We start from the raw sequence: 68,265 nt of genomic DNA, 5'->3' as shown, positions 1-68,265 counted from the left end.
AAAACCAGTCAGCAAAGAGGTCAGTTAGAACTGCTTTGTATAGGTAGCCATATAAAGCTTGGACCTGAACCAAGTGCCTGGCGTCCTGCACCTGTGTGTGAAAAGCTGCCCTAGGATGGATTCCAACATATGAGAGACACCTGAACCAATATAAGCAGCCAAAAAAAAAAAAAAAAAAAAAAAAAAAAGACTTCTGTTTTGAGTAGGTGCAGTAGAAACTTCGTTTCCTTGGAAAGTTTAATTATGTCAAATGATATTTTGCTGGGGCAAAACAGGTGAAAGGATGCTTTCCTGAAGCAGAGGTAAAAGGATGTTTTGATATAGCAGACATGTGAAAGGACCCGTGATGAAGGAGTATAAATATGACCCTACAGTGGGAGATTAGCATTGAGTGTTGGTTCGTTTTGCTATTCTTCAATAACCACACACATATACTGGTTAGCCATACATAACCTTTGTTGAGCTCAACTTGTGGAAATGCCCAGATTGAGAGAAACTTGCCCAAGAACTGCTCCTGAGGTTCTTGTGGCTTCTTGCTGCTCTGGGGCCTCAGACTGGTTGGTGAGGCTTGAGGTTTCTTCAGGATTGGACTACAGCTGCTGGTTCATGCCTGGTGTCTGCCTACCTAGAGCACTGGACTAAAGCTGCCTGTTTGCATGTGGTGTCTGCCTACCTAGAGCACTGGTCTGCAGCTGCTAAGTCATATTTGGTGTTTGCTATGGGATTGAACTGCTGAGAAAGATTGAGCTCACCCCCAAAGAACTACTGCTGAATAGGTCCACTTTCCCCATGTCCTAATAACTTTTCTCTTCTACTACCTCTGCTGGGTGGTGGGCTAGAGGAGAGGTCGAACCCTTATTAAAAGTAGGTTGCAAAAAATGTATGCCTCCAAGAAGGGGTTGAGTAAAGTTTTAACTTCCTGGGCTGGAGAGATGGCTCAGTGGTTAAGAGCACTGACAGCTCTTCCAGAGGACCTGAGTTCAAATCCCAGCAACCACATGGTGGTTCACAGCCATCTGTAATGAGAGCTGATACCCTCTTCTGGTGTGTCTGAAGACAGCTACAGTGTACTCGTATATGATAAATAAGAAAAGTTATTTTTAAAGAAGTTTTAAGTCCCAAGACCTCCCTGGGAATGGACATCCTACTTGGCAGAAAGAGACAATATATGCAGGTGACTGACATCCTGGTTGGCCAGTTAAGACATGAATGTTAGGCAAAGCAAGTCCCTCACCACAGCTGAATACTCCAACCGGTGGGAGCAGGATAAATGTTCCTAAGGAAATCCCCTGTCCCTAAAATCCTGACAGCTGGGATAACCAATAACCAGCACAGATGTTTTGTGGGTTTCAGGCTTTAAAGCTCTGTAAGATTCTATCTGGGGGTCACAGTTCAGTTCCCAAGTCTGTGTCCCTGATCAATCAGTCTTAAGGGTATATCCAATAAAGAAGTCCTGTTTGACTGAGACCAGTATCTGGGTGGTTTGTGACTCTCAGAACCAACATAAGTAACGAACAAAAGAATGTCAGGTGATAAATATTTCTTGTGGCCAGTCATTATTCAGGGGTGGGGTGTGTCAGGAATCTAGGCTTCAGTTCTAGGATGCTAATTACTGTGGGTCTTGTCACTGTTCAACCAAAATGAAAGAACTTTTGTTTTGTTGCTCTGGGTAGCCCTGGCTGTCCTGTAACTATAGGCCAGGTTCGCTTTGAACTCAGGTATCTGCCTGCCTCTGCCTCCAAAGTTCTGGGCTTCAAAGGCATGTAAAAGAACTTTTCTAAAAGACAAAGCCATAGTTAACAATAATCCTGAACCAAAGCTGTAAATAATGTTGGTTGGAGAGATGGCTTAGGGGTTAAGAACACAGGATGTTCTTGCTAAGGACCAGGGTTTGAATCTCAGTACTCATGAGGTTTCTCACAAACACCTGACTCCAATACCCTCTCTGGCCTCCTCCTTGAGACAAGATTTTTATATTTCTCAGTCTTTTGGCTAAAATTATATGTAAAGACAAGGTCTTGTCTTGTGTAAGTCCAGAATGACCTTAAACTTGAGATCTTGCCTTTACTGATTGAGTTTTGGTGTTCTGGGCATGAGTCACCACACTCTGCTCCGATATTCACCCTTTCTCCCCCAGTCTTGCAAAGAACATCTACAATTAAACTTTCTGAGATTTTTCATACATTTTCATACACCTTTGATTCCCAGCACTCAGGAGGCAGAGGCAGACAGGTCTCTGAGTTCGAGGCCAGCCTGCACTACAGTGTGAGTTTCTGGCTCACATTGCGTCTCATTGTATCATCATGGCTTCTCATCTTAAATTTCTTAATTGGGGCAAGGAGAGCATGCCACAGCACCCTTGTGGAGGCCAGAGAATCTTACATGAGTTGCTTTCCTCTTATACTGTTGTTTGTCTGTTTGTTTTGACAGGGTCTCAGTATGAGGCCTAGCTGGCCTGAACACTATGTAGACTAAGATGACCTTGAACTCACTGAGATCTAGTTCCTTCTGTGTTCCAAGGGCTAGGATTAAAGGCATGTGCCACATGCCCAGCCCATTTTTTTTTTTTTTAATCTGAGGTTTTCTTAAGATTAGAGGTAAATTGTGTACATTCAACAAGAAGTACCACTGAAGGAATTCTATGTTCTTCTAGATGCTTCTTATTAATGGCAGATGACTTTGATTTACCCACCACCTTCATCAGTTACTAAGATGAAATTGAACAGGCTTCTTTTATAAGAGGTTAGTGTTTTTCCTTAGCCAATAATTATTTTTGCAAAGGAAAGTTCGTTTCTTTGCATGTGTGTGTGTGTGTGTATTGTGTGTATGTGTGTGTATGTGTGTGAATGTGTGTGAATGTGTGTGAATGTGTGTGTGTATGTGTGTGTGAATGTGTGTGTATGTGTGTGTGAATGTGTGTGTATGTGTGTGTGAATGTGTGTGTGTGTGAGTGTGTGTGTATGTGTGTGTATATGTGTGTGTGAACATGTGTGTGTATGTGTGTGTGAATGTGTGTGTGTATTGTGTGTGTATGTGTGTGTGTGTACGTGTGTAATGTATGTTCATTTAGGTTTCTTGCATTCTCATTTGTGTTCATGTGTATTCCTTGACTGTTCCCTACCTTTCGAGGGGAAGGGGAGTAGCTCCAGGTGGCCTGAAACTTGTTATGTCAGCCTGAACTCACAAAGATCAGCCTGCTCTCCCTCTTCCTTTGGAATGCTGGAATTAATGGTGTGAGCCTGACCACCTTAGTTTTTGAAGCAGGGCCTCTGTGTGTGTGTGTGTGTGTGTGTTTCTCTTCTCTCTCTCTCTCTCTCTCTCTCTCCCTACCCCATGCTGTCTCTTTTGTCTTCCCCCCTCACCCCCTCCACCAGTTTATCAATTCAGCTATGCCACCAGGCCAGCAAGCTCAGAAATCTACTTGTCAGCGTACCCCAGTGGTGGGCTTACAGATGCATTCTTCCCTGTTCTGCTTTCTCAAGGTGCTGGGGTTCAGAACTCAGGCCCTCATGTTTGTGCAGCTGCAGTTAAGTACTGACTGAGCCATCTTCCCTGTGCCACAGAGTAAGGCAGTGGAAACCATGTAGGTATGATGTTCTTCGTAAACTTGTGACTTTGTTCCTCCCTATTGTCAGTATGAACTCAGAATTAACAAGAATGGATCACCACATCTGGGGTTTTGTTGTTTTGTTTTTTGATATCAGGGTTTCTCTGTATAGCTCTGGCTTTCCTGGAACTCACTTTGCATATCAGACTGGCCTTGAATTCACAAAGATCCCCCTACCTCTACCTCCCAAGTGCTCGGATTAAAAGCACGCAAAATCAATACCATCCAGCATCATACCCAGTTTTATGTGGTGCTGGGAATCAAACCAGGGCCTCATGTTTCCTAGGCAAGCACTCTATCATCTGAGCTACACCTCCAGCCCCAAGTCCAATTATTTTAAGGCTTAGATTGCCCCAGATTTTGCCAGTTGGCTTATATGTCCCTTTGAGATGATCTTATCAGTCTTGAGAAATCCTTAGCTTTCTTGCATAAGATATTTCTGGTACAGCTAGTACTTTGCCGTCAGGCATAAAATAATCTATTTCTCCAAGAAACTGCTTTGTTTACTTTTTTTTTCTTTTGATACAGGGTCTCTGTAACCATGGCCATCCTGGAACTAGCTCTATAGAGCAAGCTGAACTGAACTTAGAGATCCACCTGTGATTGTTATATAGGTAAGGGCAGGCACAAGATAAGGCAGGGCCTGTGATACTCATATTCTTCCTAACATGGGCTCCATGGGAATTGTGGGTTAAAACCCTGCTTTGATAGGGTATTAATAGAAGTGTGATTAAATTGCTTTTATAGTTAGAAGGAGAGAGTACAGATTTTGCCCCAGTCATGTGGGAAATTCTGCCTGCAATTCACAACTAGTACAGGGAAAATAGACGTCTGTGGCACCAGGCAGAGAGCATTACAGATGGATATTATAGAAGTGGTTGGTGAGTGGAGGTCTGACGCTCCAAGCAGAAAACATAATACGTAAGAGCTGCCTACTTCCTGTAGGCAGGTATTAGTGAAAGTTTACTTTAAAGATGGTATATTAAAGTCTGCAGGATACCTCATATTCTTCCTAACGTGGGCTCCGTGGGAATTTTGGATTGATCTCCTGGCATGACAGATTAGAGAGGCCCTAGAATAGGCTCATACGGTGTTTTAGTTTGTTTCATTTGTTTTGGATTGTTTTAATTTTCAAAAAAGTTGTGATTTTGAGTTTTGTGGCTATATTATTTCTCTGAGAGAGAATGCAAGATACAAGCTTTTCTGGTTGCCAACTAAAGGACATGCTACTTTGGGAGAAAGGTTTTGTCTTTGTGTTTTTAAAAAGGGTGATCATACTCTGGACACCTTCCAGAATTATATGGATCAGATTTGATAGCGGGAGACCTCCTGAAGAACTAGATTCAAGAAAATCAAACAAAAAACAACAAAAAAGAACAAAATTTCATCCTAACCAGTCTGTACACCCTACACAGACTGATACAATCCATACAGATATCTCGATGATACTAAAATTTTGTTTTGAGATGTATCTATTACAGAATGTACAGTTGCAGTGAGTGTCACCATCAGACATGCTGAACTGGCCATCAGACAGACATGCTGAACTGGGCTGCTTGAACTCCTAATCTCAGGGACTTTCAGCCCGGATCAAAACAGACATCAGAGACTACAACAATTGTTGGTGTGGCCTTCTTAAGGCCTGGTCAGCTCCCTCATTTTCCCTCCCCACTCCTCAAAGATATCTCAACTGCCATGTACAGCTTGAAGAAATTATTGAAAAGTCATAGCCCCAATTCCCTGAACTTTGGGAAGGCTAGAGGTGGTCATTCTAAGGTTGTCTTTCTGGGGAATTTAAAAGTGGTCATAATTTAACAGGGAGAAATTAGCTAAAATTGTACAGCCATAACTTTATCTGATAGAAATCCTTATATTTGTTACTAAGCTAAAGTTATAATCTTGTACATTGGTACAGAATTTATTTCACAAAAGTTTAAGGTTTTCATTGGTATGAGTTTCTTTTTTTTTTTTTTTTTTTTTTTTTTAAATATTTATTATATGTGAGTACACTGTAGCTATCTTCAGACACACCAGAAGAGGGCATCAGATCTCCTTACAGATGGTTATGAGCCACCATGTGGTTGCTGGGAATTGAACTCCAGACCTCTGGAAGAGCAGTCAGTGCTCTTAACCACTGAGCCATCTCTCCAGCCCTGGTATGAGTTTCTTATTGATATAAAATTGAGATTGATATTGTCATTCTCATATAGACATTGTGCCTATACAACACATTTAAGAATACAAGGCTTAGACCCAGTCCTATAACTACCATTATAAACTGATCTGATGATTAAGCATAGGAGTTAAGGGCCATATAGCAAATTCATGACTCTGAGTTTACTGTTAGGGTGTTTTCAAGATAATTTATTAAGATTAGTTAAGGGACGACAGTCCAAATTACTTTACGTTGATAGATGGTTTTCAAAAACATCAGAAATCCACAAAATGTGACATTTAATGTTAGTGTATCATCTGCTTCTAATAGAGCCCCTTTTGCAATTCAAAGAAGAAACTGAGTGTCTCTACCTTCAGGTGAGGTAATACACTGTGGCTAAGTAGCCACTGGACAGAAATAGCCTATTTCACCAACAGACCTGTACTGTTCTTAAGGGGACACAATTTACAGGATGGGACAGCTTAGTTCTGCCAAGACAGAATAAACTAGTCCTTAATAATTCCTGTTTAACTAATGTCTGTCAGATTCCTGGGCTGGAAGGCTGAAGACTGATGCTCTTACGTGTTGCTAGCAGGGGACTACTGTGCAGATAAGGAGTTGTATCTACAATGTGTCTCAGTTCTGGAGCCATGTTAGGTTTTATATACTTTCAGATAGTATTGGTCATTCTCTGATTTCTTACAGGGTCGAAGACTAATTATAGTCTCATGGCCTACCCAAGCTATTTAACATTGAAAAAAAAACATAATTTAATTAGATAGTTATCAGACAGTTTACAAGCTAGCCAAGATATAACATATAGATTTTAAGCCTTTCTTAAGCTATGATAACAGAATATTCTATTTAATTGACAAAAATGATGAACTGGATGTTAGGTGCTCAGCTTTCATTTGGGAGAGTTTTTTTTTTTTTTTTTTTTTTTTTTAATAAGACAGAAAGGATGAGCTGTGGTTGTTATGCAGGTGAGGGCACAGTGAAAAAGATAGGTGTGGGCAGGGTTTTGGAGAGGTAGAGAGATAGGAAAAGAGAAGAAGCCAAGATGGAGGAGGAAGATGATCCACCTCCATGTGGTTTTAAACAGCCACAGGTAGCTATGAATATCTTATAAGGGATGGATTATTATAGGACAATTTGTCTTATCTAGGTGAGCAGTTTATACCAACATCAATTGGCTCTGAGATTATTGTGTGGATGTTTTGTGGAGTAGGAATTTATTGATATAATCTGATTGATAACTTACAATCCTCAAGCATTGTGATTTTACCAGGTTGCTGGGAATGTAGCCAGAGTTCAGGGTAGTGAGCCAGCCGGGTGAGCGGCCTCTGCTGGGACCAGAGACTAGCTGGTGGCAGACTGGTATGGAAACTGGGAACTTAGCAAGTCCGGTGGAGACATTCTGCTTCTCTTTATTAATACTTACTGCTACATACACCTGCTTCTGCCTCCTAAGTGCTGAGATTAAAAGTGTGCACCAACATGTCCAGCTTTGGGGGTTTTGTTGTTGTTGTTGGCTTGTTTGTTTTTTGGTTACCAATGGTATTAAGAGACTAAAAATCTAGAACATAAAGTGCTTATTGTTATTGGAGTGCCACTGTTCCAAGGTGCTCTGAACAGTTACTTTTACTGTTTATTCATTTCTATGTGTATATAGCACATACCAACATCCCCTGTTCCAATTCATTGCCATCACACCTGCATTTATTTATTTATTTATTTACTTACTTATTTATTAATAGAGTCTCACGTAGCCCACACTGGCCTCAAACTCATCTTATAGCTGATGGTTATGTCAAAATGTATGCATTATTATTATTATTATTTGTATAGGAGTGTTCTGCCTACATGTGCATATCTGATCTGGAAGAGGCCAGAAGAGAGCATCAGATCACGTGGGAATAGACTTACAGATGGCTCTTGGTTCAAGGCCAGCCTGGTCTACAAAGAGAGCTCCAGGACAAACAGGGCTGTTACACAGAGGAAAACCTGTCTTAAACCTCACCTTCCCCCCAAAAGAAAAAAGGGAGGCAGCAATCGTTGGTTACATGACACCCCCTAACCCCCACCCCAGTCAACTCTGCCCTATCCTCCGGCATCCCCACCTGGCTAAAGTTGATTTCTATTTACTTGCTGTTTACAAGAAAGGCTGACTCCCTCCAAAATCACTGTGATCCAGAGGGAGAAACTCATACTGTGACTGGTAATAAAATCTTTAGAGTCCCTAAGTCTTATGGGCCTAACCAGCTCTCCTTGGTTAATGGTAATCAGTCATGTTACATGCAGGGCTTCACCTAGGCCTTACAACTAAGGACCCTCCTGCATTGTCCCAGAATCCCATGCCAGGTTCAACTACTGGCATCTCACAGTTAGTCAATTTATTTTCAGATATATTAATCTATATTTGCCTGGAAGATTAAACAAAAACCCATAGGACTCAAAACTTAGAAGAAACTGAGGACTAGCCAGGTATGGTGTGTGCCTTTAATCCAGCACTCAGGAGGCAGGGGCAGCCAGATCTCTGAGTTTGAGGCCAGACTGGTCTACAGAGTGAGTTCCAGGATAGTGAGAGCTACACAGTGAGACCCTGCCTCAAAAACAACAACAAAGAAACCAAGGACCTAGGAACCAGGAGGTTAAAGTTAAAGTGAGATCCAGGTTACATCATCATTGCCCACATCCTCCTTCAGATGGTACCCTGGTAATCTACCTCCATCTATCTGAGTCCCTTTGACCATCCTCCAAGGCATGAAAGTTTGCAAGATGGGCCTTGCCTTCATAATGGGCATTGCCTCTCTTTAAGATTCAAAGTACAGTACGAAAGGGAGTGGGCAGAGATGTCAGGGTTCACGCTGAGGTCCGCTAAGGGAAAACTTCCTGGGACAGAACGGGGACTGAGACTGCTCAGTGGTTAAGAGTGCTTGCTCCTCTTACAAGGCTGAGTTCATCCTCATGGACCGTCTGGAACTCCAGTTCCAGGGGATCTGACGCCCCCTTCTGACCTTGGTGGGCACTGATTATGTGTTCCGTACACTCATACACATAAAATAAAGCTTACAGAGCAGAACCTGGTCTCAAGGAGAGACATACCATTTTAATTTGTCCTGTTTACAAGGCCATATACTATTGTCCCCCCCCTTAACGGTTAATCTGACTGGTCCTGTCACCTGACCAGGAAACACCTCATAAGATTTATCTGAGGACAAGTTGAGAATCATCCCCTCAATGAGATAATACATACACCTTACAGATTTTCAATAACCCTCCCTGTTCTGAATTCTAACTCAAAAACATAACTTTTCCCTTTTTCCTTCTTTCCTGGATATCAGCCAAAATCCTAAGCACACTTGCCCTGTTACTTTGGACATTCCTTTTCTGAAGTCCACTCTCCGCTTTCGACATTTTCTTTCATTTCTTTCCTTCTTAGTCTTTTTATGTATGAGTATTTTCCCTGCATATTTGAGTACCACAGACATATCTGGTACCCACACAGATCAGAAAAGAAAATCAACCCCCCAAGAACTGAGTTACAGATGGCCGTGAGCCATCATGCAGGTATGGACCACTGAATCCAAGTCCTCTGCAAGATCATAAGCATTCTTACCCAGAACAACCTCTCCAGCCCTTTGAAGGCAGGGAGTAACTGGAGTCTATTTGGGCATTATCCTTGTTCTTCCACAATACTAGCCAAGACAGCAGGAGAGAGTGAAGGGTGACTCAAAGTTACACATCTACAGTCCAGTCACTTGGATGATGAAGCAAGAGGATCATGTCACCACCAGATTTGTAGCCAGTTTAGGGAACAATGAGACCTAATTCCTGTTTTGAGCTAAGGTTTTGTGTCTGAACATTCAGAAGTTGAGTTCTCTACCCCTGTCAAGACTGCTTCCTGATCTTGGAACACTGTATTAGACAATGTTCTGTAAAGAATGCTCCAATAGTCCCTGATTGGGTAATAAAAAGCTGAGGACAGTGACTGGGCAGAAGAAAGAGGAAGGCGGGACTAGAGATGAAGTAGAAAGTCTCAGGTAGGGACCATGAAAAGAAAAGAGATTGCCATGAGGTAGGATGGACCATGAGCACATGGCCAAAGGAAGTCTGCACTGAAGGACACACGAAACAGCAAGTCTATTGACAAGTGATGGGGCATTTATCTGGTTAATTTCCTAGCTGGGTTAGAACAGCTCAGAACCTGCATAACAGTGTCAGCTGCTTGCAAATACAATGCCAGATTTTTTTTTTCTTTTATTTGGGAGCTAAACAGGAAAGAATGGGGTGGAACCCCCCCATAAAATACCATTAATATCCTTGTGTCCCCAAATTTCTGACATCACAGATATGCCTCCACTACATTTACATGTGTTTGATTACATGACATAGGAGATCTTAGGATTAGAGGTCAACTTTCAAGAGCCACTGACTGGCCTACACTGTACTTTAGCCAAAACTTGGAGTGGATATTGAGACACAAAGTAAGTCCTGATCTGAGCTGCACGGGGCATGGGAGAGCAGCTGAGCTGTAGCTGAACCCTCAGACCTGCCTGGCCCCATGTCTCTATGGAGACCCTGAGAATGTGTGTACAGCTGCTCTGAAGAGCAGGATGGGGCCAAGCAGGGGAAGAGGCTAAGAATGGCCAGCACAGGTAATATCAATTTCCCAAGTTAATATTCTTTCTCTAGCCTCAAAAGTAAAATGTCAAAGCAGTTCTTGCATTGACAACTGAGACTGGTGGGTGATAGGATGAGATTGCTTCAAGAATAGCCCTAACTCTGCCCTGCCCCCTCCAGCCACCTGCAGAAACTGCAGGCCACAAGTCCTCTGCCTCAGTAGACAAAAATCGCTGACACAGAGATTTTATCTTCACCAGGGGACAGGTGGTTACTTGAAGGAACACAGAGGCCAGACATCAGGTCTAATGGCTATTTTTATTCCCTAGGAACAAAATGCATGAGGAGGAAACTCCCAAAGGAAATAATAGTTGCGCAGATGACAGAATGGCACCAGGGTGGCCTACCTCAGGAGTTCAGAGGATAGCACACAGCATAAGGGGTCCTGGTGAGGGCCGTCTATGTAGAAAACTTCCTGCCTCTACACCAAGTAGATGTAACTGTCTATGGTATGTCTATACCAAAGCCTCCCTCTCACAAATCGAGGTAGGTAAGAACAAGAGGGAACTTGAGTATTACAGAGAACCTGAAGGACCACAGGGGTCCATACTGGCTTGAAATAATCCAGATCGAGGGCATCGCCAGAGGCCCAAGGACTTAATGCTAGAGCTGGTCAATCTTGCCAAACCAGGCCCCGGGGCAGTTGTAAGAAATGCTGTTCCTATTCACCCTTAAAGAACCCTGGTTACTTAATCAAAAGCCACCCTTTTCTTGGTGCATTCACTTATTTCCCCATGCGTGATGTGATTCTGTACCTTGCAAACCTGATCCTAAGAGAAGATTGGCAAGGGATAAAGAAAAACTGTCTCGCCCTTGCATGCAACAGCGTCCATGGAGGTGAAACATTAAAGATCAAGGTCCTTTGCTGTGGGTTAGGTCATCCACCCCAGTGCTGCAGAACACATGTAGTGACTCATCTCTGCACCATAAAATAGCCTCTGGCTGCTGCTCTGCAGTGACAAGTTCCCATCACAGGGAGGTCTCTTGGACAACGTAGGTAGGGCTGCATGGCTGGTGGACAAGGCCATCTTCAGCCATCCTCTCTTTGTCTCTGCTGTCCTGCAGCACTCCATTCCTCGTCTTCTCTGGAAACAGGTTGGGGACCACAGGGATATCCTGGGGAACACAAAGAGCAGGTGAGGGTGGGCAAAGGCAGGTGGAGCAAAGCTGAGACTGTCCACTTCGGTCCTTCCCAGGAGGGAGCCAGGCAGGCCAAGTGAGGGTCACAGGGTGATCACAGCAGGCACAAACAGTGGAATGGTTGCACGTGACACAAGTCTCACCTGGCTGTGACTTCTCCAGCAAAGCCGCTTCTGACAGGATAAGGGCAGGAGTGCGAGGAGCTTTGGCAACACAGGGTAAATGGTGTCAGGGTTCAGGGACCGGCCCCGCATTCCCCCTGAAGGCAAATGTGCTTGTCAGTGAGAATCCTTTAGAGCCTCTCCCTGTACCAAACTCCCAGTCCTCCAGCCCACACTGATGTCAGCAGGGAAGACTGGCTGCTACTAAGTCCCCCACAGGCAGGGTCCCACCTCCCCACAGACTAAAAAGAACCCCAGTCCCTCTCCCTGTGTGGCAATCCCATTCCCTCACCGGTGAGCAGACTGACAATCAGGCCCACTACAATGACTGTGGTGGAGTTGTGTGCACTGTACCATAAATAGGACAGGGAATAGAACTGCTGCAGTCCTGTGGGCCTGGGAGGAGAGTAAGGACAGTAAGCAGTGCTTTCACAGGGCATTCTTTGAGCCACCCACCCACAAAGTCTCAGAACCCAACCTAACCCTGCTACAGCCTATAGTAACCCATCCCTTAGCGAGGTCCCCATAAAATCTCTCAAAACTGAGCTACTACCCAAGGAGAAAGAGAGTAGCCCCGCCTCACTTGGACAGGGTAGAAGGCATCAGGGTGGTCACAGTGGCGACAGTTAGATTGCTGGGCAGGAAGGAGCTGGATCCATTGAGGGCAGGGGACGCTGCGGCAGAACTTATCCGGCTTACTATGCTCCCAATGCCGATCCAGAAGGCCATGGTGAGTCCCATCAACAGGCCTACGATGGCACCCTGCCCATAAACACAGTCAACTCTATTATAGGCCAGCCACAAACCTTCACACCAGTCCCCAGAGCTCCTGCTGAAGGTCCCAGCAGCCCAGTTCTATCCACATGCATGTCCAGGGATTCAGATAACTCACAAGAGGGTTGGCACATGGAAAGAACATCCCAAGGCAGAAGAGTCCCAGCAGCGGCCCTCCAACCATGCCGAAGATACTGAGTGCGGCCTGGGGTTGACGGAAAGAGAACACACAGCTCAGACTCCTGCCTCCATGTCCTGTCAGCAGATGCTGTGGAGGTGTACTCTGGGTGTGACTCTGAGCTCTAGGTCTGATACTGGGGCTTTTGGTCACTTTGAGTTACTGTTAAAGACGGTCTAGCTAAGAATTTATGGGGCTAGTGAGCTAGATAGCTCAGGGGATAAATGTAGTTGCTATTAAGATTCACCCTGAATTCAACGTCCAGGACCTACGTGGTACAAGGAGAGAACCAGCTCCCAAAGCTGCTCTTTCCTCCACTCGGGCACTTGCATGGAAGTATACAGAGGAAAAATAAATAAATGAAATTGTCTTTAGTTTTGAGTTGGTTTGTTGTTGTTGTTGCCCTGGTTGTCCTGGAATTTGCTCTGTAGACCAGGCTGGCCTTGAGGTTAGAGATCCATTGGTCTCTGCCTTCCAAGGGCTGGGATTAAAGGTATGCACCACCACGCCCAACTTAAATGCAGTAATTTTTTTTTTGAAAGGCAAATTTCTGTCCCTTTCAAAACAGCTGTCTTCATTTTTTGTCTCTTATAAATCCCCCCATTCCCTGCCAAGAATTTTTCTCTTCTTCAGTCATTACCTGGAGCACTGATCCCAGATGAGAGGAAATATAGGCCATTCCCAGGCAAACTATCCCATAGGCAAAGGCTGCGGAGGAAAAGAGGAGGAAATAAACTGATGTGAGTAAACAAGGAGAGGACTACAACCCTCCAAGGAAACTACCACTTCTGAGGCCCAGAAAGACCCCAGGGCACTGTCCTCAGAGATCCAGACCCTATGCACTCCCGCTCTCCCTAGCAAGCAACACATGATGGGGGTGAAGGCTGTGCTCATGAGGCATGTGCTGAGCCCAGGACAGACATACTCTATAGAAGACCGATGGCAGTGGTCAGGGGGCATGTCAGAATGAACAATACTTAGCAGTAATACTACCAAGGCTTCGAGACAGCATGATGGCCCGGGTTTCAGTCAACTGAGGGAACCAGGGTTGGATCAAGTCTTCCATCGTGACAGTTGCCAGCGAATTAAATGCAGAGGATATAGTGCTGAAAGGGAGGAAGAGATAGAGTTCTGTTAGGTCTGAGAGCCAAAAAAGGCGGGACTCTACAGAGGGCTTAGAGGCAAAGGTAAGAAACCACCCTTCCCATAGCCCAGGCTACCTCAGAGGTTTGAAGGCAAGCCTTTTCTGATGAAAGTATAGATTTGATCAAGTAGATGACCGATACTGTCAAACGAAAGCAAGTCTTGGGAGAGGCTAAACTGTGCCCTGCCATTCAAAACAGATGGGCATACTGTTCCAGCGGGCAGTATACCACGTCCAGGACAAGCTGTAGAAATTAGTACCTGAGAGATCCACTGAAGAGGCAGGCAACAAAGAGCCCAGGCAGCCCTGGCATGTCTTTCAGGAGGTCCATCACAAAATAGAGGACTAACTGCCAAGTAGAGCAGAGTACACTCAGAGATGCCACCCCTGCTTTCTGTGTGGAGAAGCCCCTAGACATGCCCTTGCCGATCCAGAGCCTGGGTGCATCAGGAAGGGGAGCCAGACATGAAGGCATCTGCCTCAAGCAGGGAGAAAATGGACTCTGAAGCAAACTACACAGCCCATCCAATACTAACTCTGATGAGCAGTGTGACCTCAGCATGCTGCCTACATCACCAAGCCCGTCTCCTGTCAAGTGAGGCTGTTGGGAGCTTAGATGAGAACAGACATGCAACTGTTTCCAATAGAACATGTGGTACAGTGGTGGTGGGGTTGGTATCACTTGGTCCCACCCACCAAATGGGGTGAACACTGACATGTTAAGGACTGGAATATGACATGCTAGACAGCAGGGACCTCAGGATAGCTAAGAATTATTCATTTTTTTTTTTTTTCAATTCAGCCACACAAATACTCTGCTTAGTGACCCAGACTGGCTTCTCAAGAGCACAGGAAGGAGCAAGAGAGGCCTTCTCACCTGGTCAGGGGCTGCTTGCTCTTGCTGAGGGCTCATACCATATTCCTTATAATAGGCAAACATGACCAGACCAATGAGGCAGCTCATGCAGAGGACCACTTGCTGGCAAGGGAACACTGCATAGCAGGAACTGCAAAAGACCAGTGCCAAAAGAGAGATCTTCAATAAAGGAGTGAGAACCCTGGACCCTACCCCATCCCATTGCCTTTAGGGAACCCCTCCTACACCCTTGTTCCAACACTTCCATCCCTGCACTCACAGCACAGCAGCCTTCTCTGAGCGGGAACTGAGGTAGCGCTGCACCTGAGCCTGATTCACTCCATACAAGGAGAGCATCATGAAGACACCTCCAAAGGCCAAAGTCCAGAAAGTATGACGTACAAAGGGGTTGGGATCCAGCCTGCAACAAATACTACCTGGTCACTGCCACAGCCAAGATGCCTCTTTCTGGTGAGAGGTCAGTGCAGAATAGAACAGAGAATAACATAAGGAAAGGAGCCAGGAGATGGCTCGGTAGTTAGAGAGAAGATTCGATTTCTCCAACCCTAGCCTCAACTCAAGCATGCATCCAGGCAATATCCAGGCTTTCTATAAGCACCAGCCAGGCACCCACCTTTCTCCTTGTTTGGTATTACCTGCTCTCTGCTTACTAAAAAAGAAAAAAGGCCTGAGACAAGGCTCTGCAGACCCTAGGTGCCACAGATACAAGATAGGGGAAGCACATACTTACTCAATCCCAGAGATGAGGTCATGCTGGGACGCTACATCCCACACATGCCCTAAGCCACCCACTCTGGCTGCTCCTACAATGATAACCACCAGCTGCCCTAGGAACATGACCAGCGTTTGGAACACATCTGTCCAGATGACAGCCTTCAGCCCACCCTGCAGAGAAAAGGCAGCACATCTGTCACAAATGTCAACCCAACCAGAACATTATAGTACCCAGAAAGCTCCTGAACCATCCCTGAAACAGTGGACTGTATACTTCACCCTCGCTCCACCCTGCCCTCCCTGAAACTTCGTCCCCCTTCATGTCTAAGCTGTCCCTTCTCTTCCTTCTCCCATCTTCTTGCCATTACTCCAGGAATTACTGAAATTACCAGTGCAGTGTAGATGTTGCAGACAATTCCTAGGGCCAGCACTGACAGCCACAGATCAAATCCAGTCACTGTAAACAGAAAAGTCATACTCCTATCTCTGCAAGCTCTTCCAGAGAAGCCCTGGTAAGGGAAGCTATTCAGAGACAAGCCAGCTGTGGTGCTGCACATCTTTAATCCCAGCATTCTGGGAGGCAGAAACATGTGGATCTCTGGAAGTCTATAGCCTGGTCTATATAGCAGGGGCCAGCACAGTTAGGGCCACATCTGTCACAAAGCCAAACAAATAAACAAACACACACCTATACAAGAAGCAATTAGTCATTAAAGACGACATAAGTCATTCTTCAAAGTAAAGCAAAGCATTTTCAGAGCTCCACTAAAGTACTGATGAATTAGTTAAGGTGTGGCATGGTAATATTTGCTCAGCTTCTGACTGAGGTGAACCAAATCTACCTCTCCCCCTCCGCTAGAGACTGAGCCTAGAGCCCAGTCAATGGGCCAACTCTCTCAAGGTCAGATTGTTTGCTGCACTCCACCTTCTGTCTGCCCTTCCTAAGGGCATTTTACCAGTCTACTAAGACCAAGACAGGGACTAGGACTCCTCACCTGCATTGAGGGCCAAGGAAGGTGCGTAGAGAGCAACTCCCATGTAGATCACCTGGAGGATGTGGGAAAGAACATGAAGAGCTGCAGACGAAAAGACAGTAACTCCAAGGCTTCTTTCCCTTCACCTGGGCTCACTTCCCTAACCTCTCCCAAAACCTGGCCTGCATCACTGTCACACCCATAGTGGATAGTCCCCATCAGGGACTTGCCCACATTGTCACTCATAGGAATTTTAATCCTGTGAATTTGAGAGCAGAGAGAGCTCCACCCACTTCTGAAGGCCTGAGTTCAGCTCCCCCTCCACCCCAGGCTCAGTTCCCATTAAATTCCACTTACCATCTGAAAGATGAAGGTCACAGTCCCACAGATCCGAACTGCTTTATTGAAGCGGAGCTCCAGATACTACAAGTACAAAGAATTTATGTATTTAAGGCATGGTATTTCTGGACTCCAGCCCTCAGAATACATAACCTCTTCCCTCAAGAGGCCTACTAACACAAAGGACTAGATATCTAAAACATACTCTGGACCCCCCCCCCCCCGTGTGGTGCCCTCCTGCCCCTCCCCCAGCTTAACTCCTAGGAAGAAGTGAGAAACTCAGTTATTCTTTACGTGGACACGTGTCCAGGGTCACAGACCTCCCTTGTGTTCTTCATCCCCTTCTCCATTCCCATGCTGGGAAGTCACCCTTTTCTGTTTACCTCATAGGCGCTGGTAAGATGCAGGCGGTAGAAGACGGGGATGAAGACATGAGCAGGAATCAGTAGCCCCAGGAAGTAGGAGCACCCCAGGAACCAATACTGGGTTCCAAACCGGTAGATCTCAGCTGGTCCTCCCAAGATGGCAACGGCTGACTGGAACGTGGCCAGCAAGGACAGTGCCACAGGAAGGCAGCCCATTTTGCGGTCTGCCATCAGCAGCTCACCAACTGTATGGCGGCCCCAGCCTCGGCATGCATGGTAGAGCCCAATGACAAGGGAGAGGACCAGCAACAGTCCAAACACCACATAGTCCACAACGGAAAAGGAGGAGACCGTCCTGCTGGTGTCTGACGTTGTATGGAAGGGAGTTGCTGTGCTCGCCACACTCATCCTCACGGTGCCTATGCTTTGCAGGACTTGGTACTCCTGGGCTGAGCTGTCACCTAGCTGGTTCCCCGCTCAGTCTCACAGTGTTCCTCTTCCACCCAGTGACATGATCCAGGGGGAGCTGTAAGAATTTCTCTCTCAGTCAAGCCTACCCCGCCCTCATGGCTGCCCACCCATAGGTTTTGGACATGTTATGGTCAGACTCAGACCAGCCAGCCACCACAGAGGTGAATACCTAGAAGGTGTGGGTGAGTCTATCAGACGTCAGGGAGGGAGCAGCAGGACCAAGGCAGACAGCAGACAGCAACTTGGCCAGGACCTTTGAGTATGCATCCATGAAATACGAGACCTTTTTTAGGGTCTCCACCCAAGAAGTAATATAAAAATCAACTCTAGCCTAATTTTCTTCATATAACATCCAGCTTCCATTTGCAGGCACAGACCCAGTCACTACAATGTACTGAGCCAGCAGAGCCCAGCCTGGCGCCACAGCCCAGCAGGGAAGAAATGGAGACTAATAACAGCAGGTTTCCCTGTCCTTCTTGGCCTTATTCACCTCCCTGAGGTGTCATCCTGTTAACACTGACTAGTGAGCTCACCTATCAGTCTCAAGCCCCATTCAGACCACCAGTAGGCCAATCATTCTGTGCCCTTCTCTCTTTTGGGATTAAAGGCATATGCCACCACTGCCCAGATGAACCCGTTTCTTAATATCCCCACTATCAGAGAAACCCTACCGCTCTACCTCAGCTCCTGCTAGACACAGCAGTAGGAGCTGATCTGGTCAGAGTGACACAGACCGGGGCTGGAGAGAAGTTCAGTGTTTAAGAGTACTTACTCTTGTAGAGGACCCAGGTTCTAGTCCCACCATCCACATAGCAGTTCACATCATTTGTGGGTATCTGATACCCTCTTATGGCCTCTGTGGCATTAGGCATACATGTGGTACACAGATATACATGCAGACAAAACACCCACATACATAACAGACAAGGTGATGGATGAGCTCTAAAGCAGCCAAAGGATTCAAAGTTAGGATTCCATGGCCTCTGGAAAAGACAGCCAGAGAAAGGGGAACAGTGCACAGCAGAGAGAGAGAGAGAGAGAGAGAGAGAGAGAGAGAGAGAGAGAGACAGAGAGAGGGGGGGGGGGGGGTCCCATATTGCTGGGATCAGACACGTACCTGGAGAAGCAATCCCTGTTCAGAGGCGGAGCTGCCTGGAGAAGTAGAGGCAGATCCTGTAAGTCACTTAGGAGAGATCAAGAAGTCAAGTCAGGAGAGCACAGATGCTATTTGTTCTGGGCTCATCACGGAACCAAGTGCTAGGCTCCAAATGGTCCATATCACCCTATGACCCCCAACTCTACAAGTTTCAGAATGGAGGACAGAGAGCTCACATTCAACAGCATTCCTAACTGGATTAGGCTCTCAGCCTAAATCGCTCCTGGCACCCTGTGTGCTGGACAGAGTTAGAAAGGAGTTGCCTAGAGAAGACTGAAAGTCGCTTTCCTAACTCTACACACACACACAAAAACTGTAACTAAGAATATGCCACAATCCTTAAATCACTTATAGCCTTCTCATTTCACACAGAAGCTCACTCAAGTTATCTTCCCTCCTCCCCCCTAGTCATTTTCCTCCCCTCCGGCCCCCGTAGTCATTTTCCAGGCAGTGCTTCCCAAGCTGGCTTAGAGATGTACAGCTACTACCAGGCTTTGATCTTCATACTTAGTGTCAAGTCTTTGACCTACTGAACTATCTTCTCAGCCTCCCAAGGAATCCTTCTAATAGCACAAATGTCATAGGCAGCATAAGAACCCAGGCCTAGGGACTCCTCATCCATTCTCCTAAGTATATGGTCCCATAGGTGATGTACCTGGAGAAACAAACCCCTAGAAGTACTCACTGGCATGAAGGGGGACACTAGAGAATGCTGTGCATTTAGATAGCCTAACATTCTCTTGAGTATCTACCATGTGAGCCAGCAGTTAAGTGCCTTTATTGTTACTAACTTACAAATTCTCCATTTCAAGGATGCCAGCCATACCCTAGATCCTATCTAGTACCTTCTCTAGGCAAATTCCTAACTTATAGTAGCCTAAGGTAGGATGGTAGAAAAGACTATAGCTCTATGTCTTATCTATTATAGGTTACTACATTGAGACCCCACCTTTCCAAACTCAAACACCCCCCTTCTAAGTTCTATAAACTTATTTGACTTTGTTTCGTGTGTTGGTTGCTTCAGAATCTATCCCAACCTCCTTCGTAAGAATGCAGGGTATTTCACCTGCAATCTGTCTCAGAGCCTCTCTACAGAACCTGTGAGAGTCTGGTTTTTGTTTTTTTGAGGAAGGATCTCATCATGTAGTCTTATCTGGCCCAGAACTCACAATGTAGACCATGCTAGTCTTAAACTCAAGGCTTACATCACCACACAGGAAGAAGAACATCATAGGGGCTGAAGAGATAGCTCAGAGGTTCAAGAAGTTCCAGCTGCTCTGTTTTGGTTGCAAACCCCTACACCAGTAAACTTGAAGCCACCTGTAACTCCAGCTGTCACACTGCTCCCTCACACCAGCACTCACAGGCACAGGCACACAACTAATAAGAATTTTTCACAGGTAATTCACCAGTGGTCCAACCTCACTATTCCCAAGACTAAGAAAGGAGCAGAGTGCTGACTGTAGTCAGTCATTCATGGAACAGTGTAGATTTCAACTAATCTGGTGACAGATTAATACATCCTGCCCACCAGGAGACCCAGGTATCTTCTGAACTGTATTCAAACACACTTAGATACATACTGCCTAGTTGGCAAGGTGCAGTTCCCACTGACTAAACCTGAACTGTAAGTCTCACAGGACAAAGAAAAGGTCTGAACTTTGGCCACCTGTTCTAGTGTCTCTAGATCAAGGATCCTAAGGGGCGCTCTGGCTTCACCTAAAGACGCCCCAGGCCTTCATCTATTGCAACACCTTGAATTTCCTTTCTTTGGCAACAGTCACTGTGATGAAGGATAGACTATAAGGGAAGTGACAAACACCTTTAATCCTGGCACTTGGAGGCAGAAGCAGGGGATCTCTGAGTTCAAGGTCAGCCTAGTCTACAAAGTGAATACCAGGACAGCCAGGTAAATTGTCTGGAGAAAGCAAAACAAAATAAAGAAAAAAAAAGTTCTATAGACTAATCCTAGCACACAGGTGGCAGAGACAGGCAGATCTCTATGAGTTCCAGGCCAACCAGAACTACTTGGTAAGACCCTGTCTCAAAATAAAAACACCATGGGACCAGGGGTAGGTCCAGGTACTGAATGGGTTCTTCTGCTTCTGGAGTTTCCTGATTATCTGCATGAGGTACATAGAAGCCTCTAGGGTAGAGGAAGAAGAGGTAACCAGACAGGAAAATGCCAATCCAGAAGTAACACAACCTTCATTTCACATGATCCAATTCTAGGAAAAGAAGAGTAGCTCTCTAAAAAGTCCACCAATTCATATCTACGGACATGTCTTTCAAAAAGTCTCGAATTAACTGGATTTAAGTGCAGTGAAAGGCACTAAGGTTTGTAGGTTTGTTTCTTGTAGTACTGGGGACAAGACTAAACTAGAAAAGCACAGAGCTAAATCCTCACTCTCTTCCCCCTTTGAAATATATGGGAACACCTGCAGGGCCAACTGCCACCAAATGTCTAGGGCTTAAAATTCCTCAAGATCTAAATGGTCTTTCTCACTAAAACAAGATATCCCAGCAGCTAAACGTATTGATAAATGTAAATTCAGGATTTCCAGGCAGATACCTGGAGCATGTAGAAAGGAAGCATAGACAGATTAACGGAGATTAGTTGTCATTAGTTACCTTTTGAGGAGTCACCCAGAGCAATACTGTCCCCTCACGCGTGATGGGTCTCTCCCAGCGAGTGCCCTTCCAGTCAGAACTGCGGCCGCTCTGCGGAAGCGCTACCTTCCTTGCGTCGGTGGTTCAGCCAGGGCTACCAAAGTTCCTTCGTTCTTTCCGAAACCAGCAGTGGTTTTTTCCTCCACTGGCAAGGCAAAAAACATGAGTTAAAGGAAGCCTCTTTCCCGCTTCGCGTCCTTGCCCGGGCTGTGGAACACTACGCAACATTAAGGTGAAGGGTTCCCGGGCTCGTGTCCTCCTGCCAGGGTTTGCCCTTCGCTCTCCGATCTTCACTCCTTCCTCACACTTACCCGTTTCTCGCTTCTCTCCACACTTGGCGAACCCACCACTTAGCGCTAGTATTTAAGACCTTCCCCAAAGCCCACGCTCACCCCGTCCCGCCCCTCTCAGCCCGCCTCTCCCGCCCCGAGGCGACTAAACGCAGCTCCGGCTCAGCCCAATCCCCGCCTCGCCCGACCCACTGTACACCCGCTCGACCCACCTTCGAGATCTCCACACGTGGGTAGCTGGCCCGCGGGCCAGCCCGACCCGACTCGCAGCGCCTGGCTTGGTGACAGCTGGATCCCGCCTCCCGCCCACCCCGGTCGCCGCGCCGCCATATTTACTAAGGGCGGATGAAGCTGCCCCGGCGTCCGCACCGGGCTGAGAGAACTTGCAGTAGCTCAAAGTAACTAAGCGCTACAGGAAGAATGGAGAGATGGTGGATCTGTCCACCAGGAACAAGCGCAGGAGAGCGCGGACATGAGCCCAGAATTCCGCGAGCAGCTCGAGCCCTCGGGCAAAGCATGCGGCGCTCTAAGGCACGTGCAAGGGCCGAACCATGCCACGCCCCAGAGTGACAGGATTTGGAAGCTAAGCCTCGCCTCAAGGCAGAGGCGTGACGTGCTGGGGGCGGAGCCTCGCGCTCAGCTCTCGCGAGCTGTCAAGAAGCTTGAAAGCAGTGGAAAATGGCGTCTCGGGAGCCAAGGAGTTTTGTGAGCCCAATACCTTGGGCGGTTGCCCTGCTCCTTGTTCTGTGCATGGAAAGAGCCCTGGCTCTACCTGAGGTACAGAAGAAAGCTTGAGATCCGGCTGAAGAAGATTGCTGGTCGTCAGCCTTGAGTCGAGCTCGCCCGCCGGTGTCTGTCCCTTTGGCCAGTCCGAAGCTCAGATTTTGCCCCTGAAGCTTCCCCTTTGCCCTGTACCTGCAGAGATCGTGCTCCCGAGTTTTCACCTAGTGCTGGCTACTTGGCTACTAGCACTTTCGCCCTGCCCACATTCAGAGACCTTTGAAATTTGATCTCCTTGCTTTTGAATAACTTTAAATTGTTCTTCCCGCTCCAGAGTCCCATGGTTCTGCCAGCTATCATGGCACGACTGATTGTGATGCTCGAGTATGCTGTGTACCTGCAGCCCTTTAACACTTGCTAAAGCATGCCTGTCAGGTGGAGAAGTCTCTGGAGAGGACATAATATAGTCATGTAATGATTCTCAAACACAAGGATCTCCGTGCACGAACTCGTACAGTACGCTGGTGCCGGGTTGTCAGGGAAAGAAATCGTTTGTTTATAAAAGGCACCTTTCCGCTTTGCATTATGGGGATTCTGAAAAGGCTACCGACACTCTTGATCCTTGTTTGTTCTTTTTTTTTCTTTCTTTCTTTCTGGAGTCTTAATCAGGTTTCTTTTCTCTTCTGCAGATATGCACCCGTTGTCCGGGAGGTGTGCACAATTCGTCCAGAGTAGCTGCTTACTGTGAGGATACATCGAAGCTAATACAGGCCCGATGCTGTCTGAATCAGAAGGGCACCATCTTGGGGTGAGAGAGAAGAAGACATCCTTGGATATTCAAAAAGAGTTTCCAGACTGGAATCTACAGGCTTGCCTTGTTGGCTGTGGGGATAAATATTAGTACCTAACTGGAGGTCTTTAATGCTTGATTCTAAAACGTTTAAATTTGATGCTATATTTTTTTTATAGGTAAAGGATCTTTTGGGTTTTTCCCCCCCTGGATGACAAGTCATAGTTTTTTGCCATTTTATAGACTTTTGCGGCATCATTTTAAAATAGTTTATTAGGTTCTCGTATTTTTTACTAAAATACTTAAATTTTTACTCATTTGTTTTTAAGTGTGTGTTTGTGTGTGTGTGTGTGTGTGTGTGTCTGTCTGTCTGTGTGTATCCTGTCTGCACTTGAGTCTTTGATCCTCCTGGAGCTAGAATGATAGGTGGTTGTGGGATGCCCAGTGTGGGTGCTGGGAGCTGAACTCAGGTCTTCTACAAGCAATACTCACTTATCTTTTTTTTTTTTTTTTTTTTTTTTAATTGTTCTGGGGACTAGGGGATGAACCTAAGACCTTGTGCAAGCTACATTTTTTTGGATTAGCTTTTTTTTTTATGTTGTTTGGGTTTTTTGTTTTGTTTGTTTTTGTTTTTGAGACAGAGTCTTGCTATATAATCCTGGCTATCCTGGTACTATGTAGCACAGGCTGGCCTCAAACTCATATCATTCCTGTTACAGCCTCCCAAATACTAGGATTACAGGAGTGACCCATCATATCTGACTCTTTCCAGTATTTTGACACATGATCTCACTAAATTGCCCACACTGACCATGAACTTGTCATCCTCCTGCCTCAGCTTCCTGAGTAGCTGGGATTACGGGCTTGCAACCAGGCCATATGCTGAGTTATATATTTTATAATGTTATGATTTTTGTACTTTGTAGGCACTCAGCAAATGAAAAAATAATGTGTTGAAGTCCTTTTGGTTTGGTTGGCGTTTTTCCTTCTTTTTTTTTCTTCTTTTTAAAGATTTTTTTTAAAAGTTTTTATGTGAGTACACTGTCGCTGTCTGCAGACACACCGGAAGAGGGCATCGGTTCCCATTACAGATGGTTGTGAGCCACTGCGTGGTTGGCTGGGAATTGAACTCAGGACCTTTGGAGGAGCAGTCAGTGTAACAGCTGAGCCGTCTCTCCAGCCCTTGTTTGGATTTTTAAGATAGGATTTTTATGTGTAGCCCTGGATGTCCTGAAACTCTTTCTATAAACTAGGCTAGCCTTAAACTCAGAGATCCGCCTGCCTCTGCCTCCCAAGTTCTGTGATTAAAGGTGTATGCCAGTACCTGGCTTGAAGGCCTTAAATCCTTAATGTATAGGCATTTATAATTACCTGTGATAGAAAATCTACTTGGGAAAAACTTAAGTGATTTGCCTTGGTTTTTTTGTTTGTTTGTTTTGTTTTGTTGTTTTAAAAACCTCTGTGGCTGGACCTGGTATGCATATGTAATTTTAGTACTTGGAAGTGAGTATCAAGAGTCCAAGGTAACCCTCAGTTACTTAGTAAATTTGAGACTAGTTTGAGTTACACTGAGACCTTGTCTCAAAAAGAAATGATCTCTGTGGGAATGCTAATCATTATCTCTAATCCCAACATTTGAGAAGCTGGAGCTGGAGGATTCTCACTAAGTTGAGACTGACACAGACTGTTTCAATGTCAGCCCGGTGTGGTTGCACACACCTTTGATCCCAGCACTCAGGAGCAGAGGAAGGCAGATCTCTGAATTTGAGCCTAGACTTATCTACAAAGTGAGTTCCAAGACAGCTGGGTCTACACTGAGAAACCCTGTCTCAAAAACAAAACAAAACAAAATCTGTCTGAGGCTTGGTGATAGAGGACTTGCCTCAAATGCACAAAGCCCTGGGTTCAATCCAGTAACAACAATAACTTCTGAGTGTAAGAATTTCAGTATGAGGACTGGAGACATGGCTCAGTGGTTAGAGCACCGACTGCTCTTCTAGAGGTCCTGAGTTCAATTCCCAGCAACCACATGGTGGCTCATAGCCATCTATAATAGGATCTGATGCCCTCTTCTGGTGTGTCTGAAGACACAATATACTCAGTATAAATTCTTATACTGAAGAATTTCCATGTAAGACCTACTAATCCTGGAGGGAAAAAAAAGCCCACAAGGTTTCTTCCCATATTTGCACAATGCATTAGCTATACTGATTAGGACCCGGGGCTGGAGAGATGGCTTGGTTGTTAAGAGCACTGACTACTCTTCCAGAGGTCCTGAGTTCAAATCCCAACAACCCCATGGTAGCTCACAATCATCTGTAATAGAACTGGATGCCCTCTTCTGCTGTGTCTGAAGAGGGCTACAGCATATTCATGTCAATAAAATAAATAAATGTTAAACAAATAACAAAAAACCGTGTGACCCAATAGAAGTTCCTGTTGCTGATTGAAATGCTCCATCAGTACTGATCAGCTCAGGGTCCATAATTTTATATGTGTTTGCAGTGTTGCTTTTGAGAATGAGCTTGAGTTTTAGGTAAATTAAGATGTCTACATGCAGCCAGGGCTAACTAGATGGGTTAATACATGATTACAATATTTACTACCATAGCCTCAATCTTGAACATAAAGATACTCCATCAATATTAGCTTAAGTAGGGGGTGAAAAAGGCATAGTTAACACTGATTACTCTGTTTTTTCAGGCTAGATCTTCAGAACTGCTCCCTGAAGGATCCTGGTCCAGACCTTGTTCACGCCCATACTGCTATCATTGTGTAAGTGCTGACAGTCTTCCTGCCCAGAGATAAATACACATGCTGAGGGGAAGTACCTCTGAAGAGGGTGGATTCATATTAGCATCTAACCTTGTACAATGGAGGAGGGTAAAGAATGGACTGATAGCCCAGGACAGCATGTATAAAGGCTAATAGTAGGCTTTTCCAAACAGAGTCCTAACGATATGTACTTTGCAGAGACCTTCAAGCAAATCCTCTCAAGTATGATTTGGCCAACACCTTCCGTGGATTTACTCAGCTGCAGACTCTGTGAGTAATAGAGTAAGGGAGAGAGTACCGAAGTGCTAAGTGCTCAGCAATACGAGAGCTGCCACTGCCATGGGCATGGTTGTGCACGTGTGTGTGTGTGTGTGTGTGTGGCACACGAATGCACGTTTAAGTGTATATGTGCTTGTGTGTTAGGGATTGAACCCATGGCTTTGCATGTTGTTGAATGTTTGTTCTACTACCAAGTTATACCCCAACCTCTTTGGCTGTGCATTTATGATCATGTGTGTTGTCTTCAGGATACTACCTCAAGATGTCCCCTGTCCTGGAGGTATTAATGCCTGGGACAATGTTACCTCTTTCACAGACAAGCGAATTTGCCAAGGGCAAAAGGACCTTTGCAATAGCACTGGAAGCCCAGGTATGCTTTAGCATGGCCACCTCACTGGGGAGTGCTTTCTTTCTTTCCAAAGGGCAGTTATTCTATACTTTAGAAAAGTAAAGCTGCTACAGTGTCTTTTTGTTTCTATTCCCCTGAAAAGGTCTTAATTATTGTTGTTGTTGTATTCTGATTATTTATTCTTCTATATTGGTTATTGTTGTTGTTTTGATACAGACTCTCTCTGTATAACTCTCTGGCTGCCCTGGAACTCACTCTGCAGTCCAGGCTGGCCTTAAACTCACAAAGATACTCATGTCTTTGCTGGGATTAAAGGCCTGAGCTTTTCTTCTATTGTTTCTTTTTGTTTTTATTTTCTGAGACAGAGTTTCTCTCTGTATTCCTAGCTGATCTGGAACTTGCTATTTACACGCAAACTCACAGAGAATGGCTTGCCATGCCTCCCAGATGCTGGGATTTAGGTGTTTACCACCATGCCTGGCTTTTCCCTCTACTTTTGACTTACAAATAATTAAGAATCTAAGCGGATTTTTTTTTTAAAAAAGCACCTAATGAGATCTAGTGATATCTTCCCATACAAGTACCAATCATCTCCAACCCTGTTTAACTTCTGAGATCAGAGGAGATTGGCTCTTCAGTGCCTGATTTTTTCTCTGGTTCCCAGAAATGTGTCCTGAGAATGGATCTTGTGCATCTGACGGTCCCGGTCTTTTGCAGTGTGTTTGTACCGATGGTTTCCACGGATACAAGTGTATGAGGCAGGTGAGGAACTGCACCTTACAGAAATAAAAGAATGCATTAGGCAAGAATGTCTCAGAAAGAGATACAAGAGGAACAGGTGTGGGTGGGAAACAAAGGAAATGCCCAAATGAGGGGATTAATGACTGAGAAAGAACAGATGTTAGAAAGAGGCCCTTGGTATCTACACCGTTGTGACTTACCTGTTTGCTAATTATTCACAGGGTTCATTTCCACTGCTGATGTTCTTTGGGATTCTGGGATCCACTACGCTAGCCCTCTCTATTCTACTTTGGGGGACCCAGCGCCGGAAGGCCAAGGCTTCATGAACCACACAAGACTTCCAGCTCTAGTGACTGAGCACCCTGATCGATCGAGTCTGGGCCGCGTCGCAGCCAGAAAGATTAACTGACAAACAGTACTGGCCAGTGAGCAGACCTGCTTAAGGCTGAAGCGGCCATTGATAATAGATAAAGAAGGTGTGACATTGCACCACCTGGGGGGGGGTCTTGTGGACACTTGGTTTGGGAGTGGACTAGTACTAATTTGCATCACTGACTACAATAAACACCCACTGTTTTAGGGAATACAGCCCTACCTCTGTGCATTTCTACCAGGACTGGCTGGTTTGGGAGGGTCGGGTTTCTCCTGTCTCCGGTTTTGCTGCTGTGGAACCACCCTTGTTCCCGCCCCTTTACGTGCTTGGCCCCGCCCCTCACGCCGCCGGCTGCCTGCGCCGTCGCAGTCGTGCTTCAGCTCACTACGCTCAGGGCTCCAGCTTGCGGCTCCCGCCTGCTCTCCAGCGCCCTGCGCAGCGAGCCACGTGGACCAACTCCGGCGCGCGGTGTTCGCTTGGTTCCAGTGGGACTCGCCGCGCCTCCCGCGTCTCGGTGCTCGCCCTGTGTCAGCTCCGACCCTATGGCGGCCCTGGTGTTGGAGGACGGGTCGGTGCTGCAGGGCCGGCCCTTTGGGGCCGCTGTGTCGACTGCTGGAGAAGTGGGTAAGCAAGCACGGGCGGGCTACCGACCCACTCTGCTTAACCTGTCCACCTCTCCTGCACTCTCTTCTCCCCGAATCGATACCCTCAGCCCCAGGTCCCTTTCATCACTCACGACCGAAGCAGTCATCTCCTCCGGGATTTGCTGCGCTTGGGGCAGTGTTCCGATGGGTGCCCTTGCCAGAACTCAGCCCTGCCTTTCTTCAGTGTTTCAGACCGGCATGGTCGGCTACCCGGAGGCCCTCACTGACCCTTCCTACAAAGCTCAGATCCTAGTGCTAACGTACCCTCTCATCGGCAACTACGGTATTCCCTCAGATGAAGAGGACGAGTTCGGCCTGAGCAAGGTAGTCACACCCAGTGCTTTACGTCCGTCCTCAGATGAGAAGTTAACGGTGAAGTGGCGACACTGACACTCTGCTAGACATCCTGGAGACCACAGCTACACATACTAAGGCGACCGTGGTTACAGGGATTTTAGGTGCCTTGAAAGACAGAGCTGGAGACTCCAGGAGCACCCCCTCTTGTGTGTAGTGATGGTCCAAGGAAAATGGCAAAGGGTTTATGGGAACAGTTCTCAAAATTGCAAGGGGTGCAATTTCTAGTTATTTCTGTAAGGACCAACAAAGGATTTTCTTTTAAGCAGCCGGCCGAGTCATAGTGGTAAACAATCCTTTAGGTCCTTACAGTCCTTAGAATCCTTACAGATTCCGATACCCTTTGATAACAGTGGCGTGCCCAGCGCTGTGTTAAACCATGCGAGTAAGAAACGGGGTCGCGACCCACAGCTTGAGAAACGCTGGCGGAGACCGCTCTAAATTGGTGACATTGGAAGCTAGAAGGGTCAGACCTCTTCGAAGGCCAATCGTTGCCACCTTCTCTACATACCAGTGACATTGGTCACCATCTGGACTCCTTGGCCTCGTTTCGTTTTCTGCTTCTCAATAGTGTTTACCTCTAGATAAACTCAAGTTTCCTTATACAATGAGGTTCCCCTCAACCCCCATCCTGGAAACTATATTACCTCTGAGAGTTAAGTGCTAATATCAACACAACCATTAAGATATTGAAGGCACCATAGCCTAGGATCAGTATTCCACAAAACTTGCTTAAGCCCTGGTTCCAGGTTTACAGAGAGGTCTCACTATATAACCTTTGTTGTTCTGGAACTCAGCTCTACCTGCCTTTGCCTCCCAAGTTGTGACATTAGTTCATATGCCCAGCAGGTTTTAATTCTGTGGGGCTTTTTGGTTTTTTGAGACAGGGTTTCTCTGTGCATCCCTGGCTGTCCTCAGACATACTCAGTATGGAGACTAACCTTGAATTCAGATCCATCTGCCACACTGTCCTGGATGTCTAATGAGGGGGCACTAATTGTTATTCCTAGAAAGTATTCCTGGTCATAAACCTATGAAAACCTGCATTTTAGTTTACAGGGCAGTAACTTCTTTTCTTATTCTGTTTTAAGACAGGGTTTCTCTGTCTAGCCTTGGCTGCCTGAAGCTCATTCTGCAGACCAGGCTGGCCTAGCTGGCTTTGAACTCATAGATATCCACCTGCCCCTGCCTCCCCCAAGTGCTGGGATTAAAGGCATACGCCACCATCACCTGGCTACAAGGCAGTGTCTTATGAGTTTGCTTAATATGTAAGTTGTCAAAAATTGAGACCCCTGATAGAAGCAGGGTGAGTGAGACCTCCTCCTGTACAGCCCAGTTCATTTGCTTTGCCTGAACTTGTGTACGTGGGTCGCTCCACGGTCCAGCCACAACACCCTGCAGATCCCAGATGTACGAGTTAGTATTCTGTAGGAATGACACGCTGTCATGTGTGGTCAGACCGTAAAGGGACATGCCTTTGAGAGCTAGCTGTCTCTGAGCTGACTCCTCGTGGTCTCTTTTCTTCTGTAGTGGTTCGAATCTTCGGAGATCCATGTGGCAGGTCTGGTGGTTGGGGAATGCTGTCCCACACCCAGCCACTGGAGCGCCACCTGCACCCTGCATGAGTGGCTGCAGCGACATGGTATTCCAGGCCTGCAAGGTACAGGAGCAAGCACTGGCGTGTCTGGGTAAAGTACAGGGTGCCTAGACAGAGAGACAGAATGGTTTCTGGGTCTGTTAGTTTTCCTTGAGAGAATTGTGTAGTCTGCTCTTTTTGGGGAGGGGTTTCAAGATGGTATCATGTAGCCCAGGCTTGACTCAAACTCACTGTGTAGCCAAGGATGATCTGCCGGAGCTTTAGATGTCTACCACCTTACCCAGCTTATGTTCTTAATCCTATAATATTGTTGAACATGTTTGTTTTCTTCTAGAAGTTATTTTCAGTAATTAGGTCTGTGTAGATCATGGTTTAATGTCGATGTGATATTTAGGGCAAAGTTACTCGGTGGCAGTGCCCTTTCATCAGGGTGGTCCAAATTTGAATTCTGTAGAACAGTTGTGTTTGACTCAGGGCTGAGGAGGAGGAATGTTCTAGACATCTACCCTCACTGATGACTGCTTTGAACTGTCATCTGAGTCTGTGCTGTTTTGACAGGAGTGGACACTCGGGAGCTGACAAAGAAATTGCGGGAACAAGGGTCTCTTTTGGGGAAGCTGGTCCAGAAAGGGACAGAGCCTTCAGCCCTACCATTTGTGGACCCCAATGCCAGGCCCCTGGCTCCAGAGGTCTCTATTAAGGTATTGAGGAAGAGAATAGGACATGTTTGCACACAGAAGACCAGTGGTTACCTTTCTGGCCACAATTGGGACAAACTCAAGGACTTCAAAGATGGGGTTTGATGTGGGCATGTGTTACACTTCCTGATCACAGCTGTCAACTGTTGCTCTTTGCTCCTCAGACTCCACGGGTATTCAACACAGGGGGTGCCCCTCGGATCTGTGCTCTAGACTGTGGCCTCAAGTATAATCAGATCCGATGTCTCTGCCAACTTGGGGCTGAGGTTACTGTGGTACCCTGGAACCATAAATTAGATAGTCAGAGTGAGTATCTGGGACCTGCGCAGGTAAGCGGCTTGGGTTTGGGCAGAATTATCCCTCAGAAATAGCTAAGAGTCAGGATGGGTTGTAGGAAGGAAGGCAGAGACCGGGGATTTCACTTCTGTGGTCCAGGGTGGGTGTGAGTCTGCACCATGGCACGGCATCTTTAGGGAGTCAGCTCTCTCCTACCATGGGTTCTGGGGATTGAACTCAGGCCACCAGGCTTCACAGATGGTGCTTTCTCTCTGCTGAGCATCTCCTCAGCCCTTGGGTGTCAACTTTTTCTGCCTATTTCAGAATATGACGGTCTCTTCCTAAGTAATGGACCCGGTGATCCTGCCTCTTACCCTACTGTGGTGTCCACACTGAATCGAGTCTTGTCTGAACCTAATCCCCGACCCGTGTTTGGAATCTGCCTTGGACACCAGCTGTTGGCTTTAGCCATTGGGGCCAAAACTTACAAGATGAGGTGAGGCTTGTGAGAGGAAACGGAGCCCACACTTAGCGTCTTGAGAGCTGGGGGTTGTTGGCATGGAAACAGCCATGGAGCTGTGGGGAGCAATGGGATCTAAAAGAGCTGTGTTTCTGGTAGTGGGGGAGAGGTTGGCAAGAGGGATGGTGACTCTGTGTCCCACTCTCCAGATACGGAAACCGAGGCCACAACCAGCCCTGTTTACTGGTGGGCACTGGGCGCTGCTTTCTGACGTCCCAGAATCACGGGTTTGCCGTGGATGCAGATACTCTGCCGGCAGGCTGGGCTCCTCTGTTCACCAATGCCAATGACGGTTCCAACGAAGGCATTGTACACGACAGTCTGCCCTTCTTCAGGTAAGTAGGGGGGTGTTGAGGGTGACAAGGGGCCATGAAGATGAGAAAACAAGGCACAGCAGTGGCTGCCCTCAGTGCCCCTGAGGCCACTGTAGCCCTGGCAGTGATGTCAGAGCTTCTGTCATTTGATCTCTTCAATAGTGTCCAGTTTCACCCAGAACACCGGGCTGGCCCTTCAGATATGGAACTGCTCTTCGATGTATTTCTAGAAACTGTGAGAGCAGCTGTAGCTGGGAACATTGGGGGCCAGACAGGTAAGCCCCTTCATAGAATCAGGATGTGGACCTAAGCAGGGCTAGCTCCAGGTCTGTATAAAGGAACCCAGAGGTAGCGGATCTGGACGCTCACCCTCTCTGTGCTTTTCTGAAAGCGAGGGTCTAATGCGGATGGCCTCTGGAGTTTCGCTCCCTCTGACAGTCCATGATTTTGCATCCACAGTAAGAGAACGCTTGGCTCAGCGCCTCTGTCCCCCTGAGCTTCCCATTCCTGGTTCTGGGCTTCCGCCACCACGAAAGGTTCTGATCCTAGGCTCAGGGGGCCTCTCCATTGGCCAAGCTGGAGAATTTGACTACTCGGGCTCTCAGGTAAGGAGTATAGCTTCCCATCGGGATGTGCAACCCGTCTTGAGGAGGAGGAGCACATAAACACCATTTGCAGGGAGGACATAGGTCAGGTGTTCGGGTGTATAGATGTGGAGGTCGGGAGGAAGAGAAGTCACTTACTAAGGACTGGGAGTAAACAGAGGGGGAGAAGTGCCTAAGTCCTGTCTTTTGTAGAAGAGGCTGATCAGCCATTTTTCTCCTGTTAGGCGATTAAAGCCCTTAAGGAGGAGAACATCCAGACATTACTAATCAACCCCAACATTGCCACAGTGCAGACCTCTCAGGGGTTGGCAGACAAGGTCTATTTCCTTCCCATAACACCTCACTACGTAACCCAGGTACGACTCGTCAGGATGAACTGAGGAGGGGGACTAGTGATGGGCCGGGGGTCGATGGCCACTCTGGGCTCTTAAGCTGCTTTGGCCTACTCTCCCCTAATGCCTTTGGCTCCTCCCTCCTGCCTAGGTGATTCGTAATGAACGCCCAGATGGTGTCTTACTGACTTTCGGGGGTCAAACAGCCCTGAACTGCGGTGTAGAGCTGACCAAAGCTGGGGTACTAGCTCGGTATGGGGTCCGGGTCTTGGGTACACCTGTGGAGACTATCGAACTGACTGAGGACCGGCGAGCCTTCGCTGCCAGGATGGCTGAGATTGGAGAGCACGTTGCCCCCAGTGAGGCGGCAAATTCTCTCGAACAGGTTTGTTGGGTGTTTGAGTAGAAGCAGGGTGACATCATTTCCTCTGAATCTTATTTTTTGGGGTGCAGAAATGACTTATTGGTTCATGTCTCCTGCTCACTGCAGGCTCAGGCAGCTGCTGAGCGGCTGGGCTACCCTGTGCTGGTGCGAGCAGCCTTTGCCCTGGGTGGTCTTGGTTCTGGCTTTGCTTCCACCAAAGAGGAACTCTCAGCTCTTGTGGCTCCAGCTTTTGCCCACACCAGCCAGGTGCTGATAGATAAGTCTCTGAAGGGTTGGAAGGAGATCGAGTATGAGGTGGTGAGAGACGCCTACGGCAACTGTGTGACGGTGAGTGCTGGGGCACTGGTGGCCCGAACGTTCAGATGAGGCAGGGTCTGGAGATGTAGCCTCCTGGGCCTCTTGACCCCCTTTGTAGGTGTGTAACATGGAGAACTTAGACCCACTGGGCATCCATACGGGTGAGTCCATAGTGGTGGCTCCAAGCCAGACACTGAATGACAGAGAGTACCAGCTTCTGCGACGGACAGCTATCAAGGTCACCCAGCACCTGGGGATCGTTGGGGAGTGCAATGTTCAGTATGCCTTGAACCCGGAGTCTGAGCAGGTAAGGCTGTGAGGCTCATAGAAACTGCGCTATTGTCGGGTTGTCATGGTTAGGGTTGGAGTTTGGAGAGGGTCTTTTTCTCTCTCCGTCCCTAATAAAGGTCCAGTCATTTCTCCTCTCCTCTCTGAGCTCTTTTCTAGGCCAAGTATCAGTGACTTGCTCTCTCTGTTCTCCCATTTGCAGTATTACATCATTGAAGTGAATGCCAGGCTCTCCCGAAGCTCAGCCCTGGCCAGCAAGGCCACAGGCTATCCCCTAGCCTATGTGGCAGCCAAGCTAGCATTGGGCATTCCCCTGCCAGAGCTCAGGTATAACTTGGGAGGTCCTGGTGTTAAGGGGAGGGGATTAGTTAGAATTAGTCATAAGACAGAACCTATGAGAGGGACTGGGAGCTCAGCCTGTATGTTCTTCCGTCTTTTTGGTACCCAACTCACTGGTGCTCAGAAACTCTGTCACCGGAGGAACAGCCGCCTTTGAACCCAGCCTGGACTACTGTGTGGTAAAGATTCCTCGATGGGACCTCAGCAAGTTCCTGCGAGTCAGTACAAAGATCGGGAGCTGCATGAAGAGTGTGGGTGAGTTTGAACTCCCGAGGGTCCTGCTAGTACCAAGTGGTTCTCAGCTTTCCCAGTACTGTGATCCTTTAGTACAGATCTCAGCCTGGGCATGGCAGAGCATGCTAGCCATGCCTGTGATCTCAGCACTGAGAGAGGCAGGTGGATCTGTCAGTTTGAGACCAGCCTGGTCTATAGATGGAGTTCCATGGTGGCCAAGGCTACATAGAGAAACACTGTCTTAAAAAGCAGGTGGTGGGGGGGTAGAGCTTTCTCAGTTAATGGATACTTTTCAAGTTACATAGTTTTCTTCAATTAGGAGTCCAGTCAATGTCATCTGGAAGCCTGTGTTGGAATATAGTTCCTAGGATCATATTCTTTGATCTCTCTTATTTAACAAACAAGTAAATGGAGGGGCCACAGGAAAAAAGTGACCTGGCTTAGGGCTCACAGAGGAGTGGGGCATCAAAGCAAACAAACAGATCTCGCCGATTGTGAACCCATTGTTCACTATAGTCTCTCACCTCCATCCTGCTGGCGGCTCAATTCCAGCTGCATCGTTAGGTTGATAAATTCCAGTGACATTTTATTCACTGTTTAAATATTTCCAGGGGAAGTGTTACTGATCCTTTCCTGTAAATCCTTAATTCTTAAGATCTGTTAGTTTGTTGTTTGTGTGCACAGTATACGTGAGTGTGGAGTGTGCGTACCAGTGTGAATGTGGGAGTCAGGACAGTGAGAGTCAGTTCTCCCTACCTTTCTGAGTTTCAGGAACTGAACTCTGGTCACCAGGCAAGCTCCTTTCAGTCAGTGGAAGTCAGGGTGGCGCTAGCCATTCTTAGCCTATCTCCTCCTCTGGCAACAACTACCAGTATCTACAGTGGATATTTGTTTTAACACAGAGTTAAGATCAGAGCAAGATAGCAACAGTTAACAAAAGAGCTTTAGCACTTGGGAGGCTTAGACAGGAGGAGTGTAGATTCAAAGCCAGTCTGGGATCTGCAGTAAATTCTAAACCGTAGCCTAAACCACAACGGCAAGACACTGTCTCAAAAACAAAACAAAAAACCCACCAGACTATTCAGAATATTGTGTGATGAACACGACCACACAGTGGTGAAGCAAGCTGGAATCCCAGCCGATGTGCTCTACAGTGTCTCTGGTTGCCTCGTGTGAGAGAAGCATGCGCTAGTTCGGGTGCCACCAACTGATTTGGAGAAGCATGTCACCATGCTCCAGGTCTAGAGCACAAGTGACTTTTAAACAAGTACGTCTGGGCTCGGATATTGTTTCAGAATTTTTAGAAGGCCTCCAAGATTGCCAAGATGTTCCTTCTGGAGATGAGTTTCTGTTACATGAAAATTATAATAAACATGGGAACGGAGCCATAATTAAATTGTGGCTAAAATAAGTGGATTGGAAACAGGATAATCAGATTGATTCCCTGCTGAGATGTTGAAATGTCTCCCACTCCTCCCTGCTAACTTTCATAACTTTGTGTTTTTGATTTTGTCTTTTTGAGACAGCTCTAGCTGTGTAGTCAGCTATCCACTGTATAGATGAGGTTGGCCTGGTGTCCACTGTGCAGCCATACACTGTCCCCAAAGTCTTACAGTCTCCCCGCCTCAGGCTCTCGATTCCCCACCCCCCTGACAAGATGTCACTATATAGCCATACCTAGCCTGGAACTTGCTATGTATAGAATAGTCTGGCCTCCAACTTACAGTGATCCTCCTGCCTCTGCCTGACAATTGCTGAGATTACAGGCATGAGCCATCACATTCAGCTTCAAGACACTGATTAGCAAAATGATATGGTTCCCACTTAGTAGGAAGTTGGTCACACTTTGTATCTAGGACAGGCTCCTCTGGGATGGGACTGGTGTCTAGCAAGGGCTACAGTTACTGTCACCCATTGCCTTGCATTTCAGAAATCTAAATCGTAATCTAAAACAAGTACTACAGCCTCACCGCCAACTACACTTAAAAGCTACATGTCCTTCAGGCGTTTGGCAGTTAAATTACAGCAAACCAGGAATTGATGTGGGCTTATGAGGTTGTGTGGCCTTGTGGGGATGGGCTTCTGTGGGAGTGCAGGGGGCACAGAGCTGGTTTGTGTGATATAGTTGTCTACAAAACATATATAAGGGAAGAGCCAGGAAGATAAACTGATCCTTGTCTGGGTGTGGGTGGGTGTGGTATGTGGGACAGTATCAGGACAGCAGTACATTGCTGACTGTCTCCTTATCACCGCAAATTTGTATTCATTCATTCATTCATTCATTTTGAGGCAGGGTCTTTCTGCCTAGTACTGGCTGTCCTGGAACTTGCTGTGTAGACCAGGCTGGCTTCAAACTCCACAGAGATCCACTAGCCTCTGCCTCCCAGGTGCTGAGAATAAAGATTGGTACCACCCATTGGATCTTAAAATCTTTTTGAAAAAATGCAATTGGCAGCTGGGTGGGTGGTAGTGGCAGCTCAGGCATTTAATTCCAGCATTTGGAGGACAGAGGCAGTTGGACCTCTGAGTTCAAGGCCAGCCTGGTCTACAGAGTGAGTTCCAGAGAAACCCTGTCTTGTGGTGGGAAAGAGAGAGGAGTGCAGATGGTTGCTAGTCTCAAGAGCAGGATTATTTTCCCGTCCTCCAGACTTTTTAATGTTCTAGGATGAAAGATTCCAGAATAAAGCAAGCCAGATAGCTGGACAGTTTGGGCTGCTGTTGTTGACTAACAAGTTCCAGTATCTACAGGAAAGGAAAAGAGGTTGTGTTTAGATTTCCTTCTTTCTCTCTCTCTCTCTCTTTCTTTCTTCCTCGGGACAGGGAGGGATTCTCTGTAACAAGCCCTAGCTTTCCTGGAGCTCTTTTTGTAGATCAGACTGGCCTCAAACTCACAGAGGCGCACCTACCTCTGCCTCCGGAGTGCTAGGATTAAAGGCGGGCACCACCATGCCCAGCTTGCTTTTAGGTTTCTTTGTTGTGAAGCACCATGAAGACACCACCACCATGAGCCTTGCAGACCTACCAAAGATCAAAGTGAAACCCATGAGTCTACTGCCCCTTCATTCTCAGCCCTTCCATCCTTTTCCTCCAGGTGAAGTCATGGGTATCGGACGTTCCTTTGAGGAGGCCTTCCAAAAGGCCCTGCGCATGGTAGATGAGAACTGTGTAGGCTTTGACCATACAGTGAAGCCAGTCAGTGACGTGGTAAGCAGCTCTCCTCTCTGCAAGTACCCTGGCTTGGGCCCTGCTCCACACCACCCCTCAGCCAGAGCTTGTTGACCATAATAATAGCAGTGTTGACATGATTTGCTATCCCTTGCGTCCCTGGATGGATCTTTGTCCACCCCTGCATCCAGCCATTTGTGACCTTCCCCAACAGGAGCTGGAGACACCGACAGATAAGCGGATCTTTGTGGTGGCTGCTGCTCTGTGGGCTGGCTACTCCGTGGAACGACTCTACGAGCTTACCCGCATTGACTGCTGGTTCCTGCACCGGATGAAGCGCATTGTGACCCACGCCCAGTTGCTGGAACAACACCGTGGACAACCTTTACCCCAGGACCTGCTGCACCAGGCCAAGTGCCTCGGCTTCTCAGACAAGCAGATCGCCCTCGCAGTCCTGAGGTGAGAGGTGGTGGTGAGGGCCATTGGAGGGGAACCTGGGACGTTCTTATCTTCATCTGCCCATGGGATGTTTCCTTGCTAACCCTGCTTTAGCACAGAGCTGGCTGTGCGGAAGCTGCGTCAGGAGCTGGGGATCTGCCCGGCAGTGAAGCAGATTGACACTGTTGCAGCAGAATGGCCAGCCCAGACTAATTACCTGTACCTGACATACTGGGGCAACACCCATGACCTCGACTTTCGGACACCTCACGTCCTGGTCCTTGGCTCTGGCGTTTACCGGATCGGCTCCAGCGTTGAGTTTGATTGGTGTGCTGTGGGTTGCATCCAGCAGCTCCGGAAGGTCAGGGTCCCTCTTCTCTCCTAGTTTTTCTGTTCTCTGTGGTGGTTGCCTGTCCTCCCAAACAAGATCCTGGATTGTACCATTAACATAAGTCCTATAAGAATGTTCCTTAAGATATCTTGTTCTCTCTCTCTCTCTAACAGGCAGGCTGGCACGCTCTACTGGGGGCTTTGGCTCAGCTTCTGTGTGCTTCCTCTTTTTTTTTTAATTTATGTATGAGTGTTATACTCCTGCATGCCAGAAGAGGGCATCAGTTCCCGTTACAGATGGTTGTGAGCCACCATGTAGTTGCTGGGAATTGAACTCAGGACCACTAGAAGAGTAGCCAGTGCTCTTAACCACTGGGCCATCTCTTCAGCCCCTGTGTGCTTCTTCCTAATCCCTAATGTATCTCACCCCCTACGGCAGATGGGTTATAAGACCATCATGGTGAACTACAACCCAGAGACAGTCAGCACCGACTATGACATGTGCGACCGACTCTACTTTGATGAGATCTCTTTTGAGGTGAGAGGGATAAGGGCTACCAAGGTACTTAGGGAACAAGTGGGACAGGACAGGCACCCAGGATTCCTTGGTACTTGGGTGGGGGTAAGGGAGTACTGGTGAAGATGACTTCCTTGAACCCTTTGGTTGCCTTTGGGTCCTTTCCTGTACTTCAGGTGGTGATGGACATCTATGAGTTAGAGAACCCTGAAGGTGTGATCCTATCCATGGGTGGACAGCTGCCCAACAACATGGCCATGGCTTTGCATCGGCAGCAGTGCCGAGTGCTGGGCACCTCCCCTGAAGCCATCGACTCAGCTGAGAACAGATTCAAGTTCTCCCGGCTCCTAGATACCATTGGGATCAGCCAGCCTCAGTGGCGAGAGCTCAGTGACCTCGAGGTAGGTTGGGCCTGGCAGGAAGCCGGAGCTGAATGCTGTTTGTGAGTGTGACCGGCCCCACTGAACTTCCTGTCCCCGCAGTCTGCTCGTCAGTTCTGCCAGACTGTTGGGTACCCCTGCGTGGTGCGTCCTTCCTACGTGCTCAGCGGTGCTGCTATGAATGTGGCCTACACTGACGGGGACCTGGAGCGCTTCCTGAGCAGTGCAGCCGCCGTCTCTAAGGAGCATCCCGTGGTCATCTCCAAGTTTATTCAGGAAGCAAAGGTGAGGGTCTCTCCCGCCAGCCCTGGAGGAGGGGAGGAGGAGAAAATGACCCTGCTCTACCATTCTTCTGCCTGTCTGCCTCCAGGAGATTGATGTGGATGCTGTGGCCTGTGACGGCATCGTGTCGGCCATTGCCATCTCTGAGCACGTGGAGAATGCAGGTGTGCATTCAGGTGATGCCACGCTGGTGACCCCCCCACAAGACATCACCCCTAAAACTCTGGAGCGGATCAAAGCCATTGTGCATGCTGTGGGCCAGGAGCTCCAGGTTACGGGGCCCTTCAATCTGCAGCTCATTGCCAAGGTAATAAGTCGACAGGAAGGGACAAAAGCCTACAGTTCCTCCATATTCTCTGCTGGCCTGCACTATCTCTTACCCACACCCACCCTGGCAGCAAAGCTGGGGAAGGGGTTGTTTCTAGAGCCCACTGCAGTGTCAGGGCTGGCAACAGTCATCCAGCTGATCACTCGCTGAATCGAGAGAGAGGCTGAGAGCCCAGGTCAGTAGAGAGGTGTCAGCACACTTGGGCTTCACAAGGCCTGACCTGAAGTTCTTTCCCCTAGGACGACCAGTTGAAGGTTATTGAATGCAACGTGCGAGTATCTCGCTCCTTCCCCTTCGTGTCCAAGACACTGGGTGTTGACCTCGTTGCCTTGGCCACAAGGATCATCATGGGGGAGAAAGTAGAGTCTGTGGGGCTCATGACTGGCTCTGGCGTCGTGGGAGTGAAGGTACATTAGGGGATGGGGCCTTTGAGCCTGGTGTACAGGATCCCCTAATTGCTATAACAAGCTCAGGTGAAAAACTAGATGGTTCTGTAAAATGTGGGACAACTATCTGCTTTATTTAATTATACTATTTGAGCTACTGGAGACTCGAACCCAGGGCCCCCTTTCTGCCTCTGAGCTAAGGGAGAGAGCTCAAGGAACAGATGAACTCGCACCCACGCGAGGCATTATTGCCCAACCATGGGATGATATGGTGGCCATCATCTCTTAAGAGATTACCCTGTAGGAGGCAAAAGAAGTTTGGTTCAAAAATAGCTTGTTATGGAACAGTCTGTGATACACCTACATAACTGAGTTATAAACCAAATGTACAAGGAGTTTGGAGATTGGAGGTGTTGTTTCCAAGAGTGTTTTGGGAGACAGGGTGGTACTGGAACTGAGTTGCAAGAATGGTAAGGCTGTTGGGTTTGCAGAGCTTCTTGGGGCTGAGTCCAAGGCCGGAAAACAGCCATTGTGGAGGCAGTGTAGAAGCTAGAGGGCCAGCCCTTCTATGTGGGCGTGATGGGGACAGGGCCCCCTTTCTGCCTCTTGTCCCGACTCTTCCATCCTGCTGTTCCCCCAGGTACCTCAGTTCTCCTTCTCACGCTTGGCCGGTGCTGACGTGGTACTCGGTGTAGAGATGACCAGTACTGGAGAGGTGGCAGGCTTTGGAGAGAGCCGTTGTGAAGCCTACCTCAAAGCTATGCTCAGCACTGGCTTTAAGATCCCAAAGAAGAACATCTTGCTGACCATTGGCAGCTACAAGGTACCTGGGCCCCCCGGGGAGGTGGGATTCACACAGCACATGGCTTGGGCTGTCTAGGCTAGAGCTCACTTGCCTCTGCTTGGTTTTAGAATAAAAGTGAGCTGCTCCCGACCGTGCGGCTGCTCGAGAGCCTGGGGTACAGCCTCTACGCCAGCCTGGGTACAGCTGACTTCTACACTGAGCACGGTGTCAAGGTCCGTAGTCATTCGCCTCCTACTGTCCCGCAGGCCCCACAGGAGTCTCCTTTCCCCTTGGCCCCAGGGTAGAACAAGTAGGGTGTGTTTCTCGGTGGCTCTCTGCACTGTTAGAGCTCTCGTGTTTTGTTTTCTTCCCAGCTCTTGTACATGTGTGCGAGTTTGTACTGCTAGTAGTGACCTAACTAACCCTGTTCATATAGGAGAAATGCTTTGTCAGTTGAGAACTGTACCTTGCCGGTAGCAAACAGGCAGTACCTCATCCCATGGACTCTTCATTGTGGGTTAGATCCTTTCAGATAGGCCTTCCCAACTGTCTTAGTCAGGGTGTCTATTCCTGCACAAAACATCATGACCAAGACTCAGGTTGAGGAAAGGCTTTATTCAGCTTACACTGTCACATTGCTGTTCATCACCAAAGGAAGTCAGTACTGGAGCTCACACAGGGTAAGAATTTGGAGGCAGGAGTAGATGCAGAAGCCACAGAGGAATGCTGCTTACTGGCTTGCTTCCCCTGGCTTGCTCAGCCTGCTTTCTTATAAAACCCAGGTCTACCAGCCCAGGGATGGCACCACCCACAGTGGGCTGGGCCCTCCCCCTTGATCACTAGTTGAGAACATGCCTTACAGCTGGATCTCATGGACGCATTTCCTCAGCTGAGGCTCCTTTCCCTGTGATAACTCCAGCTTGTGTCCAGTTGACAGAAAACCAGGATAAGGTTGGTCTTGACCTTCGTTCTGGGTTGGCAGGTAACAGCTGTGGACTGGCACTTTGAAGAGGCTGTGGATGGTGAGTGCCCACCACAGCGGAGCATCTTGGATCAGCTTGCTGAGAACCACTTTGAGCTAGTGATTAACCTGTCGATGCGTGGGGCTGGGGGTCGGCGTCTTTCCTCCTTTGTTACCAAGGGTTACCGTACCCGGCGTCTGGCTGCTGATTTTTCTGTGCCTCTCATCATCGACATCAAGTGCACCAAACTCTTTGTGGAGGTAATGCAGCCCTGGGTGCTGAAACGGCAGGTGCTGTGATGGGGAAAGAGAAGTGTGTTCTGGGGATTAGGAGATGACTGTGTTCATGGTAAAGCTCTGTGGCTCCAGAGGCCGTGAAGTGGATGGACAGAAGACTGTGGGTTGTAGAGAAATGGGTCCTAACTTTCCTCCCAGGGCCACCCACTCTTCCCTTAAATCTGTCCTGATTTGCTTTGCATCTGCAGGCCCTAGGCCAGATCGGGCCAGCCCCTCCTTTGAAAGTACACGTTGACTGTATGACCTCCCAGAAGCTAGTGCGCCTGCCTGGTGAGTGCGGCTTTTGGGTGGTAAATGCAGCCACAGATTTTACAGACTGCGCAGGCCTGAGAGTCTCTCAGTGTGAGCTCCCTGTCCACAGTGCTCTTGATTGGGAATCTGTATCAGTGGCTGTGAATTTTCTCCCACTCCAATTCTGATCTTGCCCCCACCTCCTCCTAGGATTGATTGATGTCCATGTGCACCTTCGGGAACCAGGTGGGACACATAAAGAGGACTTTGCCTCAGGCACAGCTGCTGCCTTGGCTGGGGGTGTCACCATGGTTTGTGCTATGCCAAATACCCGGCCCCCCATCATTGATGCTCCTGCTCTGGCCCTTGCCCAGAAGGTGAGCCACTATATCCCTGCCTTCTTGACCTCTTTACCTCTGACCTTCCTGTGACCCCAGCTACTGGTACTTTGCTGACTTACGTGGGCGTGGATGCCAGCAAGCCTTACCTAATATATCTGTATCCTATCTAGCTGGCAGAGGCTGGCGCCCGCTGTGACTTTGCCCTATTCCTGGGAGCCTCATCTGAAAATGCAGGGACTCTGGGTGCTGTGGCCGGATCTGCAGCAGGCCTGAAGCTCTACCTCAATGAGACCTTCTCTGAGTTACGGCTGGACAGTGTGGCCCAGTGGATGGAGGTAAGCAATGTGTCACCACATGCTGTCTCTTGGCTTGAGGCCTCATCTACATGAGCTGCCGGCAGAGAGGCTTCAGCGGTTTCCCAGAGCCCTGGGCTTTTAATGAGTGCAGCGATTTCTCTTATCCGTTCTTTTCTGTCCACAGCATTTTGAAACCTGGCCTTCCCACCTCCCCATTGTGGCCCATGCGGAGCGGCAGAGTGTCGCTGCGGTCCTCATGGTGGCTCAGCTGACCCGGCGTCCAGTCCACATATGCCACGTGGCTCGGAAGGAAGAGGTGAGAGTGCATCAGAGAGACTGGTACCTCTGTCACTTTCCCAGGAAGACCAAAGGTTACCACACGTCCTCTGAGGCAGGAAGGGGTGGGAGAGCACAAGCCAGAACCCTTGGCACATTTGGCCCTTGTTCTGAGAAAGAATGCCAGGCCTAGAGATTTAGAAGCACCCATGTCAGAGGCCTCCTGTGGATTGCCCTCCTCTCCCTCTAGATCCTGCTGATTAAAACTGCAAAGGCACAAGGGCTGCCAGTGACCTGCGAGGTCGCACCTCACCACCTGTTCCTGAACCGGGAAGACCTGGAGCGCCTGGGACCTGGAAAGGGAGAGGTCCGCCCCGAGCTGGCTTCCCGAGAGGATATGGAAGCCCTGTGGGATAATATGGCGGTCATCGACTGTTTTGCCTCAGACCACGGTGAGAGGGCCCAGCACGTATCTCCTGCCTCAGCTTGTGCCCCAACTCAAGCTGTGGAGCAGCTCTAGGAAGAAAGAGGCAGCTAGGCTGGATTCTGGGGTCCTTAAGCACAGGGAGTAACAAATGCTGGTCAAAACAAGAAAATGAAAAGCTATGTGTGCAGGGGCCGAGCTCTAGAGAGCAGCTCAGACAGTGTGGCTATGAGCTTGATAGTGAGGACCATGGCTTTGCTACAGTGAAGTCTTGGGGTTAGGTGGCCGAGCCTGCCTCCCAGAATGATAGCTGTTTTTCTCACAGCTCCCCATACCTTGGAGGAGAAGTGTGGGCCCAAGCCTCCCCCTGGCTTCCCTGGGCTGGAGACCATGTTGCCGCTGCTGCTGACAGCTGTGAGTGAGGGCCGGCTCAGTCTGGATGACCTGCTACAGCGATTACACCACAACCCTCGGCGGATCTTCCATCTGCCTCTCCAGGAGGACACCTATGTAGAGGTGTGGGGACGAGGGCCTGGAGTTGGGGAGAGTTCCACCCTCAAAGTTGTCCTCTGTGTGACCTGACCCCGTGACCCTTTGGACAGGTGGATCTGGAGCACGAGTGGACAATCCCCAGCCACATGCCCTTCTCTAAGGCCCACTGGACCCCATTTGAGGGTCAGAAGGTGAAGGGCACTGTGCGTCGTGTGGTCCTTAGAGGGGAGGTCGCCTATATTGATGGACAGGTACGTGCGTGGTCCCCAGTTGGTCTCAGAAGTGACCTCGGACACCGTTTCATTTTACTCCCTGCCCAGTATAGACCCACTGGCCTGTGTCCTGGGTGACATTTTCTTGCTTGTGTCTGCTTCTCTCAGAGTCTCTGAACTCCCTGCTCCCTCCTGTTCATTGCCTTCTGTGCACAGGTGCTGGTACCCCCAGGCTATGGACAAGATGTACGGAAGTGGCCTCAGGGGGCTGTTCCACAGCCTCCTCCTTCAACTCCTGCCACCACCGAAATAACCACGGTAACTACCCTGCCCCTGGGTTGGAACTGGCTGCCAGCCCAATAGGGCTGGGCTAGCAGCAATTTCATTGGTGGTAAGTGCTACACTTGATAGTTAAAAATCACACCACCTGCCTCCCTGTCTACTGCTGAGGAAGCCAGGTCTCGAGCCTGGTGATAACATGTCGGCCCAGGCCTTGTTAGATTGCACGTGCCTCCAACCGGCCAGTGTGTCTGCCGGCCGTTGACTGACAGCATGTTGAGAGGCTGCAACAGTGCAGAGGTGGGGTGGGGTGAACTCCACACAAGGGGCCGCTGGCTTTTCCTGAGGGACTGTGTGTGGCTAACATGGGTCAGTGACTTCTCAACATACTGGGTCATCTCCATTGCAGACACCCGAGAGACCACGCCGAGTCATCCCAGGCCTTCCTGATGGCCGCTTCCACTTGCCACCCCGGATCCACCGGGCCTCTGACCCAGGTCTGCCAGGTAAGAGAGGCCCTTGTGGTACAGAAAGTAGGCTCCTTCCTACTGACCTGTATAGGGATAAATGCTGTCCCCCATAGCCTGACTTAGAGAGGGATGGACTCTGTTCCACACAGTGTCCATGACAGGCCAGGGTTGGGGGCCCAATGAACAGATTCGGGCTCTTTTCAAGACTCCACTGTCTGTCCCTTTTCCTGTCGCACTCTCCTGCTCCTAGTCTGCTCCTCTGTGCCCTACTTTGACTAAAGCAGCTACTTCAGTAGGAAGTAAGCATCCCATAGCATCTTCTCACAGGCCTTTTTCTGTTGTGGGCAGCTATGTACCTCCGCCCAGGAGCTGGGATCTCATGGGGCAGCCGAGCATGGGGTAAATCCCGCTTGCTGGTTGGTGTGAACTTGGCCATTCCTCTGCCTCAGATCCTTTTTCGCCAGCTGGGAAGGCCCTGGGAGGGCACACTTGGCCCATACAGCACAGCACCACAGGGAGTCCTGGGTCCCTCCCCATAGCTGCTGCACCCTTCCTGCCTCCCCTAACCTGCTGTAGCACCTGTGACTTGAGGTGGCTTTAACACAAGTACTGGGAGCAGAGGTCATTGTCATTTGGGCCCACCACACCATAGCCACCGGGTGACCTCTGTCCTATTGTCCTTTGCAGCTGAGGAACCCAAAGAGAAGCCACCCAGGAAGATAGCAGAGCCAGGTGAGCCCATGCTGATGTATATTTACCTGGGGTGGGGGCTCTCTGTAGTCTGATCCAAGTAGGGAGCCTTCTGACCAGCCTCTTCTGCACCACTGTAGAGCTTATGGGAACCCCTGATGGTCCCTGCTACCCTGCAACACCGGTACCTAGACAGGCATCACCCCAGAACCTAGGGTCTTCTGGGCTGCTGCACTCCCAGATGTCACCCCTGCTTCACTCCCTAGTGGGCCAACACATCCTTTCTGTCAAGCAGTTTACTAAGGATCAGGTACCTGGGGATACAGGGCGGTGACACCCAGAGCTTGGGGGTTTGGAGTGTGGGCACAGGACCTACAAGACTGACTTGAGGTCCCTCATAGATGTCTCATTTGTTCAACGTGGCACACACACTACGGATGATGGTGCAGAAAGAGCGGAGCCTCGACATCCTGAAGGTCAGGGCTGTGGGTTCCAACCTTTGCCTTCCCTGTGGCCCCTGTCTCGAGGGCTGCACAGTGGGCAGTGGCTCTGCCTGGTGCTGCCATCTGGTCCGTGCATGTATGTATGTATACAGACTGCACCATAAGCAGGTCTCTACTCTCGAAGGTCCTTTCCACCTGGGCCAGCATCCTTGGCTTCCTCCCAGCAGTGACCTTATACATGGGGTCATCTGATCTACAGTGCATTAGTCACAGGAGAGAACTGTTGACATTTGCTCTCTGGGGTCATGCACAGTCATGGTAGTGTGGGAATGTCAGGCTGTGACAGGTCTCGGGAGGTTCCCAGCATCCTCTGGTGTAAGTGGGAGGTGAGTGCTGCCCTGTGCACGTTCCCAAGGCACACATGCACATAACCCTTCCACTTGTTTTTCCCCAGGGGAAGGTCATGGCCTCCATGTTCTACGAGGTGAGCACCCGCACCAGTAGCTCCTTCGCAGCAGCCATGGCCCGGCTCGGGGGTGCTGTTCTCAGCTTCTCGGAAGCCACATCCTCCGTCCAGAAGGGCGAGTCCCTTGCCGACTCGGTGCAGACCATGAGCTGCTATGCTGATGTCGTTGTGCTCCGCCACCCTCAGCCTGGCGCAGTGGAGGTGAGGCCAGCCTGTGCTCTCCGATGAGGTGGCTGAGGCTGAGCCCTGGGACGTGATGTCCCTTCCTGCCCACACATAGATGAAAGGACCCAGGAGATGCAGAGTGGACGCAGGGAGAGCCCTTACGCTGTTTCCTGTCTCCACAGCTGGCAGCCAAGCACTGCCGCCGACCAGTGATCAATGCGGGAGATGGAGTCGGGGAGCATCCTACTCAGGCCCTGCTGGACATCTTCACCATTCGAGAAGAGCTGGGGACTGTCAATGGCATGACGGTGAGGATGGGGAGGACTGGCGTGGGGGCGCTCCAGGCAGGCTCCACTGTGTCCAGCAGGCCTAGGCCTTTGAAATGGGAAGAGGGATGCTTGTCATGAGCCCACCTGGTGACTGGCTGCCTCCATAGATCACTATGGTAGGTGACCTGAAGCATGGGCGCACGGTGCACTCCCTGGCCTGCCTGCTCACCCAGTACCGTGTGAGCCTGCGCTACGTGGCACCTCCCAGCCTGCGCATGCCATCCAGCGTACGGGACTTTGTGGCCTCCCGAGGCACCAAGCAGGTGAGATCCTGGTGGCTCAGCCCACACCAGAGGGATTGGGTGGTGAAAGCTCTGCGTGGCATTCACCGGGGATCCCTCCTCAGGAGGAATTCGAGAGTATCGAGGAGGCGCTGCCCGACACTGATGTGCTCTACATGACTCGGATCCAGAAAGAACGATTTGGCTCTGTCCAGGAATATGAAGCTGTGAGTACAGGGCGTAAGGCAGAAGCCTGGGGCTGGACTGAAGGGCGTCAATACAAAAGGGCGGGGAGAGGCACGTTCCAGGTGCCGAGGTTGCTGGGCCGTGTGTGAGTGTGCAAAGCCCCAGTTTTGTTCCCTCGCCATCTCTGTCCTGAGTCTAATGGAGTCCCTACCTACTTTACAGTGTTTTGGTCAGTTCATCCTCACTCCACACATCATGACCCGAGCCAAGAAAAAGATGGTGGTGATGCACCCAATGCCCCGTGTCAATGAGATAAGGTGACGTGGCCCCTCTGTCCTAGAATACCCTCGGGCTGGTGTGGGGAGGGGCCTTCACCTGAACCAGCTCTCCAGGAGCTGGGTGCTAACACGTTTGCTTCCCTCGCAGTGTGGAGGTGGACTCAGACCCCCGAGCGGCCTATTTCCGCCAAGCTGAGAACGGCATGTACATCCGCATGGCTCTGCTTGCCACCGTGCTAGGCCGTTTCTAGGACCCAGCCTCCTCTTTGTCTCTTCAGGCCCAGCTGCTGGGCAAGGAATCCCGATGCCCCCCACGGGGGCAGCACGCCTAGCAGATGTCCTGGAGCATACAGACAGCCCAAGCACATATATGTACAAACTGGGATTAATGCTTTAGGCTCCAGACTAGGGCACTTTCTGACTTTGGGGTACAGTCTCAGATACTGGGAGCCCCTCTGCCTCATCTCCATTCTTACACCTCACATCTGTACAGCTACTTTTGTACTGGCTATAATAAACAGCAGAACAGTTCCTGGTTGTTCATGAGTACTGTGGGCTAGCAGAGGATGTCTCTGGTGGGGAGACAACGCCTCCTCCCCACCCAGCCTGGGCTCTGTAGGGTTCCAGCTGACACTTGGTGCTCTTGAATTTGTTTTTCTGACATGAAAGCTCTCCTAGAGACTCTGGCTTGTGTCCAGCCTACTCTGGGTTACACGGCAGTCCATGTCCTGAGCAGTGGGGCTTGGCCTCCTTGGTAGAACACTCAGGTCCTGGTGAAAGGGAGGCTGTGCACTGGGTGGGAGCTGCTGGGATTCTTGTCCTCTAAGCATTAGACTTTCTGACTAGCTGTCCTTCCATGGCCTGGGTTGCTGTCACATCCTCAGACCCTAGCCCTGGTGTACTCCAGGTGCCCTCAGTTGGGGAACCCCTCTTACCAGGGGGGTGGGGGGGCATGGAGAGCTGAGCAGCCTTTGGCATGGAGCTCCTAGGGTACGTGTTGGATGCAAATAAGGGGGTCCATGAACTTAAACAACAGTTCATTGGCATATCCTGGCTCAAGGCGCCTCGTGCAGTGAGTATTGAATTAATTCACCTTTGCAGGTTGTTTTCAGGTTTTTGAAACAAAGACTTGCTCTCTCTCACAGGTGTGTCTGGAATGCCTCATAACCCAAGCTGTTCACAGTTTAAAGCCTCCCTCCCTCCCTCCCTCCCTCCCTCTCCCAAATCCTCAGAGGATTTTCAGGTTTTGGTTATAAGAAAGGCATCCAGAGTACTGGTCTGACATCAGTACCCAATGGTTCAAGCTGCCCGGACACCATTCAAGAAAACTAAATGTCTTCCCTAGGAGCAGTTAGTTAGCACCTTGCAGCAGTGGGAGGAGGCTCTCCCTGTTTAAAGGGATGCAAACAAACTTCACGAATGTTTTCATCTCAACAGCCTTTGGGCCACTTTTTCAGATGAGCAAACTGGTTCGGAGAAGTCGATGGGTAGCTTGTGAGACTGAAAGCCACAGACTGCTTGACTTGAAACCCATCCTTCTATTAGAAAGGAATATGTCTGGCTTTAAGAACATCTAAAACCAGGAGAGACAGGGTACACAGATCAAGTAATGTCCTGAAGGGAACTAGTTTGCAGAGATCATGACTCAGAAAGGCCTGGTGGGCAGGGCTGGGTGGAAGGTCTCAGGTACACTACAGTCTGGCAGAGGGGTGAAAACGGTCTGCCGTACCGAGGTGAGCCAGGCTTGGCAAAGAGCTGCTCAGTGGGGATGGGATCGATACCGTGGGCTATGAGATTTGTGTATCAGTTCTCAAGGAACATAGGTCGATAGCCTGGATGCTGTTTAAAAAACAGTGGATCTAGGTACAGTTCTGTGTCCTAAAGAGGCCTGAGACAGCCAGGCCTGCTACAGTGGGAATCCCTTCCTGTCTTGAATCCCCGTTCCCAGCCAGTTCTCAAACTAGAGAGGTAAGCTTGAAGGGTGGCAAGTGGTACCATGTGCAAAATAGTCCTTTCCAGTACTGCTGCACTTTAGACTGTATGGTGTAAAACTGGAGCCCATGAAACTGCCACAGATTTCTGCAGAACTTGGAGCCGTCCCTTGTGCGGAAGCAGTACTTGCTGCCAAGTGGCATGCACATTTTCCTCAGTTGCTAAGTGGTGGGAGGTGTTCCTGCCCTGCTTGCTTTGGCTCTCTAATCATAACACAGCTCTAAATTGAATACACTCCCCACAAGCAGAAGTTAGGTCTTAGAATACTGGGAGATGAAAATGAAAGCAGCTATTAGCAAAGAAAACATTTTAATTAAATCGCCGTGTCTGGCTGAGCCTTTTCTCCATCCACTGAGAAGCCACCTTGAGTGTGCTGTGTGATTCTCATTAGCTGCCTAAATCAGTTTCCTGACCTCAATACTGAAGACATTTGACCTATTTTTGGAACCAGTTAACAGTCCTGTGTCAGGTGCTGACCTAAGCACTTTGCAGATCTAATCTTTTCTTTAGGTATTTTAGATGAATCCTTCAAGTCTATCCAACCCATTGAAAGACACCTCTTGTCATTTACCTCCAGCTCCTCACAATGTCAGGATAGAAAATTGCCCTCTGGAGCCCTGCATCCTACCCTTAGCTGACCAGGCATGTCAATGCATGAGAGCTGTCAAGAGCAGAGTGTGACGTTTCCCTTGCAAAGCTGGCATGAGTCCCGTAGCACCATCCCACAGATGGTAGGGACATTGGCTGGTGAGAGACAAATCAGGATGAAGACAAATGGGCTGAGCGTGTGGGGAAGGCTGGAGGCAGCACCCAGTAGAGATGGAGAAGCATCATCCCACCAGCTGGGAGATCATCCTGGAGCTTACTGAGATGGTCAGTAAAGAGGGTCAGGGTTAAGAAATGTCAGGGGTGCTGAGTGGTGGTGGTACATCCTTTAATCCCAGCACTCTGAAGGCAGAGGCAGGCAGATCTCCCGAGTTTAAGGACAGCCAGACCCACACAGAGAAATCTTGTCCTGAAAAAGAGAGAGAGAGAGGATGATGATGATGATGATGATGATGATTGTGGTCTGTTAAGCTAAAGAGGCAGAGGCAGGAGGATCATGAGTTCAAGGTTCCCTTGGTTCTACCTAAAGTAGCTATACCTCTAATCCCAGCACTCTGAAGGCAGAGGCAGGCAGATCTCCCGAGTTTAAGGACAGCCAGACCCACACAGAGAAATCTTGTCCTGAAAAAGAGAGAGAGAGAGGATGATGATGATGATGATGATGATGATGATGATTGTGGTCTGTTAAGCTAAAGAGGCAGAGGCAGGAGGATCATGAGTTCAAGGTTCCCTTGGTTCTACCTAAAGTAGCTATACCTCTAATCCCAGCACTTGGGAGACAGGCAGGTGGATCTCTCCTTGTTTGAGACAAGGAGTTTTAGGTCATCCAGGGCTACATACTGAGACCCTGTCTCACTAAGAACCACACAGAGACTGGGAAGATGGCCTAGGATCAAAGGTACTAGTAGCCTTGCAGATGGTTGAATAGTACCCACATGGGAGATGGGAGGGTATATGTGGGGGTGTCTGACCTCTTGTGGCCTCCACAATCACTGCAGGCATAGGGTGCATAGTCATACATGAAGGCAAAATACCCATACACATAATACACACACATGCATGTGCCTGCACACATACACACATGCAGGTGCACCTCTTTTCTGCAACAGGGCTTCACTATAGTTCTAATTGGTCTAGAATTCAGAGCTAGTTCCTGCCTCTGCCTCCTAGTGCTGTGATTAAAGGTATGTGCTACCATACCTGGCATAATAAATGAAAAATTAATTTTTAAAGATATGGACAGGCTGAGAGTGGGGTACTGGAGGGATGGCTAAGTGGTTAGGGCTACTGATCTTACAGATACCCTAATTCTGGCTCCCAGCATCTATGTTGGGTGTCTCACAAATGCTTTTAATGCCAGGTCCAGGTGGATCCAATATCTTTGGCCCCTGTAGGCTTCTGCATTTACATGCACAGATAAGTACATGTATCTAAAATAAAATATTTGAAGCTGGAGAAATTGTTAGGTGGTTAAGAGCACATATTAATCTTCCTGAGGGCCAGAGTTTGATATAAGGAGGCTCACAATTCCCTGTAACTCAAGTTCCAGGGGATTGTCCAGGGTTACCCATACATATGGGATATAGATTCACACATATACTCACATAATTAAAAATAATAAAATCTTGGGCTCAGCAGTTAAAGGCTAGGCTCACAACCAAAAATATGAGTTTAGTTCCCAGTACCCATGACTGTCTCCAGACAGTAAAAATAATGTACTTTTTTTAAAGAAATGAATGGATGGCGCTGGAAAGGTATAGTTTGGACAGAAAGGTGTTTACCAAGCCGACCTGAGGACCCAAGGTCAATCCCCAGAGCCAATGTATTTGTTATTGGTTTTGTTTTTGGAGACAAGCTCTCAGTATGCAGCTCTGGGTGTTCTGGAACTTCCTATGCAGACCAGGATAGCCTGAACTCACAGAGATCCACCTGCCTTTGCCTTCTGAGTGCTGGTATCAAAGGTGTACAACACTGTATGCCTGGCTAAAACTAATGCGGAGTCCCTCTGGCCTCCTCAGCTGTTGTCATGACACTGGCCACAGGGGGGCGCTGTTCCATGACAGTCTGGTTCCTTGATGCCAGTGTGCCATAGTAACCCCTTCAGACTAGCGTGTAGTGACGTTTCTGAAATGGAGGTGGATAAGGCTTCTTTCTCTTTTTTCCTTCTTCCTTTCCTTCTTTTCTTTTCTTTTATGTATGCAGATGTTCTTCTGTCTGTATGTACATCTATCTGCCCACCAGAAAGTCATCTGAACCCATGAAGCTACAAATATAGATGGTTGTGAGCCACCATGTGTGTGCTGAGAATTTAACTTGGGGCCACTTCATTGCTGAGCCATCTCTCCGGCCCACTGGATGAGGCTTTATGAACTAACCATCCTATGCTTTCCTCTGAGCCTGACAGACTGCCCTGCATTGCTGAGTCTTGGCCTGTGGCTCTCACACGTGATGGAGTCAGGCTCGGAGCTTCCCAATGAGAAGGGGTCTCTCTGGCCCGGTGTCTCTAGCCCAATCTGTTCAGCACAAGCCTCTTAAGACCCCCCCAACAGCCTCAGCTACCCTTGGTCTCCAGCCACTTCTGAAGAATCCCAGCTGCACTTCCACAAGACAAGCCCAGCTCCCTGCCTGTTCCCCTCATCCTTGCTAGGTTTTAGTCCTGGTCCCTCTGACAGGCAGCCCCTCCCCCTTCCCAGCTTGAGATGCCTGGCCTCTGATGGACTGATGGGGTCCTCCCCTTGCGAGTGTTCTTTCCAGATCCACCCACCCCCTCCTCAGCTCCCTCGCCTCACCTCTCCCTGACCACATATTTTATCAGTGGAAGGGTACCTGGAGGACAGAATTCCAGATAAGCAAATGTGTTGGGGATAATAGGAAGGCCAGTGGCTACGCTGCAGATAAGGGTTTCCTCGGCTCCCTTGGGAGGGAGTACCAATGAATGGAGGAGAAAGCTTCTTGGTCTAACCCTGCTCTTCTATAGCTGGCGATGGGAGGCAGACAGAGGAAATAGGCTCCGCCTCCCGGCAGCCAAAGCAAAATTTAAATCTCAACTCTGACAGCTGAACGGTTTCCCTACCTTTGGTCCTCTGCACAGTCCGATCTCTGTCTCTGCCACGTTATTCCTCGTGCTTCCTGGGCTTGACCTTCTTGTTCATCCCCTTCACATACCAGACATGCTTGTACCCAAGGTGTCCTCACTGTCCAAGGAACCCTGTCACCACTGGGTAAGCTGAAATCCAGGGAGGCAGTGACCAGAATTTGCAGGTGATGGCAGAGCTGGCCCCAGAGCTGGGACAGGGACAGTGCTTCAAGGGTCTGGGGTAGGATGGGAGCCTGGGAGAGCTAGCCTGTGTTCCTGCCCCATCACCCAAGTCACAGGCAGGTGACCTCAGTGAATCCTTTCAGACCTTGCAGAGGGTATGGGCAGGTAGCCAGCCTGGAAGCACGGTCTCTTTGTGTCCTGAATTCTCAGCTCCCTCCCGACCTGGGCATCTGGGGGTGGGGGCAGCAGATGAAAGCTGTTCACTGGGTGATCATCCCCAAGTCTTCCCTGCTCACCACCCCTCTCCATTCTCCACTCATCCCCACCCCCACGCAGTCACTTGGGGCCTGTAATCAATGAGACGGAAAATGAGAAAGTGTCAGGAGCTAGCAAAGCATGGCGAGCAGCTGGGGCAGCCCCTGCAGCCTGCCTGAGTGGACCCCAGCCCTTCACCCCAGCTCCAAACCAGCCATTGCTGCCATCCTCTAAGTGCCCAGCCTGGCCGGGCTCCCAGCTGGATGTCAGCAAGGGAGCCTGCTGTCAACATGTCCAAAAGCCTCGTCTTGAAAATGGCATGAAATCCGTGTGTTGCTGCGGGGGAGTGTGTCCAGGATGCACGGTGGTAATCAAAGCTGCCGACACCACGGGTCCTATAACAGGAGCCCACTTATTTAGATATTAGTATGCACATGGGAAGGTGGGGGCTGGGCAGCAGTTACTTCTGGGAGAAAGTATAGAAAACCCTGACTTCCCCTCTATTGAACCCCAACAGGATATATTGCTTTTATGATTAAAAAAAATAATTTTAGAATAAAGTATTCCCACTATGTGGAAAAGGGCTCACAGAAACATGAATGGCCAATGACTATGACCAGGACCTGGCTTTTGGGCTGGAACTCCATCAACCCAGGGAGGAAGGACCAGATACCTCCTGCTGCTCCAAAGCACTGCCCTAAAACCAAAGCCTAGTGAGTTTGCCGTTTTAAGGACTAGCAGGATATAGTAGCTCAAGACTATAATCCTAGCTCATGGGAAGCAGAGGCAGGATTGAGAGTTCAAGGTTAGCTGCACAAGTTTGGGGGGAGGGGAGAGAGAAAGAGGGAGAGAGACAGAAAGCAGGCACTGGGGATGTAGCTCAATTGCTAAAGAGTTCTTGTCTCATACACATGAAACCCTGGTTTTGATCCCTACTTTGTACCTCATTTAAAAAAAAAAAAAAAAAAAAAAAAAGCAATAGCCACCTGGTGGTGGTGACACATGCCTTTAATCCCAGCACTTGGGAGGCAAACACAGGTGGATCCTGAGTTCAAGGCCAGCCTAGTCTACAGAGTGAGTTCTAGGGCTACACAGAGAAACCCTGTCTCAAAAAAAAAAAAAAAACAAAAACAAAAAAAAAATACACACACAAACAAAACACTACTTTACTTCAAGGCTTACAGAAAACCTAGTGGAGGTGGGAGACAAGGTTCAAAAAATTTAAGATTATCCTGGGCAACACAGCAAATTCAAGGCCAGCATGGTCGACAGGAGACTCTGCATTAAAAAAAAAAAAAGAGGTGCCACAGGCCTTTAATCTCAGCATTTGGGAGGTAGAGGCAGCCAGATCTCCAAGTTTGAGGCTAACCTGGTCTACAGAGTGTCTGGGATTGCCAGGGCTACAGAGAAACCCTGCCTTGAAAAACCCAGTGTGTGTGTGTGTGTGTATGTGTGTGTGTGTCTCAGACTGTAGAAATACAATCAGATCCAAGTTTATTGGTGGAGCTACAGTGTGAGACAGAGACAGAAAGAAAGATGTGTGACAGAGAGAAGAGTTGTAAGAATCTGATGAAGTATATGGTTTTAAGATAGAAAAATAAATGCTTAATTGTTTTTAAAAAGCCTAGTATTCATGACCAGCTCACACCTGGACAAAGGTCTTGCTGCCTTTCCAGGCCCTGCTGACACAGCACAAGCCCACTTCAGCCCTGTAGTCTATCCCCTTTCCCCAGAGGGTGTAGGTACCCACTAACAGGAATGGATTCACCTCCTCCACCCCTGCTTTGCTCACATGGGACTTCTGAGTCAAGTGCCAGGCCTAGAAAAACTGGGGACGACTGGTGGCTTTCAGCCCCATCTGAATCTATTTGTGGATAGGGGCAGGAGGGCTGAGGGGTCACTGTGGATCCCACCTCTGAGGAGTCAGACAACAGAAATACAATTAGATCCAAGTTTATTGGTGGAGCTGCAATGGAGTCCTCCCTCTCCCTTGGGGAAAGCTGAGAACACAGCACCAACACAGGGATGGACAGACAGATCCCATATGGACACACAGGTGGAGCAGACTCAGAGACCAGCACAGCCACACAGGCACAGGAACACACAGGCCACAGCACCAAAGAACACACATACACAACAGACAAAACCACAGGACCAGGGCACACAAACAAAGTGCAGGCTTTGGGGCCCCTGCATAGACAGAGCAAGGATCACGTGGGGAGGGGGCCCCTGATGACCTCCCCAGGCATAGGCACACAAACAGCACACAGACAGGCAGATGTCCCCAGCTACAGCCAGCCTGCCACAGGGACACAGGAATTGTACAGAAGGACAAGCATAACTCTCCACGTGAAGCCCGGATGGCAGGGCTTCCACATGCCCCACACCCCTGAATTGCTTACAGCTATTCAATCCGATCCTCCCCTCCCCCCATTGCCCTCAAACACACTTTGGTCTTGACCACTGGGGCAGGGGCAAGAGCAGTTGGCAGGTGGAAGATGGAGAGAGAAAGGTCCCTTCTGTGATCTGGGAGGCAGGTACTGAGAGTCCAGGCGCAAGCCTGGGCCTGGCAGTGGGGTGAGGGGTGGGGCTGAGGCTCAGGCTTTGGGGGGCTCCTGGCAGCGCTGACACTGGTCCATCTCAGGCCAGTATCGCTCCACCTGCAGGGTGCAGCTGGAGAATCCGAACCGGGAATAGAGCCGGGATGAGGCTTCAGCCAGGACAGCTTCAGGGTCAGCCGTGGGGTCTGTGGGAGGGTGATAAGAGACGGCTCAGTCCCTGGGGAGTCAGGCACAGCCAAGGGCTGTGATAAGGACTGAAGGGGCCCCAGCACAGCAAAACCCCAAAGGCTGGAATAAGGCTCCTGATTTTCCTTCTGTGTTATATGAACAGCACAAAATTGTAAAGGCAATGTGAGACGCACTCCAACGGACCATGCCGACACCAAATTGTGCCCCATCACCCTTTCTTTTCTGCCTTTGAGCATCAATAGATGGCTAGATACTTCAGCAGCCTGCCACTGTCTGCCCAGGACAAGCCAGATGTTAAGTATTCTGCCCCACTGTCCCTCTCAAGGTAACATCCAACATCCCACAAGTTATGATATTTTTGGCATCCAAATTGCATGCCTCTGATTGCTCCTTGCATCTGGGAGAAACTCAAAAAACCTTTGTCAGCTCATGAGTCACTGTATATGTATTTTAATAGTTGAATCATAATGTAGATATCATTTATATTCAGCTTTTTTTCTCAAGCATTATGCCACAACATTTCCCCAGTTGCCATACAGGCTTCATAATCACCACTTTAAACAGCAATGTGACAGCCTACTGAATAGAGCTGCCACCAGTCACCAAACTGTGTCCTGGAGATAATGGTGATGTATGTTTTAAGGTACTGGTTCCCCATGCTTCTTCAGAAGCCTGGATGCCCAGAATGTGTGTATGCACGTGCCAGAGAGAGACAGAGACAGAGAGAGGCAACGTATTTCGTAAGTGTAATCCCAGAAACTCAGAAGGCTGAGGCTCAAGGATCTCAGGGGCAGCCTGAATACACAGTGAGACTCAGACTCAAGCAACAACCTCAGTAGTCTAGGTTGCCCAGCTGTGAAAGCACAAGGGCTGGTTCTGAGAGGGGCTGGTTCTCAGAGGGGCTGGTTCTCAGAGGGGGCTGGTTCTCAGAGGGTGCTGGTTCTCAGAGGGAGCTGGTTCTGAGAGGGAGCTGGTTCTGAGAGGGGCTGGTTCTCAGAGGGGCTGGTTCTGAGAGGGGGCTGGTTCTCAGAGGGAGCTGGCTCTCAGAGGGTGCTGGCTCTCAGAGGGAGCTGGTTCTGAGAGGGAGCTGGTTCTCAGAGGGAGCTGGTTCTCAGAGGGAGCTGGTTCTGAGAGGGAGCTGGTTCTGAGAGGGAGCTGGTTCTGAGAGGGGCTGGTTCTCAGAGGGGGCTGGTTCTCAGAGGGGCTGGTTCTCAGAGGGAGCTGGTTCTGAGAGGGGCTGGTTCTGAGAGGGGGCTGGTTCTCAGAGGGGGCTGGTTCTCAGAGGGAGCTGGTTCTCAGAGGGAGCTGGTTCTCAGAGGGAGCTGGTTCTCAGAGGGTGCTGGTTCTCAGAGGGTGCTGGTTCTGAGAGGGTGCTGGTTCTGAGAGGGTGCTGGTTCTGAGAGGGGCTGGTTCTGAGAGGGAGCTGGTTCTGAGAGGGAGCTGGTTCTGAGAGGGGGCTGGTTCTCAGAGGGAGCTGGTTCTCAGAGGGAGCTGGTTCTCAGAGGGTGCTGGTTCTCAGAGGGTGCTGGTTCTCAGAGGGTGCTGGTTCTGAGAGGGTGCTGGTTCTGAGAGGGGGTTCTGAGAGGGAGCTGGTTCTGAGAAGGAGCTGGTTCTGAGAGGGAGCTGGTTCTGAGAGGGAGCTGGTTCTGAGAGGGTGCTGGTTCTGAGAGGGAGCTGGTTCTGAGAGGGAGCTGGTTCTCAGAGGGGCTGGTTCTGAGAGGGAGCTGGTTCTGAGAGGGGGCTGGTTCTGAGAGGGAGCTGGTTCTCAGAGGGGGCTGGTTCTCAGAGGGAGCTGGTTCTCAGAGGGAGCTGGTTCTCAGAGGGTGCTGGTTCTGAGAGGGTGCTGGTTCTGAGAGGGGCTGGTTCTGAGAGGGGCTGGTTCTGAGAGTGGCTGGTTCTCAGAGGGGGCTGGTTCTCAGAGGGGGCTGGTTCTTAGAGGGGGCTGGTTCTGAGAGGGAGCTGGTTCTGAGAGGGGGCTGGTTCTGAGAGGGAGCTGGTTCTGAGAGGGAGCTGGTTCTGAGAGGGGGCTGGTTCTCAGAGGGGGCTGGTTCTGAGAGGGGGCTGGTTCTGAGAGGGGGCTGGTTCTCAGAGGGGCTGGTTCTCAGAGGGGCTGGCTGGGTTACTGCTCACTCACCAATAGCCAGGTGTGCAGAGGCAACATGGTAGGTAAGTGTCAGGGCCCACAGGTGGAGATCATGTGTTGCTCGAACTCCCGGCACTGACAACAAGGTGTCCCTTACCGGTTCAAACTCCACACTCCGAGGGGCACCTGCAAGCAACACCGCCACGGTCCTGCCACGCCTGCCTTGTTCAGGAACAGCTCCACCAGACGCCCCCCTCAGTCCCGTTCTTGCCCACCGCATTAACCTGGGGCTTCTTTCTGGCAAGAAAGCCCCAAGAACCAGCTTTCTCCCAGTCCTAGAGAAGGGGTGGGGGCTGAGGGAGACCCAGGGAGGGAAGCAGCAGTGCTGAATTCACCTTCCATGAGGACAAAGAGCACATCTCGGAGCGTAGGAGCTGTGGACCCCAGGGCACAGATAGAGAAGAGGAAGGTGCTGATAGGGTCAGCCACCTTGTACTGAGGCTGAAGAGACAAAGAAGCAGTGAGGGCTCAGAGAAGGCTCTGGGGCCATCTTTGCAAACAACCTAAAGACACCCTAGGACTCCATCAGAGGGCTAAGGAGGCATGCCCCAAAGCTGGGAGAGGCCCCCGAAAACTAGAAGATGAGGATGAGGGAGGCAGCAGGTGCCAGGAGGAGGGGAGAAGGCAGCTTCCATCACAGTACCTTGAAGTAGATGAGGATGGAGGCGGCCAGGACCCCCAGGCTCTGAAGGAGATCTCCCAGCACATGCACAAAGGCTGCCCGGACACTGGTGTTTCCCAGGGACAGAGGGTATCCATGCCCCTCCTCCAGCGGTGCATACTCTGTACCCCTAGACCCATGGCTGTGGGGGGCTCCAGTCTGGTGCAGCACAAAGGCCATTCTGAAGAAGGGGAGCCATTCAGGCAAATAGCCTCCTCTTGACTCCACTTACTCCCCATACCGCCCCCACCTCCACCTCTTTCCCATCTCAGAAAGAAAATAGCATTACCTGACAGAGCAAAATTAGGCTGTCAGAGACAAAAGATACTAGACATGGGGCCAGAGATGGGGATGTGTGACCTAGCCCTGTTATTTAAACTGCCACTTCGTCCCCAGGCAGTGTCTTTTACATTAATGGGAACTAGGAGGAAAACTAGCACTCATGGATGGAGACTTAAGATCATACTAGTAGAAGTACCTAGGCAGGGCTAGTATCCAGGAGGCCCTCAACAAATACATATCTCCCACCCATTTACGGGTATACCCAATGAAGATAACGGAACACACACACACACACACACACAAGCTCTACCGTCCTGGTAGAAGACCCTCTCACCCTGGGCCCCACCTGGTACCCACTGCACCACAATGGCACATACAGCATATTGGCACAGACAGCAATGCTGGCTGTCAGCAGCATGGCACCCGCCTCGATGTGGTAGTCACTATGAAGCAGGCGGAGGAAGGCCAGGTACAGGAGGATGCCAGTGACTATCCAGAGGGAGACCACAGAGGCCAAAGCTCCCAGAGTCTCTGTGGAGGAGACAAGCTATCAGGTCAGGGCCTGGCAGGGCCGGACGGGCACCAAACCATGCAAGGGCTTACCTGAGCGGTGCCAGCCAAAGGTCATGGTTCGGGTGGCTGGTCGCGTGGAGAGCCAGAGGGAAAAGAGGCTGCCCAGCATACTGCCTATGTCTGCCAGCAGGTGGGCGGCGTCAGTCATGATGGCCAAGCTGTGTGCTAAATACCCACCTGCAAGAGGGAGACACACAGCCTGACTCTCAGAAACTTGCAGGACTCGCATTGGTGTAAAAGGAGGGGACACCAACAAGAGACTGGGGTTCTCTCATGTAGTAAAATTACAGGTACTGCTTCTAGTTTTTCCATAACAATAGATTTGATCTTCATAACAGGAGGGTTGTTATTCAGGGCGAGCTTACAGGGGGCCTTGGCCCACAACCCACATGCTTGTTCACCTGGAACCCCCCTCTGTGGTCTGCACTTCCAGTCCCTCCCTGCCTTTCTCTTCCTTGCTTCTCCACCCAGGAAATCAGGGATTCTTGGTGGAGAGGGCCCTAGGAAGTACAGAATATGGAACTGGAGGGGTGTGCCCCAACTTACCAACCACCTCCCCAGCCATGAAGATGAAGCACACAGCACAGGCGGCACACAGCTGCCTCCGGGCCTGCACCCTCTCTGGAGAGAGGCCTGACTGAGGCATGGGGTCCTTGTGGCAGTGGTGGAAGGCCATCCCCTCAGGCTTGGGCTCCTCAGGCAGGGGCTCTGAGGGCTCTGTGAAAAGACTGAGGCAGGCGACATGTTCACCCAGGAGCCTGACCCCAGCACTGACCTGATCACTCAATGCCTGCCTCAGCAGATGGGCCCATCTCTGCCCCTTCACTAGACCCGTTGTGCCCGAAGCTTCACTGGCATGTGAGGCTCTAGTGAGCAGCCAGACCCAACCTCTCTCCTCTCACAGACGAGGTCATAGAATTCCGTATCTGCAAAGTATCCCACAGCAGTGGGGTCTAATGTTTGAACAAATGAACATGAAATGTGAGGCTCAGAGGGGGAAAGAATGGGTGAGGGAGCTGCGACTAGACACTGACCAAATGTCTACATGAGCGAGCAGCGGAAGCCCGGGAATGCAAAACAAGCGACGCTCTTCCTGAATGAGGAGGGTTCTTAGCCGAACGCCTGTGGACCAGACACAGTGGCGCACAGCAGAAGGCAGATGTTGCTCTTGGGGGAATTCTGGTATTCTCAAGGGTCTAGTGGGGAGATGGCGGGAACCATAGGAGAAGGGCCTGGAGAAACGTGGAGGATTGTGACAGGGACAGGTCAAAGTGCCAGAGAAGCACCAAAGCTGGTGGGAGAGCATAGGCAGCCAGCCTGGGTACTTCTCAACTGTCCCTTCAAGACAAGGATGCAAATGAGGTCCTTAGAAAGGAGCACTGGACTTAAGAGTTGCCCAGGTTACCTGGAGCCCAGGAAGCCCACACATCCCTTGACAAGAGGGATGGGCCTTAGGAATGCCACAGGCAGGGCTCAGACTGATGGATCTATTCTAGCCCAGTTCTCAGTCCCTGAACCTCTGCAAGCAAAGAGCAGGATAAAAGTTCTCCACGCAGAAAACAGGCCGGAAATACAGGAGAATCAAGGATCCCTAAGGGAAAGGATGCCTCTAGGTTAGATAGATCCCACAGCAAATGGGAAGGGGCCCTGGGAACCATCTGGCTGAAGAGAACACTGCTGAAGGGGTAAAGCCGAGGTTGGGAACATCCAGCAGATATTGGGAATACTCTAGAGTGGGGAGGTGGATTTATTTCCCGAATGAAAAGCCCCATCCCAGAAGAAGAATGCGTGTGCACGATTCTGGTGCTCCCAGAAGACACAGGGGTTGGCGGTGGCTGCGGAGCCACCACCATGAGTGATGCTTCGGACCGTGCAAACAAGGAGCCCAGTCTGCTGGGGCACAACTGTAGAGTGATTTCTTCCGGGAGAAGCTGGGGGCAGGGTCTGAACAAATCACTGTGGGGCACAGGGAGGAGGGACTGAATGTACTGAGGATGAGCAGGGAGGGTATCAAAGGAAGACACAGCCATAGAAGCTGCTCCTGACAGGTGGAATGGTGGTGTTGAAGTGGGGTGCTGGGTGGGGGGCTGAGGCAAAGGGCTCAAAGGCAGGAAAGAACAGACCCCCTGGTTGACAGAGCATGTCTTCATGTCCAAATGACCTTGATGGTGGAGTGGAAGAGGACATAGAAGAGTCTAGAATGGATGTAGCCCAATGCTCTGCCAAGCACTATCATAGGAGGGTCAGGTAAACAGGCAGAGACTCCGAAAATCCTGCAGGCTTTGGTGACTAATGGTCATATGAGGGCGGAAATGGCCCGGGAGATGAGGATGCAGTGTGAAGGGGAAGCGTGCTGGGCAGTTTAGGGGCCTTGGCAAGTCACCTTTCTCAGGCTTGTAAGGCCCAACACAGCCAGCCAGCAGTGTGGCCGCCTGTCAACAGGCATCCTTTTGTTCGGCATCAAGTGGGCACTAAAGGGCCTCTCTGCTGAGCTGTGGAGGTATCATTACGATTTGTCCAGGACTGGCGGCCATTTCTTTCCCTGGCCTTCTGAAATTCCGATAAACAATATAGGATGGGCAAAACAGTGAGGCCTGGGGTATCCCTTGGGCAAGTAAGAGAGGTTGATGCCAAGTCAAAGGGTACGGGAATAGATAACAGGGACACAGCTGGAGCCCCATAGCTGCCACCACTGCAGTCCCCTGCAGTCCTTCTGCCCCCCCATTCCTCCACCTACTCAGGTTTAAGGCCCCCTCCCAAGGAAAGAACGAAGACCTCATCAGAGACAAAAGGAGAGGACTGGGGAGGGAAATAGAAAGAATGGAAGAATAGAAGGGGGAAAAAAAAAAAAAGACCTGAGACCCTGTCAAATTCCAGACACAAACTGACTCTCTGCTCCCAGACAAAACGGCCAGAGGAGGCGGCCAGGGAGGGCCTGTCGCGGTGGCCACTCCGAGCTGGCAGGGCAGACGGAGCCGGCGGCGAGCGGCGGGCGCGGGAGGCCCGCGGGGTGCGGGGGAGGTTCTGCTGCCGCCCCCGGCCCGCTGTCCCGGCCGCTGAGCGCCTCATCTCACACCTCGCCGCCCCCGGCCCCGTCTGTGCCGAGCCGGGAATACCCCCCGCCGCCCAGCCCGCACCTGCTCCTTCCTCGTCGCCCCCTCGCTCCTCACGGCCGCCCGCTGAGCCCGGGCGGATCCCGGGGGCCGGGGCCCACAACTGGCCGCGGCTGGATGAGGCACCCTGAGCCCGGGGTGCGCAGGGAAAGGTCCGGGGCCTAAAGCTGGGGTTCCGAAGCCCGGAGGCGAGGCGCACGGAGCAATGCGGACGCCGCCGCACCTGGCCCGCTCCGTCCGACGGAGCGGCGGAGGCGGCGCAGGGGTCTGGCTTCGCCCGGCCGCGAAAACCTGGGGTATCCCCGCAGAGGCGGGGAGTGGGGCTGTCTGCAGCCGGCAGATCGGCGTCACAAAGTTGGGGGGTCGCAGGGCGCTGGAGAGGCGGGCCGGGCCCGCGCCAAGGGAGACAACGAAATGAACCGATGGCATCAGTCTGACGACCCCCGGGCTGAGGGCCAGCCCAGGTCTTCCCTACCTCTTCAATCGCAGGCCGCCGCCAGCGCCGCTGCGCTCTCGGGGACTCACTAGGCGGGTGGTCTCCGAGCCTCCGGTGGCCGGAGAAGGCTCCATGTCCCCGCTGCCCCGACCGTCCAGGCAGCACAGAGGGGGAGAGGCGGGGCAGGCGTTGCGCCAAATCCGAGCGGCCCAAAGACCACCCGGACTCCCCGCAGGGCCACCAGTCGGGAGGGAACTGCGGCGACTGTGGCGCTCGGAGTCCGAACTGCAGAGCCCGCGGCCGCGAGAGCCCCGCCCCACGTGGGGCGAGCTCCCCAAACCCCGCCTCCAGGCTCCCCAGTCTCTCTCCCACGCTTAAGACCCGCCTTCAGGACCCGCCCCCAAACCCAAAGCCCCATCTCCCCGCGCCAAACCGTAAGACGGGGTGGGGTGAGGGTGATAGTGGGGGTGAACCTCTACTGCACCCTCTCCCCAAGTCCCGCCCACCAGTTCCCAGCCTGGCTCTTTGCACCAAAGAACCCAGCTAACACCAAACTTTTTGAAGGTACACTGACTGCCCTATGCATGCCGGTTTAGGGACGTCGTCCCACCACCACCCAATCACTCTGTGGCTCTGGCCCCCACGCGGAGGCAGAAACAGGTGCCAAATCGATCTGGCGAGAAACAGAGAGAATCTGGGGTGAGCAGTGACACATTACCAAACAACTCTAAGGCCTGCAGCCAGAAATCCACTGTGGAGGCTCTGAAATAGGAATTCATGAGCAAAGTCTGCTGCCAAGCACGGTACCGCTAATTATCGTGTATTTTTATATACGGACCTTGGGTAACAAAAACCTCTCTGCTGTCCTTCAACCCACATACTATCCTTTACCTCCAGATGAGTAAACTAAGTCCCAGCAGCATACAAAGCCAGGTGACCTGGAACAACGGCCCCAGGCTTTACCCCCACCTGGGTCCGATGATGGACACCTGGGTAGCGGTCGAAGAGCCTGGGTTACCTTCTCACGGGGAGGTTGGGGCGTCGGGAGGTGCTCTGTCGCTTCTCGAGGGTCCGCAGCCACTGCTTGTTCGATTTGTCAGCACGTGACTCCTTCCTTGCCTACTTAACTGTGGCGCGGTGCTCATTTGGGGAAAGACAAAAGCCCAGGGAAAGGTCTGGCTTACAGCCGTCGGCTGGAGTCGGAAACTTCCAATACTTAGCTCTGTCTCCTCCTCGCACCTGCCGCCACTGTAGGACGAAGAGGGGAGGAGAATTGGATTGTACACTTTCAGCTGTGACAGCCTGTGAAGAGGAGAGTCCGTGGGAGGAGGGGAGAGAGCAAGGACGGAAAGAGCGCTCTGAGGGGTGGGGCAGTTAGCCCAGGCAATAAACCCGCCAACCGCATCTTTTGGAACACACCGAGCCTTCTGAATTTAAGGTCCTGGGATTGGTACCTGCCCTCCGCATGGCTGTTCCAAACAAGGAGATCGTGTGTGCATTTCCAAAAGGCAAACCAAGCAAAATAAAAATGAGAGAGTCAAAGACACCACGAACACGCCACACAGTGTCTGGAAGTGATGGGGTTAAGGCGGGAGAGCTTCGCGGAGGAGGTGAGGCTTAAAACGGATTAAACAAACCGGGCAGCCTGGCAGGCTGTTCCGGCGGGGGAAGAGTGCGGTTAGGTTCGCCCCAGGTTTGCGGGGCGGCGTGCGCAAAGGGATGGTAGCGAGCGGAGAAGCAGAGCAGAAAACCCAGTCTGCATGTCCTAGGCGCGGACCTGCGCCCACGCACGCCAGGGGCCACTGTCCGCCTGGACCAATGGGGGCTCTCTCCTGCCAACCTCCCCAATGGTCTTGGGGGGCCTCAGCTCTCGGCTTGCGTCTCAGGAGGACAAACTGAGGAGAGCCACCATGCAAGGTCACCTTGTCGGCTCGCGTCAGAGCCAAGGTGAAAATTCTGTCCTTTCTTGCCCAGCGCCGTCGGTTTTCTAAATTTACTGCTTGCCCTGGAGTATCCCTGGTTCCAATCGCGCTGGTGCTGGAGTGGCCAAAGAGCCATCCTGCACTTCAGAGATCTGTATGCTAGCTTCGCCCCCAGCGGCCCGGGCGAGCACCAGAATGGGGAACTGGCTTAGACACGCCTCGGTCGATGACGACAACAGGGAATATGACAACAATGGTTTCCTCTGGGGTTTCCCTTCCTGGGCAGCCCGTAGCGCGGGTAGAGCATCCCAGACTGCCCGGGAGGGGGCGCGGATATTGGCACATGCGGGACCCGCCGCCGGGTGGGAAGCCGGCAGGCCTGGAAGTGAAAGGAACGTCGGAGCGGATGGATGACAGCCTCTCTGTGTGTCTGGCTGCCGAATGCACCGCCTCCAGAAGCCCAGAGCGCCGGCAGGGGTAAGACCAACAGTTGCCTTCGCTTGGGAAGCTATGTAAGAAAAGCTTGGCACTAAAACCCGTGTTTGTGCCTGTTTCTCTGGGAGCCACCAAGAGGCCCTAGTGGGATTTTGCACAGGGTCTGTATAAATGACAGACATGGGAAAATCATGCTGCACTTGGAGACGATGTTGGAAGGCCAGCCTAAAGCTGGTGTCCCTTACTGAACTGTCAAGTGTAGTCAACACGCCTCCTACCCACCCCCTCCACTGCCACCGTAGCTGGGATTGGTGATGGGTGAGACAGACATGCTCCGTCTCCTAATAATTTCTGGAGAGTTCTCTTCTATGGTCCTTTGTTAAACCAGCACAATACCAAGTCATTGATATGCCCGGCTACCTGTTCCACTATTCCCTCTCTCTAGCAATCCTCCCTAAGGTGACTCCTTGTTCATTTCTGACGCAGGAAGTTCTGGATGTCCCCTGGAGGATAGATAATTCAGGGCCAGATTGCAGGGCGCCTCTGTCAGAAGAGCCTAGAAACTGCAGGGTATCCAGGTTAAACGTCCACCCTGGACCAGCTCCTATCAGCGGTGGAAGCACTGAAGTCAGGATTAAAATTGGGCTCAGGCAAAATTTGCAATCTAAGCATGCTGTGCCCCAGCGCCCCACTAGTGGCTGCCACATGGTCTTCAATTAAGCCATTCCAAACAGAAGTGGGCTGAGGCTATAGCAGGGCGGAGGAGGCAGGCTCTTCGTAATAAAGAGGATGACAAGAGCCTGCAATTTAAATCTCCTCTGCCCCAGGGAGCCTTTCCTGGCTCTTAACTAGGTCAGGTCTCACTCTACACACCCTCCTTCCTGTATCTACTTCTTCTGTCTGAACATATACCGCCCTGAACAACTGTTTGATTCCTCACTTGGCTCCAAGGACAGTTTTTTCTACCTCGCTGCCTGCCTATTTTCTCTCCTTGTTGCCTCCTCATCTTCTCCAACTCTTCATGATGGACCAATCCAGGACTCAGCACTCACCCATACGGCCTCCTGTGGCCTGACTACATACAGCAGTGGCTGTGGAGGCCGGACACGGGGTGCAGGGAAACCACCATCCTATTTAATGTTTAAAATTTACTTTAAAAGAATCAAAGTAAATGGCATCTGTGCATGATGGTTCCTTCCAAACTCCCTACCTGTCCTGATGCTGCCCAGCAGGGGTGCCTCGGGTTTTATAAAGTTAAAAACTGAGCCCCTGGTTGCTACCCAACCCCAACTCTCCTCTTCCTGCAGAGCTCCAGTGGCAGAGCACATCAGCACCATCCATTTGCTCAGGCCACAGACCTTACAGCCAGCCTGTCAGAGCCTTCCTGCCAGCACAGCCTGCTCCTCCACGCCACCTGACCTGTCCTCCCAGAGGCTGCCTTCACCTCACGGGCAACCTCCTCAGTTCTGCTTTCTTTCTTACCCTCATCCCCAGCCAGGCAGCCAGGCAGCACAGGTCAGATCCATTCATATTCTCTTTGCAGACCGGACTGTCTTTAAACTC

The 68,265-nt window shown here is 50.1% G+C and overlaps 4 protein-coding genes across 7 annotated transcripts; 2 read left to right on the top strand and 2 right to left on the bottom strand.

Moving 5' to 3' along the window:
- Nucleotides 1–10,764: 10,764 nt before the first annotated feature.
- Nucleotides 10,765–21,508, bottom strand: SLC5A6 (solute carrier family 5 member 6). 2 transcript variants are annotated; one of them, XM_080928706.1, is made up of 17 exons: nt 21,370–21,508; nt 18,700–18,765; nt 17,130–17,637; nt 16,765–16,830; nt 16,429–16,480; nt 15,823–15,890; nt 15,450–15,604; nt 14,979–15,119; nt 14,720–14,849; nt 14,103–14,191; nt 13,692–13,804; nt 13,339–13,406; nt 12,639–12,725; nt 12,330–12,508; nt 12,039–12,142; nt 11,729–11,844; nt 10,765–11,561 (listed from the first exon to the last, which is right to left on the bottom strand). In XM_080928706.1, exons 3-17 carry the CDS (start codon nt 17,517–17,519, stop codon nt 11,415–11,417), a joined length of 1,905 nt encoding a protein of 634 aa, XP_080784832.1. In that variant the 5' UTR covers nt 17,520–17,637; nt 18,700–18,765; nt 21,370–21,508; the 3' UTR covers nt 10,765–11,414. The 2 variants fall into 2 exon arrangements, with proteins under 2 accessions (XP_080784832.1, XP_080784833.1); XM_080928707.1 differs by having other exon boundaries at nt 18,700–18,734; nt 21,370–21,482.
- Nucleotides 21,509–22,355: 847 nt separating this feature from the next.
- On the top strand, nt 22,356–27,711 carry ATRAID (all-trans retinoic acid induced differentiation factor). 2 transcript variants are annotated; one of them, XM_080920437.1, is made up of 7 exons: nt 22,356–22,475; nt 23,108–23,226; nt 25,912–25,983; nt 26,182–26,253; nt 26,511–26,632; nt 27,276–27,373; nt 27,574–27,711. In XM_080920437.1, the coding sequence occupies exons 1-7, from the start codon at nt 22,377–22,379 to the stop codon at nt 27,676–27,678; spliced, it is 687 nt and encodes a 228-aa protein (XP_080776563.1). In that variant the 5' UTR covers nt 22,356–22,376; the 3' UTR covers nt 27,679–27,711. The 2 variants fall into 2 exon arrangements, with proteins under 2 accessions (XP_080776563.1, XP_080776564.1); XM_080920438.1 differs by lacking the exon at nt 22,356–22,475 and adding an exon at nt 22,512–22,934.
- Nucleotides 27,712–28,106: 395 nt separating this feature from the next.
- Nucleotides 28,107–48,806, top strand: CAD (carbamoyl-phosphate synthetase 2, aspartate transcarbamylase, and dihydroorotase). 2 transcript variants are annotated; one of them, XM_080920418.1, is made up of 45 exons: nt 28,107–28,349; nt 28,554–28,693; nt 30,254–30,383; nt 30,879–31,021; nt 31,183–31,324; nt 31,619–31,790; nt 31,964–32,149; nt 32,291–32,403; nt 32,588–32,733; nt 32,958–33,089; nt 33,217–33,450; nt 33,556–33,777; nt 33,866–34,054; nt 34,238–34,362; nt 34,499–34,629; nt 37,700–37,812; nt 37,988–38,232; nt 38,326–38,572; nt 38,981–39,079; nt 39,235–39,459; nt 39,541–39,723; nt 39,809–40,027; nt 40,288–40,455; nt 41,075–41,257; nt 41,347–41,451; nt 42,201–42,440; nt 42,665–42,746; nt 42,918–43,084; nt 43,219–43,383; nt 43,529–43,660; nt 43,871–44,072; nt 44,370–44,560; nt 44,647–44,787; nt 44,965–45,066; nt 45,437–45,533; nt 45,846–45,896; nt 46,185–46,229; nt 46,328–46,497; nt 46,589–46,663; nt 47,085–47,297; nt 47,444–47,569; nt 47,698–47,853; nt 47,937–48,038; nt 48,220–48,314; nt 48,424–48,806. In XM_080920418.1, the coding sequence occupies exons 1-45, from the start codon at nt 28,268–28,270 to the stop codon at nt 48,524–48,526; spliced, it is 6,729 nt and encodes a 2,242-aa protein (XP_080776544.1). In that variant the 5' UTR covers nt 28,107–28,267; the 3' UTR covers nt 48,527–48,806. The 2 variants fall into 2 exon arrangements, with proteins under 2 accessions (XP_080776544.1, XP_080776545.1); XM_080920419.1 differs by lacking the exon at nt 45,846–45,896.
- An 8,178-nt stretch (nt 48,807–56,984) lies between these two features.
- SLC30A3 (solute carrier family 30 member 3) lies at nt 56,985–64,479 on the bottom strand (the record flags this gene model as incomplete). Its single annotated transcript, XM_080931073.1, has 8 exons — nt 56,985–57,133; nt 59,272–59,406; nt 59,616–59,721; nt 59,924–60,122; nt 60,601–60,754; nt 60,827–60,973; nt 61,343–61,524; nt 64,385–64,479. The coding sequence occupies 8 exons, from the start codon at nt 64,477–64,479 to the stop codon at nt 56,985–56,987; spliced, it is 1,167 nt and encodes a 388-aa protein (XP_080787199.1).
- Between the last annotated feature and the right edge of the window lie 3,786 nt (nt 64,480–68,265).

Source organism: Micromys minutus, assembly GCF_963924665.1.
Source record: "Micromys minutus genome assembly, chromosome: 1".
Lineage (NCBI taxonomy): Eukaryota > Metazoa > Chordata > Mammalia > Rodentia > Muridae > Micromys > Micromys minutus.
The sequence above is the reverse complement of the archived record's forward strand: the minus strand, read 5'-3'. Positions and strand labels throughout refer to the sequence as shown.

Coding starts and splice junctions, on each gene's coding strand:
- SLC5A6 (XM_080928706.1), bottom strand. CDS start 17,519: ATGAGTGTGGCGAGCACAGCAACTCCCTTCCATACAACGTCAGACACC. Junction 16,831..17,129: donor ATCTTACCAGCGCCTATGAG/GTAAACAGAAAA, acceptor TTGTACTTGTAG/TATCTGGAGCTCCGCTTCAA. Junction 15,120..15,449: donor GACCTCATCTCTGGGATTGA/GTAAGTATGTGC, acceptor TATTTGTTGCAG/GCTGGATCCCAACCCCTTTG.
- ATRAID (XM_080920437.1), top strand. CDS start 22,377: ATGGCGTCTCGGGAGCCAAGGAGTTTTGTGAGCCCAATACCTTGGGCG. Junction 25,984..26,181: donor GCCCATACTGCTATCATTGT/GTAAGTGCTGAC, acceptor TGTACTTTGCAG/AGACCTTCAAGCAAATCCTC. Junction 26,254..26,510: donor TTTACTCAGCTGCAGACTCT/GTGAGTAATAGA, acceptor TGTTGTCTTCAG/GATACTACCTCAAGATGTCC.
- CAD (XM_080920418.1), top strand. CDS start 28,268: ATGGCGGCCCTGGTGTTGGAGGACGGGTCGGTGCTGCAGGGCCGGCCC. Junction 44,561..44,646: donor AGGAGGACACCTATGTAGAG/GTGTGGGGACGA, acceptor CCCTTTGGACAG/GTGGATCTGGAGCACGAGTG. Junction 48,039..48,219: donor CTGTCCAGGAATATGAAGCT/GTGAGTACAGGG, acceptor CCTACTTTACAG/TGTTTTGGTCAGTTCATCCT.